The following is a 70,641-nucleotide window of genomic DNA, read 5'->3' on the forward strand; positions in this document are numbered from 1 at the left end:
CATGGAAAGTAATGTGTTTGTCACAGACATGTAACAGAATTAAAGTACAATTTTTGTTTACAAAATATAATAATGATAATAATACATGTTATTTATATAGTGCTTTTAAGTACACAAAGACACTTTAAAGGTTAAAACTGAAATATAAAAACAACACACGTAAATATAAAGTAAAGAAACAAGTTATACATTAAAAGAGATTTTAAAAAGGTGAGTTTTGGTGAGTGTTTTGAAAGTGTTGAGTTCTGTACAGTCTCTGATGTGTTTGGGGAGTTTGTGATCTCGGGGCTTTTGCAGACTGTGATCACGAGCTGTTTGGACACGTCTGATGTTTTTTTGTCTCCAGCTGCTTCAGTTGTTTAGCAGAATGCTGCAACTCTGTTTTACTGTGAAGCTCCAGAACTGTTCTGTGGACGACAACGCCTCACCTGACTTTACATTTTGTCCTCTATCATGAGGATAATAAAGATTCCTCCAGGCTTAAACCTTAATGATGACACTGTTCTGGTAGTTTCAGCATGGTGAAGTGTTGACTCTGTTGTTTGTTTCTTTTCAGTGAAATATTTGAACGCTCACACTGGAATAGTGTTCCTGCGCTTCCCCAAAAGTTGTTACAGACTCCTCTGGTCTGCTTTGCCGTTCATCACCAGTATTGAGACTCGTGGGCAGAAAATCCCCTGTTTTTTCAACTGTTTGCATGTAGGAGGTGGGAAATTCAAAAAAACACATTTCATAATGAATCATCTTAAATATCAGTTGAACACTAATGAAAGGTATTCGTTTTCTCCAGGAACAATTAGAACATGTCAGAAGTTTCTGATTCGTTACAACAAACAGCAGCTTCATCGAATGCTCCCCACGTGTAAAACAAAAGGTAAGAGATCTAATCTAATGTGATTCATACTGAACTCTACAATTACAGTCGAAAGTGATCCTTTTATTAAGTTAAGTATATGTTAAGTCTTCAATAATAAGATCCTGATAATAACTTTAAATGTTTCCCAGTGTTGAAAATGAATCTTACACCATGTATTGAAACATTTCACCTCTAATCCTATTGAATTTTTTTTTTAACATCGTAGTCCGTATTAAAAACCTGAATAGAAGATGGACAAACAAAAATAAACTTGACATTTTTTTCTGTTTTTCTGATTCGCAGAAGAAGAAAATCAGGTTTGCGAAGCCATTCTGAACTGTTCCCTAACAGGAGGAAGAAGGGAAGCATTTGAAGATGAATTCGAGAGTGAAGAGGATGAAGAAGAGTGACTCACGATGTAGATTTCATTTGTCGAGTGGCTCTGATTTATTTTTATTTTTTATTTTTTGAGGGACTTAGAGAAAAGAAGATATGAAGCATATAAAGAAACACATACCCTACTGTGTGGAATTGCTTCTGAATAACCAAATCTTATTTAAGTGTTGACATGGTCTAATTTAGAAGACAGAGTTTTTTATGTTTGAATACATTTATTTTGTATTTATACTTGTGCATTGTTTCTCATTTGTATTTTGTTTACAAATTAAAGCACTATTTTTGAAGATGATGTATTTTGTGTGATAAAAATAAATTGTATTTGTGCACACACTTACAGTTCGTATCAGTTATACGTTATTGATCCCCATTGGATAGTTTTTGTAAAACCATATAAATGTTAATGGTGTCACGCAGTAAAGACGCTCATATATGTACATTATATCAGCTCATATAGCAAAATATTTAAAGCTGCAGTCTGGAGCTGTGAGAACAAAATGGATTTAGCCAGAATATTTGAATGAGTACAGCTCCCAGGTCAGTCCTTCTTCTTCTCTGCTGCTGCAGCCTGCCCTCTAAGCCCCTCCCACAGAGGAGCCTGCTGTGCAGGTTTGTAACCATGGTAACAAAGGAGGACAGATAACCAAGATGGCGCATTCAAAAAAACAACATATGTCCTGATTGTTCTATTTCTAATCAATACAACTAAATTACAATGGAGTACCGTATCCTGAGTAACAGACAACATTCCTCCCATCGCGGCAGATGGAATTACCAGGTAATCATTACCCAGAGCAACATTTTTGCCCAGCTGCCATTCTGAAGCATGAGTGACTTTATTTCTCTAAACCAATTCAACCACTTCAGAGAGTACCGAACACAAACTAATGTTATAACTGCCCGGTCACTTGAAAGACACTTTTGCTAACCAGTAGCCATAAAGACAATGCTAAACACCAGAGTAAGCAACAAGCTAACAAGCTAGATATACCAACAAGCTACATAACTCAACTGCAACATCGTAATGCTTTCTGGCTCGGTCCAGTTCTTTGTTTTTACACTGCTTTTCGTCGTCAGTCTTCTTATTTCTTCTCTTTGACGTGGGCAATGGTGGGGAATTTCCGGCTTTGTTGTTGTTGTCTGTTCTCCGCCATTGTTTACAGTTTGGGCTCAAACCTATCTGCCCATGTAAGTGCAGGCACTGCGCCTGCGCGGGGGAGGGGGGCTGCCAGCAGCATGCAAGAAAATGATTGACACTTCTCAGACACGCCCCTTGACTCTGACTGGTTGTGTTGATCCAGGAGCGGTGGATTTATTGCAAATCAAATTAAAGCTACTGGGTGGAGCCACAGTCAGCTGACCTGTATCTTATTCTACTGTCAGATCATGATGACAATTTTAGCAAATATAACAAAAAAATAGTAACAGGCAACAGCTTAAAACACAAAACTTCAAAAAAAAAAAAAGAATTTGAAGATATTTTGTGTGGTAAAAAAAAAGACTTCTGCACACACTTACAATTTGTATCAGAATCAGTAATACTTTATTGATCCCATACTGGAGAATTTGCATAAAACCATCTAAACATTACTGGTGTCACACAGTAAAGACGCACATATATGTACATTATATCAGCATATTTGATTATTTAAACATGACATAATTCATACTAATACTGTGCAGTTAGAATTATATTATTATCTTCGATACTTTTTATAGGCTATAATGTACATAGGGACATTTAAACAGAGTGATAAACTGGTTCCTATACAATATAGTAATATAACTAATATAATACTTTATCACAGCAATATGATACAGTAATGTAAATATGTATAAATGATAATTAGACAGTAAAAGTGTGAGTTATGTCATGTTTCAATAATTTATATATATTATATATATGTGTTTTTACATGTGATATACATCCTGAGATAAGTAGTAGTAGATGTGATGTAGTAAGTGGTGTCTCATACCATGTGTTCAACAGTCAAAAACTCAACATGATAACATTTGAATAAATCCATTATATAAGTTACCTGTGTTGTAACTCCATAGCTGACTACATTTCCCACAATGCCCTGCCGCGCTTCTATAAGATATTCATCCTGAGATCAGTAGTAGTAGATGTAGGAAGTGATGTCTCATACTTTCTGTTTAATAGTCAAAACCTCAAGTTGATAATATTTTGATTAATCCATCATATAATTTACCTGTGTTGTACCTCTTTAGCTGACTACATGTCCCACAGTGCCCTGCGGCGCCTCCGTACCTAAATATATGTGCAGGCAGGACAAGGAACATCCGGGTCTCTCAGCTTCTTGCTTGGCGACCCGTCGCCATTAGTGCAAGCTCGTCGGAACGGAGGTGTTTTTTAGTGAAAATCTTTAAATTATCGTGTTTTCCAGCGTTTGGAAAACATTTCCCGCCTCTTGAAGGGCACTTTGTTTCCCTTTACGAGTAAAAAGGCTGAACTTCGGGGGGTCTTGGCCCCGCGTGGCGAGCTTTCGTCCTCTCTTCTATCAGCCTCCATAACTTGAGACATCGAAATCGTGTCTCTTCTTTTTTCTTCGGTTTGTTATCGTCAAGATGTCGCCGTGATGGGGTCCCCGCGTTTGACAGAAATGAATCAGGGCCTTGGCCGCCTGACCCGCACTCACTGCACCACCTTCTCCTGCGTTTCTCTGTTTGATGCTAGAGAGCTCGGCGGCTCTCTGCCCGGAGCTCGGCCTCAACACCAGCACTCACTGCACGGACTCAGTCATGGAGAAAAACCCCAACAGCAGCACCAGCACCAAGGTTCCGCCCCGTTCCAGCTCCACAGGACCAGCACCGGGCGAGACTAAGACCAAAACAGGTGACAGAAGGCTCGTGTGAACGCCATGAATGTGTCGGTTAGCCGCTGGGCCTGCTGGGCCTCCGTTGATCTGCGGACTGACGTCGCTGTCAAAACATTTGACCTGCTGAGCTGCAGAGCTGCAGTCTGTAACTCCTGCAGCTCTGTAACTCCTGCAGTCTGTATTTATACACCACATTCATCTTCTAACTGCCACATTCTGCACAAATACATCCGCACATAGTGTTACTTACATACCAGTGATTGTTATTGGATTGTTCAGCGAAGCAGCACAAGCTTTACAAGTTGTTTTGTTGTTGAACAGTTTTATTGGCCTCCTCAGGATCTATATCAGTATTGGCTTTAGGGAATTTAAGTATTCTTAGTTCGCTTAATCATTAATGATATATTGAATATATTGGAGATTTTCCTTTTAGATCAAGAATTTAAAGAACATATAAAGTAACCTGATGAACATGTCAGCAAGTCATTTCTAAATGTCATTTTGTAATTTCTTTTAATTAAAATTATTAATTTTAATTAAATGCATTTCCTCACACTAATATTTAGTATTTTACTTTGATATATTTGATCATGAAGGATAATTTTAACTCTTATGTTACCTTTTGATGTATTTGTGTCCATCAATGATTGTTGGTTATTATATTTTTAATCTGGTTAAATTCTTGACGGCGATTAATTGATAAATCATAAATCATAAACACCTCTAATCAGCATAAATGCTGTCCAGTATTTGCAGATTTGAAAGCTTTTCATTTTAAAGAACATAATCAGGGATCCAGATCATAATTTACCAGCACAGGATTCAGGGGAACCTAATGACACATTTTAATCTAAAATCTATACACATTTTATAAATGATAAAGTAAATCAATTGGAGCCTGACAAATACGCAATTTATAAGATATTAGGGAGTAAAATAATTATGATATGGATGTATCGGCTGATGCACTCAATGATCCGATAGATTGAAATGTTTATTTTGAATATGTAAAGAACAAGAAACGACAGACAAGAATAACAGTTCAACAACAAATAAGAAAAAAAACATAAAACGCAGAGCGGACAGACAGAAAAATAATATTTACGAGCATAAAGAAAAAGAAAAGTCAAACACTGATGACTTTGTTTACATATTCAAACACTGGAGACAAAAATATATAATGAGGATATTTTACAGTTTGACAATAACATGTATTCTAAAATTACATCAACTTACTGAAGCATAAAACTGTACTTGAAATTTAATATTTAAAATTACCCAAAGAGTTGTTTTCTGCACTGTGTTCTTTAAATCGTACAGATATTTCTGCTACGCGCTGACAAAGTAATGAACAGAAAATGTGTTGATAGGCTAATATTGTTTGAAGAATTCACAGTTGATGTTTTTATGCTGCAGTTTAATTTTTTAATCAGACATGCTATATTTTCGTGGCAGGGCGTGACCAGAGCAGTCGCACCCTGCAGCCCAGCTGGTGCAGATAAAGACGCTCAGGGGGAATTCAGACACATTAAATTTCCAGTGAAGTTGTTTCAGTGCACGGATTTTATTTTGCATCTGTAAAATATATCTTTGTCATTCTTTGTGGTGTAAAAAGTACCCAAAAGTCAAACTTTGGTGAAAATGACTCAAACACACATTTTAGATTTACATCAGCAGAATGGAAAAGTTACATTGAGTTGTAATACTTAAACAGTCATGCTGACACAGGTTTTGCTTTTGTTTTTGTTCCAGAAGGTAAAAATAATGGAGGCTCCAAGCGCTACAGCCGCAAGCGTGAGCCCTCCTTTCCCAAAAGCGACACTTTCCCAGGCCCGCGCCGCACCAATTCACAGAAAAGCAAGAATTTTGACAAGAGACCCTCTCAGAGAGGCGGACGACAGTATGGAGTTGCAGGCGGAGGACGACGTGAGGAGGTCGGTATTCTTAATGATCATCAAAGAAAAATGTATTATAGGAGATTTTAAACGAGGTAGAGATGCAGCATCAGTGTGAAGTTGAGGTATTTTTCTTCTTCTTCTGTCTCTGCAGGTAGCAGAGACGCGCCGGGCCGAGTTTAGCCCGGCTCAGTTTGCTGGACCGAAGAAAATAAGCCTGAACCACCTGCTGAACTTCACCTTTGAACCCCGTGGAGGCACCAGTGGCATCGGAGAGGGAGGCCACTCCTACTGGGGCCGCCGAAACAAGTGGGGCCACAAGCACAAGCCCTTCAACAAGGAGCTATTCCTGCAGGCCAAGTAAGCAGCGACTCCAAACAAGCCATGATGCAGAAACAGAGCCGGAACGGTGGACTCACTCAACTTTGTGTTTCAGCTGCCAGTTTGTGGTGAGTGACGACCAGGACTACAAGGCCCACTTCACTGATCCAGACACTCTGGTCAACTGGGACTGTGTGCAGCAAGTGGTGAGTGCTCGTCGTCTGTGAGCTGATGCGGTTAATCAATCAGTCGAAGGGCGTCTCCATTTTGATTGTAACCAAAAATCTATCAGAAGTTTGTCATTTATATGAAACGAGTCCAGCTGGAGCACGTCATCTCTGGTAAAGGTTTTATAAACCAAATAACTTATTAATAAATCGACATAGAAAATGTTAGCTGTTAGCTGTTGGTTTCAACACTGGTACCCGTGTGCACTGATGCATTTAATGACAATCCGTTGTTTGTTTGTTTTTTGTACGTCTGCAGCGCATCTACAGTCATGAGGTGCCGTCTTGCCCGATCTGTCTGTACCCTCCTGTGGCAGCCCGCATCACCCGGTGTGGACACATCTTCTGCTGGCCGTGCATGCTGCACTACCTCTCTCTTAGCGACAAGAGCTGGTCCAAGTGTCCCATCTGCTACGAGGCCGTTGCCACCGACGACCTGAAGAGGTAAACAAGGAGAACAGTTTAGCCTGACGTTAAAGACAGCAGTAAGAGAGGAGTTAATATTTCTGCAGAACGTAAGCTTTCACACACAGGCAGGTTTCTTCATTTTGGTGTAGTTGGGTTTCTCTGACAGCTGGTTTCTTATTGCAGTGTGGTTGCTATGGAGACCAGGCAGTATGTGGTTGGTGATGTCATCACCATGCGCCTGATGCGGAGGGAGAAGGGGGCTCTGGTGGCCATGCCGAGCTGTCAGTGGGTGAAGGTGGAGGAGCCTGTTCGCTTCGGAGGTGAGAAACAAACAAGATATTTATATATGGAAATGACTTTAAATGGCATAAAGTTATTCAACAGGACTGTTGTCTGGCGAAGACGTGAATACAACAGAACCATTTCCACTTTGCAGTTTTTTAAGTTTTCTGTACGTGAATGACTTCATTAATGTTTGTGTTGTCCAGATGCGTGTCTCAGCCCGTACTCCAAGCTGCTGCTGGCCTCCCCGGCTCAGGCTCTGAGCCTGGTGACGGAGGAGAAGGCCGTCCTGCAGGCTCAGCTCAGCCAGGACGTGGACACGCACGGCTGCTTCATCCAGAGCGCCCTCTGTCTGCTGCAGGTAACTAAAGCCCGGTCCAAACGCACGCAGGGGTTTTTCAAATGAGCACTTTCGAACACAAATGATCTCCGTTCAGAAGAGTGTTTTGGTGCCACTTCAGAAATCATCTTCATCAATACAAATAGAGCTGAACATCATATTACATTCATGTACACTGGGCGTGTCCGTGCCTGTGTAAACAGGAAGTGGATTGTATAGTGTACAAACTATAAAAGATTTTTACAAAATTACTATAACTTTAATTTGTGAAAACGGGATAAATTGACGAGGCAGTTGAACGTGATCGCTCTCCAACAATGTCAGGAACATTACTGTTGTGTCTCTTTTCCACGATTTTCTAAATATTAATAATTTAACCTCAAACTGGACGTGAAGCTACAGGCTCCTCTGAGACACCAAACGATGAGGTTGTTTTGTCTGAAATCACTGAATGAAATTGGTTCCCTCTCTATATAAATACTGGTCAACTAGTTGGGTTTCACTCTGTCATTGTATGTAAAATCAATGCTGTTATTTTTCCATTTTGAGCATGAAAAGTAATCACTGAGAATTAACAGCTGTAGTCTGATTACTGAACACTGACTGTGTGTCCTTCTGGTTCAGGAGCAGGAGGAAATGCTGCTGAAACAGCAGAAGATGAACGCGGGAGACGTCCTCGACTTCTCCTCTCTGACTCTGGAAGAACCATCGTCTCCTGAGGAGGAAGTGGTGACCAACACCAGCAGCAGCAGCAGCAGCAAGGTGAGTCCAACAACACGTCTTGAAAAAAATAAAAAAATAGCTGAGTACGTTTTTCCTGGAATAAAACGCTGTAATGTTGTCAAAGTACTATTTTACCTCCGTGTTCTTCCACAGCTTCTACTTCTTTCTGGTATTCTAAGTGTATTTGTCTTTGTCCTCTGTAGCCCGTGCTGCAGTACGCCTCTGCATTCGATGACGAGGTGGCGGAGGTCCCTGATGTTCCTGACGACACCGCTGCTGAGCTGCCAGACTACCCTGAAGGGATTTTGGAGTCGGTGCTGGAGGAACCTCCAGAGGCGATGGTGGATGTCGCCCCGGAGCCCCAGCCTGATGAGGAGAGCCCAGCCAGCCAGCCAGAGTCAGGCCGCCCCTCCACCAGTGTGGTGCATGGACCCTACTACTACTTCTACCAAGGTGGGTCAGTCCTTCTGCGTTACCGCTGCTCACCAATCAGCTTAAGTTGATTTTCAACTAACAGAAACATTGAAGGATGTGTTGTGAGTCTGACCTTCTAAAAAGTATAGAAGTCTGTTTGTCTTGGTCGTATCGGCTGTTTTTTCTTCGCTCATAGTTTCAGTGTTGACTCAAACCTTTTCCTCGTGTTGCTCCTCCAGCTGACGACTGCCAGCAGATGTTCCTGCATCCTGTGAATGTTCGCTGTCTGCTGCGTGAATACGGCAGCTTGGAGGCCAGTCCTGACACCATCACTGCAACAGTGGTGGAGATCGTGGGACACACGGTCACCGAGGTCAGTAACGGACACACAGTCAGTTTTTAAGATTGGTTTAGTGTTGAGCGAGAAAGCTGCAGCCTGCAGCTGTTTAACAGGCAGCAGTGTGACTCCAGAAGTTCTTGTTTTTGCCACTTTGAAGCTCGATGGTCAGACGACATGTTGCAAAGGATTGGTTCAGAAATATACGGCTTTGCTAAAGAGAACGACCCTTTTGTTCAGCAAGAAACCGACATTGTCATTCTTGCTAAATACATTTTATTTTGTTGTCCTGTTGACTTTGTATAAAGTCCACAGGGGAAGGGTTGGACGTGAGGCCACAGCGCCTCATAAAAACATGCTGGCTGCACCTGATTAGATAAAAGTCGCAGCGTCTCCAGGACTTTAAACGGGCCAACATGGCGTCTCGTTGTGAAACTTTTTCTTAGATTACAAAAACATCTCAGTGAAATGTGTTGGTGAAGACATGTTGGGTGAGAAAATAAGCCATCTGTTGACAGTTTAACCAGACAGTGTTCAGTTCTGGTGTGTTTCCAGAGGCGTCGCATCGCACCAGAACTATCTCATTTGCATAAAGTCGCTAGTATTTAACTTTATGCAAATGAGGAGCAGCCAACGCGATGCCCCATCTCTTGAAATCTAATGCACCGCTCCCAGAATGCATTGCACAGCATACTATATAGCCGGATCATGTAGACGTGTACCTGAAGTGCGTTTTATGACGATGTCATTATTGTTTCTGTAAATGGAGGCTGGCTTCAGTGAGCAGCTGCTCCCAGCTGAACAAAAAGCATCTTATTCTTAAACCGAGAGCTCTGTTGCTGGAGGGAGCATTTCTCTAAACTTGTGACACTTGGAATTACAATAAGAAGCCACATAAAGTGGATGTTCTTGGATGATGCACAGTTGCCTGCAGCCTATTTCTTGTTTGCTGGCTGCACAATCTCAGTCATTATACTTGGACACCATGACTCAGGTTGAAAATGATCAGACTTCCCCGTTAACTGATTTTTCCTGTGTGGCTTCTTGCAGGAGGTCCGTCGCCGCCATCGTTATCTGGCTCACCTGCCGCTCACCTGCGAGTTCAGCATCTGTGAGCTCGCCCTGCAGCCGCCGATCCTGTCCAAGGAAACTCTGGACACATTCGCAGGTCGGAGCAGTTTTTCTTCTTTTCAGGAGGTGAATTTACGATTGTAGATTTTATAGATCGTAACAGCTGATTATCTTCTAAACCTCCAGACGACCTGGAGAAGAGGAAGCGTCTGAGGCAGAAGAAGGTGAGGGACGAGAAGCGCCGAGAGAAGCGAATTGAAATCGAGGAGAACAAGAAGCAGGGTAAATGTAAGTACAGACGATCAGGTCACAGCTGGAAATATAAACCTGCACACACCTGCGTGACGTCACACTGAGGTCTCTCGCTGTCCACACAGATCCAGAGGTGCATATTGGATTAGAGAACCTTCAGCATTTCCCAGCGTTCGGGTCTCCGCCGTACAACAGCAGCTTCCCGATTCAGCCCGACTTCACCTTCGCTCCCCCTTCACCCCTCAGCAGCAGTCCAACCTCTGGTGAGCGCAGCGTCCTCCGTTACAGGAAGTTTAATCTCTGGTTCGATTGAACATCGCGAGTTAAACATTCCTGTTGTTGGTTTTAGACGGGATCACATTCCCGAGTCTGAACGGGCAGAGCGCTTCACCCACTGTGGGCAGCGTGGAAGACGACGCGCACTGCATGTCCTTTGCACAGGTGTGTATGGCACGCACTGGCAACATAATCCAATATTGAAGTGCTGATGTTGAGCACATGACTTCTATACTTGACATGCTGTGATCCTGACTGTGTCCCATAAAGATGCTCAGAGATGGGAAAGCCAGAGCTGATGCTGGGCCCAGGATCGCTCCAAAGAAAGGTAGAGCGAGACGGAAGGTGTTGTGACGTGAAGTGTTGATGTTACAATTCTGACAACAGGGATTTAATTCAGTGTTGATTCAGAAACATGCACCTGTTCGCTTTAACCTGAGTGAAAGCTCGAGACAGAATGTAGTTTTTGCAAGTTCATTTGAACATTTGACAGACTATTAAAAAAAAACTGATGGAGCTACAGACTCTATTTAATGACTTGTGCTGTTTTTTGATTGGAGAGGAAATGAAGAGAAGCATGTTGTGCTCACATTACATTTCCGAGTCCCGTTTTATTGTCTTCTTATCAAACCAGCTCAGTGAAAGGAACCCAACCCAGCAGTGATTCTTGTCCTGTGGCCGCTGTTTGTTTCAGTCGGGCCGTTTTCTTAGCTTAGCGTAGCTTCTGTGGCTAGTCGGCCAACGTTGATTTATGCATAAGAGGCTGAACAAATCTGAGTTATGGATTTTGTTTTCTGGTGCGAAGATGAGGAAGCTTTTAAACCTGGCACAGGGATGTATGTCGGTAACAGGAGATGGTTTCCTCTGCAGGCTGACACAGTTGGAGACTCATGACCAGCCAACAAAGCTAGCTAAAGGCAAGAGAGCCAAATCCTGCTAAAGTGAGCTGCAGCTAGCCTTGAGCGAAGACTCGTAGCTGTTACATAAATGTCAAAGATTCATCTGTGAATGTTTTCTCATTAGGTGAATATCGACTGATAGCAGTGTTACCAGGCTGGTAAATCAGTGTGTCCCTGTTAATTCTCTATCAAAGATAAAATCTTTTCTGATGGATCAGAAACGACACCCTGCAACAGTAAACAAACACTAACAGAAACAGCATTCTGCTTGTTAAACGGTCTGTTAAGCTGCTGTTTTTCTGTACGTGTTGCTGTTGGCGCTTCATGCGGGTGAAATAACAGGAGCTCCGTGTTTCCTGTAGAACCTGTTTTCTGTTGTTCTGTGTTCCTGTTGAACTCCCTGGAGGCTTCCTGAAGTCACTCGTTGTGTTTCGCTCCAGCAGATAAGCTGCTCGCTCCTCCAGCAGCAGACAGCGACGGGGAGAGCGACGGCTCGGACCGGGTCCCCGTCCCCAGCTTCCAGAACTCCTTCAGCCAGGCCATAGAGAAGGCACTGCTGCAGCTGGATAACGGAGCGGCTGGTCCTCCACAACCTGTTGTTGATCCAGGTCTGACATGTGTGAAATCAGTGTGCCACGTAAAAACACAAACTGATATCTTCTCCTCGACTGAAGCTCTGTTTTGTTGTGTTTCCTTTCAGAAGAGAAAGGAGGGAAGAAGAAAAAGAAGAAGCAGAAGCTTCTGTTCAGCACATCCATGGTTCACACAAAGTAGACACTGAAGTTCATTAATCAGATCGTTTCTTGAGTTGATAACCCCTCTGCTTGTGTTTCTTACTTCCATGCAGATCTTTCTTTGAACTATAAACTGTGGACGCAGGTTTTAGGATGTAGCCAGAGTTCCTGCTGCTTTAGTCATTGCTTTATTGGTTTGATCCACCGTTTTGTTTAAGCTTTGCAGCAACTTCCTGTCACACTGAAAAGCCTTCTGGGTGATTTGAAGTAAAACAAGGATTAAAACAAGCTCCTGGTTCAGGCTTTTGCATCACAGGTGGTTGCTGTAACCTCCCCGACCCCCGAGGATCTATGAGTAATGTGGATAAGATGATTTGAGGGCACTTTTATATCAGAGTAGCAGTCAGCCAGCTGCAGATACGCTGCACCTCTGTAATCTTTCCAGGATACTCGGACATCATTTATCTGGAACTTCACCTCAGATCAGACGGAAACAGATTTTTAGTTCAGTGCTCATCACATGTAGCACATCACATGTAGGATAGATTCTGCTGCTTTGAGATCAACTCTCTAGTATTTCTCAACAACAACAACATGAATGAATAACGTCCTGCAGCCGCTGTGAGGACATGCAAACACAGTATTGTATTAAAGAGATTAGGTCAACAGAACGTCAGTATGTTCAGCCTGGTCCGACCATAAATACGCACTTTGTTCTCATCCAGTTTCTCCTCCGTTTCTCTTCAGTTGTAGAGTGTTCACTAACCTTCAAACATTACTCTTCCAGTTTTAATTTCAGTGTTGGAAATGTGTGGAGATTTGCTGACGTTTTAAGGACTTGCTTTGAAACCTGGAGAAAGAAAAAGGGGATTGAAAGTGTGTTTTGTTGGAGAGTTCTACAATTCTTTCACCTTTTTAATTTTGAAGCAAGTTGATAGGCTAGTGAACATGACTAGTCTGACGAAATGAATAAACTATTATGCACAATCAAAGACCTGAGTGTTTGTTGCTTTACTTCATTAATTATTAAAGGGTCACGTTTGATGAGGTTAAACATTAGAAGTCACTATTTAATGAGTAGCTGCCCTGTTTTTGATGCAGTATCTACATTTCTCCACATGGGGGCGCTGTGGACCAGCCTGATGTATTTAGTGTAATCTCTGTTATATAGTTTGATTTATCTCAGCCATAAAGTTGATGTTGTATAAATTGGTGTGGGGTCAGATATTAATGAAATGCATGAATTATGTGGGTTTATTTCTTGTTCAAGGGACAATACTGCTCTGCAGAGTCAAAATATAGTAATTACACATTAAGCAAAGACAAAAATCTGACTTGCTGACACTTACACTGCCATATATCATTTATGTATATCATAGAAATGTATTATTCCAAAGAACGTGTTGAATGGGAAGTATTAAACAGCAAAAAATCTAATCTGTCAACAAAGCTAGCTAAAAGCAAGAAAGCCAAATCTCGCTAAAGTGAGCTGCAGCTAGCCTCCTAGCTGTTACAGACATTGATAAATATAAAATATCGGTGAATTAATGTCCCTGTAAATAAGTGTATCTGTATAAATTAGTTTGTCCCACCATATAAACTGAACCAGTAAACACAGCTAACGCTAGCTAAAGTAAGAAAGCCAATCCTACGCTAGCCGAACAACAGTTTACTGTCAAAAAAATCAAACACACATCTCAATAAATTAGTTGTTTTACCTGAATACATTATTTTATCCCACAGTAAAAAATATATAAACCCAAAGTCAACTCAACTAATGCCAGCTAAAGCAAGAAAGCCAAATCCTGCTAAAGCTAACCAGATGTAGCTGCAGCTAACCTTAACTGAATGGATAAATATGTCAATTTTGGTGAAGTAATATATTAGTTTATCTCACATAAATAAGGCAGAAGCTGAATCTAATGTTAAAAACAGCTAAACTAGTCCTGCTAATAAGCTAACTGCCCTGATGATAGCTGCAAGGTGCTAGCTAACTACCAAACGCGCTGCTGTGCTCACGCTACTTTTAAATCGCTTATTTTACCATTTTAGAATATCAAATTATTTATAATATTACTTTTATTATTATTATCTAAATTAATAGTAAAAAAAAAACAAAAAACAGGAAGTTGAAAGTAGAAGGTTTATTTGTTGATACTCAAACGTTTTCCAAAGGTTTGTAGGCTTTTTGTATAAAAACATAAGCTCTTACATACAAAGGCTTTACAAAGTCTTCTTCTAATGAACTTTTAGGAACTGGCAGCCGCACTGTTTATTTTCACCTAATCAATTAACTCCATATAACCGGAATGGGATCGATGGGATAATCCCACATCCAGCCCGGCAGGAAGCTGCAGCCGCGTCAGGTTCTCCACATTAAGATCAACGTTAGTCCGGAAGTCGGTGATTTACCTTCAAAATAAAAGTTGCGCCGAAGGTTTATTCTCACTGCTCACCAGAGTTGAGTCAGATCAGTTTGAAATGTATTCAGTCACTGGATACAAATGATTTAAAATTAATTTTAAAAAAGTTCATTGGATTACAAAAATATATGTATATCTAATATAAATACTTTTAATTTTTTAGAATTAGAAATGGAACATTTTCCAGTACATACGAAAAATGAACGCCGTCACAAACACTAAATACTCTGTTTACTCTTTAAAATTCTCAAAATCTTCTCAATAAACAAGTTCATTTAGCATATTTAGCATTTAAAGTTGCTCAAATCAAAATGTCCCCTATAACAACAGACTGAAGTTTCCTGTGTGCTTCTGCAACATTCTTGCAAGTTGTGTTTACACATGGATGGTTTACTCAAAATGGTCATCTTCAATTTTCAATGTAAATAAAACAAAGGAATATAAACTCCATGACTGTTATTAAAAAACTAATGAAAATATGAGTTAAGTCACAATTAACAAAATTTGAAACCTGACAGAAGTCATTTATCTGCTTGTATTCCAAAATATTTAGTAGTGGACGCACATCCAAAGTACATTTACTACATTAATTCAGTAAATATGGATACTACTTATATTGCAATTCTCCAAAGTAGAATTTTTTAAAATTCATTTATTTAATCTGCAATAAAATTAAAAACCAAAATACAGTATACAGGCCTTTTAAGGTTTTATTTACTTTTATTTGTACTTTTGATGCTTAATACATTTTATATCAGGTACTGATTTTTACTGAAGTTCTATTCGAATGGGTGACTTTCACTTTTAAAAAAGGATTATTTTAAATAATATCTTAGTTTTTACTCAAGTATGACTGTTTACAACATTGATATAATCAAATACAACGTTTTTTTAAAATGTAATCTGGGTTTGGTGTAGTGATTTCTTTTTTGTGATCTGATTTTTTAATAAATGCATTGATTACATCTGACTATTCCAAATTTAATCCGACATCAGTGCCTTTATGTTTCTGTTACATTTTATTTTGAAGGTGATATCCGGTTCTCGCTCGCGGTGCGCGCTCATTGACGCTCGTGCGGGTTCTGACCAGTCAGCGGCTCGTGTCGTCCCGCCTGTCAACAACAGTGCAACCTGAGCCGGACAGGCAGCCGCGGGCTAGCTGAGGAAAACCAGCTAAGTTAGCTGCTCTGCTAGCCGCTGCGTTAACTAGCTGTCACGGCTCGTTATCAGTCCGCTCGGTCGGATCGATTCATCGTGTTTGAAGTTGTTTCGACGAGAGAAGAAGAAGCTGGAGCGACTTTTCCGTTCGGTGAGTCGAGTTGTCTCCACTTGTTTTGGGATCAAACATCCAGGTTCAACTGAGTGTTTCCATTTTGAGAGTTTCTTGAGTTGTTAGCTTGCCGTTGCTAACCAGCGAGCCGTTGATGCGTCTGTCGTTTCCTTTTTCATTTAAAGTCTCCGGAGTTCTCGGACAGTCTTGAGCTCTGCGGGTTCTCTGAGTGCGTCACGCTCATTCAACAATTGATCCAAATTTTGGGGACTTTAAATGTCCCAGCAGGCCAACTCTGGACCCGTCCCCTGCTTACCAGGGACCCTGGTACCGTCCACGGTCTGAGGCGGTGGAGGTGAGCAGGACAGGTGGAGGAGGAACACTTGTTGCAGATGAACTGCGGCAGGCTGGTTTTAACGGTGACTACTGTCATAGAAAATGAATAAAAGTAGCTCAGTAAATAATTACAAGTCTGCTACTGTTAAATAAATACAAATGATCTTCATAAATATTTTTAAAATTTATAATAAAGTGTGTTTGTTCTTCAGGTACACATGTACTGTGCTCATGAACTATAGAACCACAAAGTGGGTTAATCCTTGTTAGAATGGTCTTTTCCTTAATATAAATTAATTTGAAACAGTCACATTAATGCTCAGTGCAGTGAAAAGGTGATTCTGGAATAACTGTCCAATACTTTTAATTTTAGACAAACATTGAGGTTAAAAAATACAAACAAACAAACATTTTTCAGCTGTAATAAGAGATGTTAGAAATAGTTTTATCCAGATGTTAACGTTATTCTTCTTCTGCATCTTATTCTGTGACTGAAGATGCATCTGTTGTGTATGCAGGGTAGATGTTAAAATTAGCGTTATTTTGTTAATCAAAACATAATTTCATGACTGGTACCCATTAATTAAATATAATTAATTTTAAGAGTGAAGTATCTATGCATGGGAATAAACGCAATATAACTTTCGATAGAAAACTACGATCCATTACGTGTGTTTGATTTGGAAATCAATCAATACATTATTGAAGTTAATGCCTGTTAATTGTATATTCTGCCAATTGAACCTATATTTAGATCAAATCTGAAGACTATAAATGTTACTACCAATATTGTTGTTTTATCAAAATGATTCAAGTGTAAATAACATTATTATTTTAAACTAAAAAAGGTGGAATCAATATTGTCAGAATTTACCTTTTAGCGCATCACGTCTACTGGAGTAGACAGAGTTGTGTATATATCTACCTGTCTGTTATTGTGAGAATTAGAGGATGTAACAGTCTGTACAGGTACTCGGTACTTCTCCTCTTTATTTTACATATAGTATTTGGCAGGTATAGCAGATGAAGGCACTGTAACATCTGATTTAAAAAATGCAACAGATGCAATGTACAGAGGACTTACAGTCGTGGCTGATCTGCAGTCCTTGTACCTTGTTGGGCTTTTGAGGAATTGAACACATGATACAAAAATCTGACATAAACCTAAAACCTTCTGACAAAACAGACATCGACAGACAGTGATCTCTATAATGACTAAAACTAATTACTAAGACAGACAACAAGGTAATAAATGCGTAAATACCGAATGCTTTGCGATCAGTTAATGTTTTTATTTCCTCTGTGATTTTAGATTTATGATTCCTTATCTTGAAATGATAACAAAGATGATGATCAACTTGAAGGCTTTGTGGATCCACCATCTGGTAGTTAGGACATTGTACTCTAACTTTAAAGGTTAAACATAGCCTCCAATGATCTCTCTACCAGAGTGCACGTCATGCGTGAGGGCGATAACTGTTAATAGTCCTGTTATAAACGTATTATTGATGGCAAGAAAACCTGAAAACCACAATCTCATTAATATTGATGTCTGGGATGACGGCTTCAGTTGTAGCTTCAGATGTTGCGCTGTTAGTTTGCAAGTTTAATGAATGTAATCCAAAGCTCTTAGTCGACTGTGAGAGTGCGCTCACTTCTCAGAGGCTGTACTTCTTCTTTTAGGCGTTAATAGGTGAGTTGACGTGAACTTGTCTTTTGTTTATGAAAGGAAATTTCCTCTGTGTAACAGGCTGAACCAGGTTACTGACTCTGTATCTTTGTGTGTAACATAAAGCACAACAAACAGTGTGCTGCCTGCCCTCTGCCCTGCTCTCCTCCTGTCTCTGCTTCCTGCTACAGATCACAGATACTCCTACTTCCTACAGATGCATAGTGTTCAACATATGGAACGTATACATTGTGCCAGAAACACCGCAGACTTTTGCCCTCTTGACTTGTGTCGTAATGAGTTTTCTGAGTATGTCTGAGGCTGTAAAGTACGGACACTTTCCTAAATCCCTGCTGCGCTCCTCAACCCACCATCAGTGAATGTTTAGCATTCCATCTTAGCGAAGGCGTTTCCTGTCAACATCTGAAGTTCAAGTTTTCACATTTTCAATCTGCGTAAGCTGAGCACAAGTCACTGCGTTTCCTCAGAATCACAGTTTCCTTTTCTGTCCATTTTCATTGTTTTGTACAGTGAATTCACGGATAGAAATGATTTGATCAGCTCCTCAGAAAGGCAACAAAACTCATCAGTTGATGCACAGAGAAAAAAAAGATCACACAGAGTCATTAAACTGAGCCGTGCACAGTGTTGATAGTTGGGCTGCAACTAACAATCATTGTCTTTGCTGTTTCTTTGTTAAACAGTTATTTTTCTGGTCTATAAAATGTCCTCAAGTCTTGAAGGTGACGTCCTCAAAAGTCTTGTTTTGTCCACAACCCAAAGATCTCCAGCTGACTGTGATTGTCAAGTTTGGATAATAAAACAGTTGATAACGAGTCTTATTTGACAAATCGTGGCAGCTGTAACACAGACACTGGATTTTATTGATCATCAATGAATCATATCATCGCTTCAAATGAGAAAGTTATCAGATCAAACAGAACGTATCTGGAGGAGGTTAAAACCCGACCGTTATCCTACCATACACATCTACGGTATTTAACAATACTGTTTTAGTGTTTTTACAGATATTTCAAGTTTATTTCAAGGTTCATGTGTTTGAGGACGTTATATTTTGTAAAATAAAAAGCAGGGCTCTAAACTCAAAATATTCTTATAATTAATAATCATTAATCTGTCACTTAATTTTCTTGATTGGTTGTTCGATCTATAAAGTGTCAGAAAATGTCCAAAAATGTTGGTTAGTGTCTCCCAAAGATTCCCCAGATGACGTCCTCAAATGTCTTGTTTCGTCTGTACGTTTGTGTGCATTTGTACCTTTTCTCCTGTTAACGAGATTTAAATAGTGTGTTAATTATGAATATTTCATTGTCGATGAATCTGTTAATTATTTTCTCTATGAATCGATCATTAGTCGGGCAGCACATGCACTCAAAACAGGTGCACAGGTGAATTTAATATAATCCAATCACTGAAGTTTGATTTCCGTCACAGAGTTGACAGATTGGATTTACATGGTGAGTGAGTGATGGCAGCTGAGAGTGATCGTGGAAACAATGCAAATATAAGAACAGGAAAAGATTTTCAGTTAACGATTTTCCTTGTGCTTCTTTTTGTTTCTTCAGTGTGGAGATGAGTGGGTGTGACTGTGTACTCAAGTCTGTCTGTAAATATCATCATCATCTGTCTGGTAGGAGGCGTGAGAACATCCCAGTGAAGACGTGTTTCCTCTGAAGCAGCTCTGCTGTGATTTGACGAGCTTGTGTGCCGTGTTGACTCAGTGTGTGTGCTCCTCTCAGACTCCTTCACCTCCTTCACCTCCTTCCCTCCATGTGATATGACATCGCTGCTCGGTTACAACAGAAGCCAGAGCTCCACGGCAGACGGTTGACCTCCGGTCAGGTAAGATACGCCGAGCTAGTTGGCGGCACTTTGATCCAGCATGTCACGGTTCTGTTCCTGGTCTGAGGAGCAACATATCTCAACACAGCAACATGTGGGAATGATTATCAGCTGTGAGGAAGGAGCCTCTTAAAGGGCTGACACGCAAGTGCTTCAGTTCAGATGTTTTCTTTCTGTTTATCTCCGCGACTACAGAAACAACCGATTATCGTCATCGTGTGTCAGATGCACTCCAGTTATCTCACATTTATCACGGAGCCTCCTTCACATTGTAGATAAACAAGTTCATTAATGGGAGGAGCCGACGGTCAGCAGTGGAATCCCTCGTTCAGTGTCAGAGCCTGATTTGCCTGTGTTACGACATGAAAAAGAAAACAGTGACATTGTTCAGCTGTCCGGCCCTTCCCCTGTCTCAGGATCGGGCTTAAAGCTACACCGTCCTGATCACTACAGCGCCCGAAACACATTTACATATGTCAGCATGATGGATTACAGCTGGTTAAGAGTACGCATGGAAGTTTTAAGCAGTTACTTTGATAGATAGTTGGCTATCTTTACAATCATTTATCGGTTAATCATTAATAAAAGATGTGAGATGTTGGATATTTAACCTGTAGAACTGTTTTAAAAACTGATCGGGTCTTTGTTCGGTGCAAAGTCAGAGAATGTTGCTTTGGGTGTTAAAACAGGAGATCAAGTTAAAACCAATTTACATACTTTATAAACTCATTAAAACAAAATAATGACTTGATTTTAATAACGTAATGATTTTAATTAACAAACCTTAATCGTAAGTCTAGCTGAGGCGGTAAATCTACTGATCCTAGATCCAATCATTCATTCTATAGTAAACATCACATCATCTGAACATTGTCTGAAACAACACAGTACAACATGTTGTTACACCTTTTCTGACTTGCGAATGTCATAAAAACATCCAGTGGAAGAGTAAACAAAGTATGAAGCCGAGCACATCTATAGAGTATGTAAAAATAAAGGGAAACACATTTAAATAGTCGTCAGACAAAGCACTGTAACCTGAGCTCACCACGACACAACTGAACTTAACAACACGAAGCCGCTCCTGAAACAATAGTCCTTTATCACTTCATTTTCATATGTCAATACAGGGGAAATGGGTGTAATTGATAATGTAAATTATGACTGCATCATGTTTTAGTCTCACCAGTTTAAGGCTCCTGCTGTTGTGCATGTTGCCTCACTGGACTTTTTCTGCTGTGATAAAACAAAGTCAGCTTTGAGGAAATTCCAGATATTTATTTATTAATAAAAGTAGTAGATAGAGACTTCCAGTGTGACTTCATGTATCAGTATTCCTGTCAAATTAATGTAAGGCAGTTCATCCTAAATGCTTTGCACAGTTGTACAGTTTTGAGTATTGACTTTAAAGGAGAAATCTGTAAAATTACTTTTCACAAAATGAACTAACTTTACCAGCAAAATGTAGGAAGGAGCAGTGTGATGTTTGTGTTCTGTGTTGCAAGAGATGTCGTCTGAATTTAGCATGCTAACCAGCTAGCCCCACCCTGTCTCCCAGTACCACTGTAGCTCCAGAGGTGATCGTCTGATAGTCCCGTAGTTTCAGCTGGGAGATGGAAAAGCAGCCAGTTCACTACTTAGGCTAATATGTCAACACAATAAACCCGCAAAGTGTCACGAAACAACGTCATAGTCCTGGTAACCACTGTCTTCAAACTGACCTCAGTATCTCAGTAGTTCCAAGGCTAACTGAGCTACTTGCTAACAGCATCTAGTATATAGAATATAGTGGGCAGCAGGTAGCGGTGGTGTTTTTCACAGCAAACATTTTGATTTTGACACACCACCAACACGATCCCTGTTCTTCTCAGACTGTTGTGGCTAATTAGGTCAACAGACAAGAGCACAATAATCATTAACTCAATTATTTACACCTGAGCTTTTCGTACTGTGACATGTCAAAACGTGTTTCATGAAACAGGTCTGTCAGTGTGGCAACAGATTGATTAACCGTTTAATCCCTTATTCAGCTCTCGGCACATTTGCTTTAACTTACGAGAGTGATCCATGAGCTTGTGTAAATATCTGTCTCTGTCAGGTGTGTGATTGTGCTGCAGGCACTCCCAACACAAAGTCCACTGTGTTCGATAGAGTGAGAGCCAGGAGACTATTAATGGCTTCGATTTTGCATACTGTTGTGCTGCAGTTGAGCACATCAATGACCGAAGATCAGACAGTTTGTGTTTCGTTAGTCTGAGCAGAACTTTGTCTTTACAGGTGCTGTGTAAGAGGATGGCTGCAGAGGTGGAAGTTCAGACTGGGGAGGTAGGGAGGACGGTGGTGGGAGGACGACTTCACCTGAGCCCCCTGACGGACGCCAGCAACAGCCTCGTCGAGATCCCTTCCATCACCCAGTCCCATATCATCACTCCAGAGCCCAACAAACCTGCCCCAGGCCCCAAACCACGGCTCACTCCTAAACCTTTCGTCGTGGAGAGAAACACTACCATTAAGCCCATAGTTGCCCCGAAGCCCCAACCGAAACCTCGACCGGAGTCCACTCACCCTGCCGGATACAAACCAGAGCCTCCGTGCATCCCAAAACCACAGCAACCAGCCGCTACTGGCAAACCCAAGACGGTTTCATCCAACCCCAACCGACCTGCCTCTACCTCCTTTAAAACATCCAATAAGTTGACCAGTGGACAAACGACCAAGCCGGTAGCCCAACCATTCAAACCAGCACCTTCTCTGGACATTGGAGACGCCGGTAGACCCAGCCCCGCTGCTCCAACCGAGAGGCAGAAACCTGCTGCATCAGGCTTGGCCTATTCCAGGAGCCTCAGACAGCTTCCAGCAGCAGAGTGGTCAGGAACCACTAAAAGGGAAGAAGAGAAAGGACAGTTGGCATCTGGCAAAAGTGGGCCCTCCATCACCAGAGCCAAGTCCATGGGTTTCCTCGCTCAGGTCGGGCAGGAGGAAGAAGAAAAGGAAAAGGCTAAACCGGAGGCAGCAGTGCCGCTGCGTACTCGTCCCAGAGCCTCCAGGCCCAGACCTGTATCCGCCATTTTCCTCGACAGTCCAACCAAGACGGAGACCCCAGTTCCTGCCCCTCGCTGGACTGCGCGGCGACCACTTTCAGCTGATCTCACTTCTAAATTTGAGTCTATCGGTCTCTCCCTGCACCGTAAAAATGAAAAGGCAGACACTAAGGAGAACACTCCAGAGGAAAAGGCCCTTCCACAGAAGAAAGAGCCGGAGAAAACCACATCACAAAGTACTGAGGGTTTAGCTAAGCCTGCTGTCTCAGACCAAAGCAACAGAAAGACAGAAGAAGTGACGATGAAAGAGACGGAAGAGGACAGGCGTGCAGGCAGCATTAAGTCGAGGATCAGTCTCCTCCTCGACTCCTCCTCTCCTGCTTCTGATATGCACTCTCCAGGGCAGCCAGAAAACGAACCAGCAGTGGGTGTTAAACAGCGCATCAAGCAGCTGACGGAGGACACGACACCGACCCAGAGCCCTGTTGTGAAACCACCTCTGAAGCCCCGCCCACTGCCCCTCGACCTGACTAAGAGGTAAGAGCTGCTCGTCATGTCTCTGCCGCATGCTTTTGTTCATGTCTTTGTTCGATTGTCATGCATGGCTTTTGTCTCGTGTGATGTATGTTCTTCAGGTTTTCATCCGAGAGGTCACCTGACCTTGGCAGTGTTTCCCTCAGTGAGGCAACAGACCGCCATGACATCAGCAAAGATCCTCAGAGGAGGGTAAGAGGGAGAGAGAGCTTCTGAGGCGCTGGTTTCTGCTGAACTCAGTCTGTGTTTACAGCTGAGTGATGGGAAAACCTTTGACCTTCTATCCTTTTTTCTTGTCATCTCTTACAAAACTCAGAGCGCATACCTCAGCAAGCCCCGACAGTCCCCTTTAATTCAATCAAGCCTTATCCAATAGCAAATAGAATATATCAGCTAGATCTGGATTCCTATTTAAATCCACATCTGATTATACTCACTCACAAATACCAGCTGCCTAATGATGCCTGATTTTTTTTTCATCAAGATAAAAGATATTAATGATAAAAGGAATGCCAAAAAACTCCTTTCTCACAATGTTAAAGAAAGAAAGAGAAAAAATGTCTTGATCCGCACCAATAGTTATGGGGGTCTGTTCTGGGCTGCGACCCAGCCTGCATCCACGTTTCATGAAAATCTGTTGAGCAGTTTTTGTGTTATCCTGCTGACAAACCAACCAACAAACAGACACGGATGAAAACACAACCTAAAAAATACAGAGAGAGGTTTGTGTAAGACTGCACGTGCACGTGTGTGATGAGAGCTTGAACACTTTTCAATTAAAAATATAATTTCGCATCACTTTTGACCCTTGTTACTTCCACCAAGGAGGTCATGTTTACCCTGTTGTATATTTGTTGGTTTGTTTGTCAGCAGGATTTTTACACACTGACCAAAAAAACCCACTTACACCTGCTAACATCTGGCTTTGTGTGCACTGTGAATGTCAATAATCAGGATTTACTCCCAGGTCAATTAATCCTGCAGTCGTCACAGGTATTGATTTACTCTGTTCCCAGTCGCGATGCTCGGACGTGTTGAAGTTAAGGTTGTTGACTTGTTCATGTCTTCCAGCCGTCTCTGTCAAGCAGCTTGAACATCAATCAGTCGGCGGTGGCGACCGTGATGTCGTCTGTTTATAGGCTTACATTAGCTTTTTACTGCTAGAGATTTAATTTACGCTTCAAAAATCACATAGTGGTGTTTCCCACAGAGGGAACCAGGGCCATGCTAACTGTCGGAGTTAGCTACAAAAATACATCATCGCTGCTTCGCTCCATTAAAGAAATAAGCACATTTTGTGGCTTCTGTGTTGTCTGAGCCTTCAGCTGCCTGATTGCTACTGCACATGTGCAACTCTCAACAGAGATGAGAAAGAATCGAGCCATCAAACAAAGTGTCAACCTTATTCAGGTTGTTATTGATGAAGCTGCTTTTTTAAAACAAACAGGACACAGAAGGGGAAATAAACAGAAAGGCCAACTTGCTCACAGGCACAGTGGAAGGTCAAAAACAAATGTGAACCTGGAGCATGAAATCATTGTGGATTTGACTTTGTACATGGATGTTACATTGTTTATATTGAGACAGGCACAAGTGGTTCACTGATAGAAAGCAGACAATCATTTTTTACCTGTAAAATGAAATTAAAGTAAAATTAAATCAAAGAAAAAGTATTTATTTGCAACTAAGCAACAGTATGATATCGCTCTTCCTGTTTACACCGTGACGCGCGGGCCCAGTTTACATGAAATGTCATGATACGTGTTTCCAGGTGTGTAAGCAGGTGGAGATTAAAGTCCCTATTTTGAATGAGGCATGAGAGTGTTTGCAGTCAGACTGTTTGTCTATGTTTAGACGCACATTTCATAAATGGAAATGGGGCAGTGCAACAAAAACAAGCGTCACTGCTATAGTTGTACAAAGCTGTGAAACCTAAGACAGCCGGCACATGAATCATCCCCGCTGGCTGCTGGTTATGAAACACACAAAGAGGAGATGACTGGGAAAAGGTCAACACAGAGAGGCTTTGATTACCACCTCTGCACCACACCCACTGTTATGAGGCCAACATGAACAAGGGAATACCATTTCTACGCTGACAGTCGTTCATTCAATCACTTCAACTCCTTTGTGTGCTCTACTTTCTCCTGTTAAGTCACATTCGCTCTGAGTTTTAAAAGCTTTTTATTCCTTCCCAGATAATCTGAATGAAAGTTTACAAGATGAATTGCATGTAGCATGTAACACTTAAATCTCTGACTTTTCTCAGATTGAAGAGTCAGCTTTCAGCCCGAGTCACCAGAGGATATTTGTGGATTTCAAAGATTCCCAAGAGCAACTCAAAAAGGCCTCCACGCCTGAAGGGCCCGAGGCGGGACAGACATTCGGCGCCTCTTCCAAGGAAGCAGGTGACATACAGACAGTGAGAGCATCCGTGTTTGAAAATGTCGTGGAGAAGCGCAGTGTGATGATGGTCGACGAGAGCAAAGCTGGAAACAAGGTCAAGCATTCCCTCAGCAGCCCGTCATTTAAGAGGGGAAGCAGTGAGGATGAGGGAACGCTGGTCACTGCCACCTACAGAGAGCCAATGTCTCCGTCAGGTCCTCTGCGGGTGGTGCATGCCTTCGACACTGTGCAGGCAGTGGAGGAAACCAGGGCAGTGAGTGAGAACATCCCATCAGCTCAGTGGGAGGATAAGGCCATGACGCTACGCACCAGGCGCTCAGAGGGGAGCCGGCCGGTACCAGAGAGGACGGTTGAGCCAGCTTCGCCTGTGACTCCAGAACAACAGCCACGATATCTGAGAGTCGGAGCCTTGCAGAAGTGGACCGCTGCAGGGCTCGAACAAGAGGCCAGCGTGGATAAAGGCATGCTAAAGGAAACGGGAAGGGAAGTGGCTTTGGACAAAGACAGACAGAGAGAGGCAGAACAGGAGGAAATGGCTGCAGCACCCAAACGCTTAAAGATGCTCCAGGGAGAAGAACAGGCAAAACCCAGGGCAACCTACTTCGCTTTGACTGGACAAATGCAAGAGCCGTCGTCTCCTGTCGATGGAGGAGCAAGCATAGGGGACTTTATACCAGGCAGCTCTCAAGGGAGGGTTCTTTCAGTAAGAAGGAATACATCGTTAGATGGAAAATCTTCTCAACATCTGGTTGATGAGTTGATGAAGAAGAGCCACATGTCACATGGGGAGATCAGATCAGAGGGACCGACGAAGGAGGAGATGATGGAAGGGGAAAAGAAAAGGGTACTGAAGAAAGAGGCAGAGAGGGAAAAGAAGGCAAAACTGAAAGAGCTCGAGAGGGAAAAACAGAGGCAGCTGGAAATGGAGAGAGAAGCACATTTAGAGTTTGAACGACTGAAGGAGATGGAGATGCAACGGGAATTTGAAAGGCAGAGACAGAAAGCCTTCGAGAAGGAGAAACAGGAGTTTGAGGAGAAACAACGAGCCCTGGAACGGCAGAAACAGATCGAGCTTGAAAAACAGAAACTGCAAGAAATAGAGAGAGAGAAGCTGGAAAGAGAAAGGCAGCAGCGGCAACTTGAGAAAGAGAAACGACGAGAACTGGAGAGACAGAGAAAGATTGAAAAAGAGAAGCAGCGAGAGCAGGAAAGGGAGAGACAGCGCGAACAGGAGAGGCAAAGACAAAGGGAGGAAGAGAGACAGAGAGAGCTGGACAACGAGAGACAGCTGCTGGAAATCCAGAAGGAGAAACAGAGAATGGCAGAACTAGAGAGAATAAAAGAGCTGGAGAGACAACAGCTCCTTGAGCTTCAAAAACAGAGGCAGCAGATCCTGGAGCTCGAGAAGCAGAGACTCAGAGAGAAGAAGGAGAGAGAGGAGGCAGAGAAGATGAGACAGGTGGCGCTAGAACAGGAGATGTTGAGAATAAAAGAGCTGGAGAAAGAAAGGGAAAGACAACGGGAGATGGAGAAGGAGCGCCAGAAAGAGATCGAGAGGGAAAGACAAAAAGAGCTGGAGAGACAGAGACGACTAGATCTCGAGAAACAGGAATTGGAAAACCAGCGGCTGAGACAACGAGAGCTGGAAAAGGAAAAGCAGAGGAAGGAGGAGATTGAGAGAGTGAAAGAGATGGAGAGACGACAGATCCTGGAGCTCGAGAAGCAGAGACTCAGAGAGAAGAAGGAGAGAGAGGAGGCAGAGAAGATGAGACAGGTGGCGCTAGAACAGGAGATGTTAAGAATAAAAGAGCTGGAGAAAGAAAGGGAAAAACAACGGGAGATGGAGAAGGAGCGCCAGAAAGAAATCGAGAGGGAAAGACAACGGGAGATGGAGAAGGAGCGCCAGAAAGAAATCGAGAGGGAAAAACAAAAAGAGCTGGAGAGACAGAGACAAAGAGATTTAGAGCGGCAGAGACAGCTAGATCTCCAGAATCAGGAATTAGAAAACCAGCGGCAGAGACAACGAGAGCTGGAGAAGGAAAAGCAGAGGAAGGAGGAGATTGAGAGATCGAAAGAGATGGAGAGACGACAGCTCCTGGAGCTCGAGAAACAAAAGCAGGCAGAGAGAGAAAGACAACAAGTCCTGGAGATGGAGAAACGACGACTGAAGGAGAAGATGGAGAGGGAGGAGGCCGAGAGAATGAGACAGGTCGCCAAACAGCAAGAAACAGAGAGGCAACGCCTGAAGGAGAAGCAGAAGAAAGAGGAGCAGGAGAGGACGAGGCTGGAGTCGACTCCTCTCAGGCCTAAAGGGGTCGATGTGGACTCGGTGCTCCGAAGTGACCCGTTTCCCAAAGCTGCTCCTCAGCGCAGCGACCTTTCAACGCGATGGAAAGAGCCGTCTCCGAGAGCAGAAGAGCCCTACAAACCCGTCATCCTCGACCTCGACTCCTTCACGTCGCAGGCTCCGCTCTCCCCCAGTAAAGACTTGTTTCCTGTTCCTGGTGCTCAGAGTGTAGACACTGGGTTATTACAGCCCGAGAGAGATATCAGCTGGAAGGTACCAACACAGACGTCAGTCGGTTTTACAAGCCCAGTATGGACGACGTCTCCTCAGGACCCGTGGGAGCTGCGGCCTGTTGAGATGTCCGTGGACCAGCCGGTGGCTGAACCCAGAAAACAGTCCGTCAAACTGAGCCCAGAGCAGTTCCTCCTCAGGCAGGAGGAGCGGGTTGTGGCTCCACAGAGGCCTCGGTCTGCTGGGTTCGATGAGACGCTGCACTTGGTCCCTTTTCCCGGGATAGATTCTGGAGGGTCTGCAGGTGGAGAGCAGATATGGCTCCCCAGAGAGCCTCATCCTCCAGACAGCAGGGCTGAGGTCCAGAGCCACAGGAGGTCACAGGGGTCCCAGGTGAGTCAGAGACCCTTTTTACCTTTTTCTCTTTTTGTTAAAGTCAAAATACTCTGATTCCAGCTCGTTATATCTGAGAAAATTCTGGTTTCTTTCCTCCACAATGACATAATAAATATTCCACCAGTTACAAATCAGTGGCCAAACTGCAGGTACAGAAAATAAACTCATTAAATAAAACAACAGATTGGCAGCTTAAAAAGTCAGATTTTTTAAATGTAATTCTGAATGGGGTCAGTCCAAATGATCATGTACCAGATGAGTTTCTCTCACAGATAATGAATACACTACAGCATTCAGCATGGTAGTCAACAGCTTTCAGAGACGATGTGTGTTATGTGATAAAGATGAGGCGCTGACTGGTCCCTGTTTATTGTCAGGAGCTGAACAGGATTCGGTCTCGCAGCGTGTCGCGGCGATCAGCCCCGTCAGCCAGCGCCGTGGAGGTAAGCCTGTCCAGGATGAGGAGTCGCAGCGCCCACAGAGAGCAGGACCGCCACAGCTGGGTGAGTCAGCCTGCAGGAACAGTAAACCGGACTGACTGTGAGCTCTTTATCACAAACACTGTTTTCAGTTCTCACTCGGCTCTGTGGAGGGAAATCCGTCTGTGCTCGAGTTTGTGCTGTGAGTGTCAGCAATGTCTGTGTGTCTCTAAGGTTCCCATGAGACAGCTACTGGAGTGTTGCTTCGGCATAGTTACGGCTTTCCTGTAAAAACATGACTGGCATTTACAGTAGCGCTGAATCTGCGTTACGCCCTTTGCCGCTGAGCTAGCATTCTGCCGACTCTCCCCATACCTATAGCATCCAGTGAGCATGACAAGACTGGGGCCGACAGTTAATTCAGTACTGAAGTGGCTTTCTGGCTTTGACTCCTGACACAGCTAGCTGAGCTAACTAGCTACATTTGCAGCAGTTAGCAGTTACATGAGCTACAAAGCTACCGCTAACTGTCCACCAGGAAACTCCATAAATCACCTCAGTGCTGTAACTCTGCTCCGACGTTCTCAGAGGCTGCGTACAACTCGGGTCCTTACAGATTCAGTTGGTATCCTGCTGCTTAGCATCAGTTAGCGGTTAAAGGGATATTCCGGTGTAAGTTTAATCCATGGTCTAACACACCGTGAAACCCTGTTAGACTCCCTCTCAAGAGATCAAGTTAGCAGTCCGCTAATTTACGGAGTTTTATCAACCTCAGAAACGACCGCACGACAACAATACACTGCAGTAAATGAATCCAAATATAAACCGCCACCAAAAAGCCACAAATAATGCTCAGAACAGCACCAAACTTCAGCAACAGTACAAATAGGGTCTCAGCACATAGTCCGGGGCATCTAACCTCCGCTAGCTTAGCTGGATTTCTACTGAAAAGCTGACTAAATTTACCGCTCTTCTGCAGCAGCTTCCTGTTGACGGGAAGTCCCGACGAGTCGATTACCGAGTGCAGTAGAGTTCCGCGGCTCATGGATGAAAATGTATGATTATGACTCCATGGAAAAGCAATCAAAGTTCATATGTGTCTTACCTGCCAGTTTATAGCAGTTATTATCGAGAGCAGACAGGGAAAAGAACGGAATTGAGCATTTACACAGACTATGTGCTGAGACTCTATTTGTACTGTTGCTGAAGTTTGGTGCTGTTCTGAGCATTATTTGTGGCTTTTTGGTGGCGGTTTATATTTGGATCCATTTACTGCAGTGTATTGTTGTCGTGCGGTCGTTTCTGAGGTTGATAAAACTCCGTAAATTAGCGGTCTGCTAACTTGATCTCTCGAGAGGGAGTCTAACACAGTTTCACGGTGATTTAGACCATGGATTAAACTTACACCAGATGTCTATCCAGATAATTCTGACAAAAATATGTTCCTATTTCACCCAAATCAGTACATAAAGTTACCAAATTGTGTTTGAGTGCAGTAATCTGTGAAGAAACATGCTGCTCTGGTCACGTCCATGGCAGCATCATAAACATTGGAAAGTGTTTATTGGGTAAAAAAATCAATATATGACCCGAAATACTCAAAATCATCATTAAGAATACCTGCAAACATCTCTTTTGCCGTTGTTGGACCTGATACGGGTGTATAGGTGAGATATTGAACATCGATTTTAACTGCATGTGACCTTGAAGGTGGAATGCGGTTAGTTGACTGAAGGCTGAACGCTGACAGCTCAATGCTCAGGTAGTAAAGTGTCAGTGACTAATGTCTTTGGCCTCCTCCTCTCGCCTCCACCCATCCAGCGTCACGCTCCAGGAAAGTGACGACCAAACAGCTTCTCAGGCCTGTAATTCAGGATTGGATTAGTCAAATGGTTAATGAGTACATGCTCTGACTGCTCGTTTATCAGAAGCCTGTCGGCGACGCTCAGAGAGAGTGTGAAGTGAAACGACAGCCAGACGCACACAGAGATATTTGTGTGACTGCTCCTCAATGCTGATCAGTTATTTCTGTTATTTCAAACTTTTAATCGTTTCTCGTGTGTCATCATTTATGCAGTGTTTGCCCTGACACATACACACATATCCTCCAGATCTAATCAGGTTCTCTGAGTGTTTATCAGATTCACTGGGCTCTTTGACATTGAGGCTGTTATTGTCGGCCCAGGTTGAAGGGCTACACTTTGAACCCAGAAGTACAGTGTTTTATGCGTCATAATTACACTCTGCTGTGATACAGAGACCTGATTAAGGCTCTGTGAATCTAAGATCACTGCCGCCATCTAGTGGCTGTGTTTCAGTCTGTCAGAGCGTTTCCTCAGTGATGTTGTCGGTACTCAGTGTTCTTTAGTTTGAAAGTATCTTAGTTACAGTCGTCTGAAGGCAGGTGGTGCTTAAAGACACAATAGAATAATGTTAAATTATATTAAGTGAAATAATATTGAAGAAGGGCTTGAATTTTACCTGATAACACAGTGGGTGATCACAGTGGGTGATCACTTCCTGGACTCCAGGACAAATGTGACTGGACTCATTTTTATTAAAGACATTTAGAATTGTAACACCTGTTCTTACAGTCCTGCTTCTTTATTCAGTAGTAGCAGGTAATCAACATGTACTTTGGATTGGTACTGAAACCACCTTAAGACTCATGAAGTAATCAGATTTGTCTGACTTTAAAAGGCATGTTTTCTAGAAGAAATTAACCAAATTAAACTATTTATCATCGCCAGAAGATGTAAAAACAGGAGTTATCATTGCATTTCAAATTTTTCCGACAGTCCTTGAACTAACCATTTACTTTGAACCCTTCCCTCAGTAAATGTTACCAAAATCACTTAATTCGAAAATGTACATCTTATATGTACATATAAGTAAATGTAAATCATCCAAGAAATGTCGTTTTGATATTATTTTCTTCTGATTCACGACACACAGCTGTGTTTTACTGCACAATAAGCCGTTTTTTTGGTCTCCTCATAACGTTGCTGTTTCCAAAGAGATGCAGGACAAGGATTACTTATTTATTAAAATTACGAGTTGATTGAAAAACAAAATGGTTTGCCAACTATTTTGATAAGCCACTAATTGTTTTAGTCATTGTTCAAGCAAAAAAGCCAAAGATTAGCTCGTTCCAGCTTCTTTAATGTGAGGACTTCTGCTTTTCTTTGTAATTTACAACAGTTGATAAAGAGTTTTGGGGTTTTCGACTGTTGGTTGGACAAAGGAAGCATTTTGAAGACATCACTCTGGACTCAGTGAAATTGTGACAAGCAATCTTGATATTTTTTAGGTTATTTTTTGGTGATTAATCTCGAAAATAAATGGCCGATTAATCAAAAGTGAAAGTAATCGTTGGTTGCAGCCCTAGTTTCAAAAAAGGTCTTAAATAGGGATGCAAATTTTAAGCACTTTTTTAAAATTGATTGTCAGCTGCTGGTTTTGGTTAATGATTATTGATAAATAGTGACAAGATCACTTGTAAAAAACTGTTTTAATTAATCTGTGTTTGTTGCAAAAGCAGGCTTCATCAGCTAAAATAATAGATAGTTGGATACTTCAATATTAAACTTAATAACACAAAATATTGACTTCATTTTGATGACTAACTATCCAACACAATAAAAGGCATATTGAAGCTATTTAATGGATAAAATGTTATGATATTAGCTTTTAGAGACTGACTTTATATGCTTTTCAAACTACAAATTACTTGTAATTTAATTAAATTGTATTTATTTGATAAATTGTAATAATAACTTAATAATTTATAACAGATGTGTTCTTGCCCGTCTCTGATGTCAGTTGATAGATTTTCACTCAGCTGAATATTATATTTTTATGGGACAATATTTGATCTCATAGGTTTAATTTTGCTAAATTTTAAATGTATCTTGAGAGTTTCAACTCGTCTGAGCAAAGATGTGATTTATAAACATGGTTGAGAATTTACAGTAATGAGAATCCAGCCGTGTTGGCAGATATCAGACATGATGCGTGGCTTGTGTTTCCTGGCAGCCTCGGATGAGATAATAGTTGTGTGGTGACATCATTGGTTTAAGTTGTGAGGCTGCTGCGTGCTGATTGGGGCAGAGCAGCGATGGCCACCGGGTTGACGGCTGTGTTGTACCTGTGGTCCTGCTGCCTGACTCCACACTGCCTCTGGGTGAGTGAAAAAAGACTCTCTGTATTATAGATATTTCTCTGTAAGACGACCTGTTATGATGAAATACAGCATGTAGATATTTGCACTGTACCGACTGTAGCTACATCCTGTTGTAGCGTCGCCTCTGTGTGGCTGCTGGATGAGCTTCAGGCTGAGGCTGCGCACAGATTGATGATGTCAGCAGAAGAGGGGAAGTGATGAGCAGCCCTGAGTCACTCCCAGGAGATATTAGGGGAATTAGGAGCAGCGATAATGTAATATAAATTGTCTCAGATCCTTTATTTTGTTCCAGTTTTACAATCAGTTTAGGGAATACTTCCTACAAGGAAACTTCACTCTCTCACATAGACTAACAGTGTGAGTGGAGCTGCAACCGCTGATCAAAATAAAATGATTCAGCAACTTTTTTGATAATCGATTTATCATTTCAGTCGTTCCAGAATTGTTAAACATCGTCTGTGTGCAGCTTCTGCAACGTGAGGATTTCTTTTCTTTGTCATTTCTGACATTAAATTAAGAGTTTTTGGGAGAAGATATTTTTAGGCGTCAATTTATGTGATGAGCATTCACAATTTTCTGTCACATTTTAGGCTAAAAGATCATTTATCAATCGTGAAAATAACCAGATCAATTGATAATGAACATAAACATTATTTGCAACCTCGAAATGTGTGTTTGATGATGAATGTGTACATGTTTGACCAATATAATAACACCCAGATGACTAAAGAGTGATTTATTTTGAGTCACAACGTATTGATTATTCATCGTTTTCTTTTGATTGACTCATGAAATAATTGGCAAATTCTTCCAGGGTAAATTTGAGGATTATCTCAATTTAATTATCATGTTAAGAAGAGAGAATATTACTAAGATAATAATATATTTTTGCTACAGGAACATAATAATCCTGCTGTGACCTTCATATGTTTAATGTGAGTAATTAAAGGGTGAAGGAGGCAGCCATTTTCTGCTGAGGAGGACGTGAGAGAGGTCAGTTAGTTTGTGTTCTGTTGGAAACTGAGACGCTCACAGCAGACCTGCCTGCAGCACTTCAAAGGCAAGGTAATCAGATTACCTGTAGGGGGCATATGTGGACAGGGACTCGGCTTTATGAGCGCCTCTGGCCCAGTTTGCTCAGAGGTTAACTCTCTGTTGTACGGAGCCGGTGAGCGACTTCAGAGACGTGAAGTATCAGGAAGTGGGACGTGTTTTGTTTGGTTTGTGGAATCTGACTCTGATTTAATCAAACATTCGCTGGACGGTCGTGATTGTTGCTGACGAGCTGGTTAACGAGCCACACCTGTCTTTTTCACTCTCCTCTCTCATGCATGTCTAATCCATCTATTTATAGCCTCCTCTTTAACATGATCATGCACTTGTGCTCATTCCTCTCTGATGATATCACTTTGTCATCCCCACTTTCTCTCCAAGCTTTCTGTTTTGATTTGAGACGAGCAGCACATTTACATTCGATTCCCCTGCTGCTCTGCTCTGCTCTGACACTTCTCGTCCTGCCCTGCGACTGAATGAGGCTGTAGCACCGCAGGACATATATCACCCTCCCCTCTCCCTCCCGCTCTGAATCAGGGACCTCCCATTCTCTCTCTCCCTCTCTGTACCACACTCCCTCTCTCTCTCCACCCAGTTTCTCCTTGACGGTGAGTCCTGTAGCGCTGCGTACAGAGAGCAGCACTGCTGACGCATTTTCTCCTACCTGCCCGTACCTGCAGAAAAAGGCGAGGAGGGGAACATTGTCTCTCTGGATTTGACTTCCCCACCACAGTGCTTGCTCTGTTTGGCGCTGTGTTGGTGGTGTTGGTTTCCTTATGGAATGACTACAGCACCCGCCGCCCTGCACCATTTGTCCTTTTGACTCGGGCACCGTGGGAATGTAGCCTCGTTGGATGGATGGATTTCTCAACTTTATACCTTGGCCTTGTTTTGGAGGAAACTCATCATCATCAGCTGTGGTAGAGCTGTCAGGTCGGGTGTTACTGAGGCTGGGATCAGGGGAGAGAAGCTTACACCTGGAGAATTCTTAAATGAACTATTAGCAACATCTGTGATGGAAAAAGATAACTACATGTTGTGCCAAATTTAAACAGTATGTTGAGGACGTCATCGTCACTTCTGCTCCTGACTAGTTGTTTGTTCTGAAACATGGCTGAGAAACCTGTTGGTGGACAGCGCAGCAGTTTACAGAGTAGTGTCCAGCATAACTAATAGTAAGTGTTGGCCTTACGTAACCTTTACGCACCCACTTGGTTTGAGCCAAGCATATCATAGCTAGCATATCTTGTGTGCATCGAAATAGACATTAGAAAGCTTCACGATTCGCTCGAGGCCGACAGCCTGGAGCCTCGAGAGTGATGAGTTGAAACAGAGTCCTGACGGCTCCACTGGGACTGCACTGCAGAAGAGAAGCTGAGCAGCGGCTCCGTCCTGTAACGGTCAGGTTATCTGCGCTGCAGTGCTGCGAGCAGCAGACACCAACATCATCACAGTGGTGTTGTTCTCTCTCTCTGTCACCTTCATCACTGCTGCAGTATCGACCCGGCAGCACACATCAGTGGATACCTCGGACACTCTCCCTGGAGTAACTGGACTCTGATAGTCACAGCTCCGCTCACAGACTCTGACGCAGCACATCTCGCCAGTCATGGAGTATTTGGGGGACAAGCTGTCAGTGGCTCAGTCTCACATGTCAGGATGGGTGGGAAATGTCCGTCGCTCCTTTCACGGGGCGTTCAACCTTCTGTCCAGTTCGGTGGAGAGAGGAGGCCGAGGAGAGGACGGGACCGGGGACTTCAAGAGAACCAACTCCTTGCGCTCGCTGGCGTCCCGCAGCAGGGAGTCCATCCGCAGGTTCTCGCTGCGCAGCCAGCAACGTTTGTCCTTACGGCGACGCACAGCGCCCAACACCCCCACTGCTGTAAGACCACACACACACCAGGGAACCACCTTTCACCACTGATACTATCACCAACTATAAACAGAAGTTTTGAGCATGCACCGGTGTGATTCATCAGTTTAACTGAGTCTGTGATGACGATGACCGGCAGGCGATGTGTTTATTTTTCCCCTCCTGTTGCTAGAGTGTTTCATCCTCCTTATTCCTCAGCAGTGATGCAGTGAAATACACGTGCAAATGACTCCGTCCTCATCCTCGTTTTCTGAGCGGTTGGTACAGTTCATCATTCAGTCCGCAGAATCTAGTTTCGCAACTTTATATAGACTCGTGGCTCGATCCAAGACAAAACTGACAGAACGGCAGGATTCAGAGAAAAGAATCCAGTTATAGGAAGTTTTCCAAGTTATGATTCAGGCTCGGCACTTTAGTGAAGTCGCTGTCAGTTTACTCAGATTGTTTTCTCACCTCTCATCTGTGTATTTGTCTGACGTTTGTGTGTTTCTCCCTTTCGAGCCTGATGCGATGTGAGCGTGTTTGGATGATGTCGTCACTATCAAGACATGACTGAAGAAACGCATTGTGATCTTTGAGTGAACACTGGAGCAAAGCCAAAGTTTTAAGTCAAGTTTCCATAGGCTCCAGAAGCTGAGAAACTTTAGTTTAAGGCTTTAGTGAACGTAGACAATTCTGTCAAGTTTTTCATAAAACCCTCAGGTTTTAGGAGATTTTTCCAAACAATGCTTTAGGTTTTGATGTGCGCCCCATCATAACAAGTTAACACGATATATAGATTTGATCAGCTGAGTAGAGTTTATAATGTCAGTTGGTCTTTGAGTTTCCTGTTCCTTTACTAGTGCCTTAAAGGTGAGACAAGCTGTGCTGGTTAAAATAAAAACATTCTGTCAAAATGTACAATTCTCAATAAGTTATCAGATTTCTGACCGGATCAGGATGGGTTTGGAGAGAGACAGCAGGTTAACATCAGGGCTGGCTCGGACCTGCCAACATTAGGCGAGAGTAAAATCACATTATTTGCATCTCACGGTCAATTAAATGTGACAAAACAAACTCAACTGAGATGTAGACATCCACATGTAATCAGTATCACTGTCGAATCTGGAGATTTAGAAGAGAAGTTACTGATCGGGGCACGGCGGTACGCAGCACAGCCAAGAATCAGAGCGGTGGCGTCCCCCCTCGTTCTAACTCAGATCGCCCACTGACTATAATCAGCAGCATTTCCTAAACATCTGTTGAAGTTATATAAAGCACAAGTGGAATTCAAGTCATTTTGCAGAAATGTCTGTGCACTTCTGTAACGTCTCTGTTAACAGCTGCTCCTTCGTCAACTATTTGGTGTCAAGCCAAACATGTCAGGAACTCCTCCATCTGCCACTCTGCTGCGTCTCGTCTATCTTTTATATGTTTTCATCCCCCCATCGTCTTAAATTGTCCTCGGTACGATGTAAACCTCAATTTGTCTTTCTCGCTTTGTTTAACGAAGCTGTTGTTGTACCAGTTCTTCAGGTCTGAACATCGTCGACCGTTTGTGCTTTTAGTTATAAAATGAGGAAAAGTTGTTGTTATTTCCTAACAACTAAACTCTTTCTTTGGCTTCTCATCACTTGTCTGACGTCCTGACGCCCAGCCTGCTCCGAGCCTGATTTAGAGCCCATGTAGGGATACGTATACATTACAGTGAAGTCGTTCCTATCTTTAGGTTACGCCTGTTTGCTGACCTGCCGTGCAGCACCTCATGAGTCACAACTGCTAAAGATAAGAGGTGTTTTCATGACGTCAGATGTGCTGACATGACTTAGTTTTAGGCTTCACAGGCTGTGGTTGAGCTCTCTGGGAGCTCCTCTCCACTGGGCCGGTGATCAGTGGATGAAGGATGATGAGAGGTCAGTCTGCAGTTGTTTTTCGAGACTAAATGTTTGTGGTGTTTGATCGATTAAAGGGGAATTCTGGTGTTTATAAACCTGAGATCAATATGTTCGTTTTGGTGTGTAAATAATTTAAAACCTAACAGAACTTTTGTAACGGGTCCAGTAGATCTCCTCAGCTGGCAGCAGCGACCAGGCTGTCCAAGTTCTGTCCGCTGAAAGTGCTTGTTTTCTTCTCTGACAGGCTGAGAAATGATTCTGACAGAGGAAGTTAAATAATAAGCTCCACCTTTTTAACTAGAAACTATAAAGTGTTGTTCGAGGAAAAGTCTCGCTCTGAAGTCTCCAGATGTGAGTTGTTGCAGGAAGACAGTGAATTGAGGGAGGAGTTGGAGTTCAGCAAGAATGTATTCCTAAAGCAACGACTGAATATTTAACTTTAACTTCTCCTTGAACAAGACTCGTGTTTCTGATGGATCTTATTGTAAAACAGTTTCTGTGTGTAGGAATCTTAAAACAAAACCTTTTAGATGCAGTTCAGTTGCTTCACAGGTTTGTGTTGCAGCTGACAAAAACATGTGATTATAGAGCCCAGGTTTGAAAACACAGGAACTCCCCTTTAAGGTACTGGGTCGACATACCTGCGGGTTCTGGTTTGTACTGAAGTGTCTCTGTGGCTCTGATGTGTGCGACCACAGTTGTGTGTTTGGCAGTCGTTCAGCAGGTAATGAGAGTCTCGAGGTGAGTTTGACAGTTGGAGGTGATGCAAGTATTTTCCTGCCTTATTACTTTCTGCTTGAGCCAAGTGATGACATCACTAATCAGACCAGCTAATGAGAGCACTTTGAAGTTCTATAGTCATCAATCAATCAATCAATCAGTCTTCATTTATACTCAACCCAATGAAGAACTAACCCAAAACAAATCAAAGTTAAGAAAATAAAAGCTGTCAGTAAAAAGCCATTAAAAGTGGTTTTAAGTTGAATAATTTGATTTGAATACATTTGATAAAAGATCTAAAACCTTGCAGATTATGGCAGATAGTTAAATGTATGAAGTTTATAAAATGGCCAGAAGATATAAGAGTATACATTTTAATCAGCCGCTGCATTTAACGGAGCATCTGGAGCATTTATTACTTATATTTACATATTTTGACGCTTTGACGTGAGTTTATTGTTACAGATTCTCCCTGTGAATTGCTGTGTTGGCACTCCCTGATATTTTCCCATGAGGCTACACATGTACTATACGATGAGATATAAACTTTATTGATCCCACGACGGTGAATTTAATCCTTACAGCAGGTCGAGAGTCAGCGGAAAGAGTGAAAGAAGTAGAAAAAGAATAAAGTCACTGATGATCTCAAAGGATTTTGTCGGGTGTCACTTCGACCAGACTTCATGAGTGAGACTGTGACGTGTGTGATTTCTAAATATGATCTCAGAAAATATCATGATATGATGTATTCTTTCTAATTTGATCAGTTTCGATGACTCTGATACTGCAGGAAGGAAACGTGATTGAGTTTGACAATATTAATCGTGATAATCACTGAAATGTATTTTGTTAATGTATTTTTTAATTGCGTAACTAATTAATTTACTCTCAGAAAATCTAAATATTCTTAAACTTCACCATAAAAAACTATAATTGCGCTTTAACCTTACATTTTGTTAGGAAACAGATTGTTCATCACAGAGAGGACAATAAAAGGTGGTTGTCTTCTTGTTATTCTTAGATTCTGATCTGTTGTATTTGCACTCGTCTGATTTAAATGTTGTGGAGGGAACAAAGTGTAAGACGAGCCTTCGACCACGGTGACGTCACGCTCAACCAATCAGAGCCAGTTGTTTTATTTTTCAGGGAAACACTGAGATGTGATGTCGGGACAAAATGAGATTTATTGCTGAGTAACGACACTAAAATATCAGGATAAATGTGTAAATGCTGTAATAATATGTATGTATAGACTTGTAACTGGAGTATGTGTGCACTGAACAACATAACTTCCAATTAATTGATTTAACACAAAAAATTAAAAACTCAAACTATCGTCATGTTGGCAAAAAGCAGGAAAACAAACAGCAGCCTGAGAGAAATAATCCCTTCAGTCAGGTCCACTGCTCTCCGAGTTAAAGTCTTAAGCCAAGTCAGGTTTCTACATTCTTTCACTCTGTTCTTACCGGACGCTTTGTACCGCGGCGCTGAGCCTGTCTGTATGAAGCACTTATATAATGAATGAAAAACACGGCCCGGCAGAGCTCGTCTTAATGTAAGCCCCCCTGACATGTGGCGAGAATGCACATTTGTTGACGTGAGGTTAGCGCCCCTGGGAGCAGTCGTTCTGAATATCTGAGGGATATTGATATCGATTACTGCTGTGTACACGACGGCATACCTTCCCACTCCACCCCGGCCACGTAGATTAGAGCAGATGAGCCGAGGATGGGGAGCGGTGGCGACGCGATGAGAGTGTAATGTTGTGACTGAAAGTGTTTTAATGGCTGTTAATAGTCTCGCAGTATTTCAGGTGGTCACATCAGCTCCCTGAAGAACCGACCGCACGAGGAGGGATGTGAAGGTTCAGTCGATTAAACATGGCTGCCCTCGATATACCAGCCAGTTAAAGTTACTGTTTTATTAAAGTCATAAGTCATTTCTTAAACGAGTTAAACGAGCATCCTTTAAATATTTATTTACATATTTGCTTTGAGATTCTGTCACTCAGTGAAAAGGCTGTTTTTAAAGGATGACTTCACCCAGTCGTCATCTCTTCCCCTCATGTTGATGGAAAGTCAGGAGAAGTTTCGCAGTCCATCAAATATTTCTGGAGCTTCACAGCAAAACAGTGTTTCAGACATCTTTTCAGATCAGTTTGGGATCTCAAGCCACACAGGATCAGTTCCTGAACATTTATTGAAGTTGAATGTTGTGTGTTGTGTTGAATGTTGTTATGCCAGCGACGGACTTGGACGGAGGCATTGTGTATTCAGGTTGTACGTCTGTCCATCGCATTCTCGTGAAAGCATTGAGGGAATTTCTTGAAATTTTCTAAGAATGTTCACTACGACTCAAGGATGAACTGACTAGAAATTGGTAGCCAGAGGTCGAAGGTCAAGGTCACTCTGACCTCATAAACATGTTCTCTAATATTACTGTTACTCTAATAACATGAATAAGTGGTCAGAGGTTAAATGACCTGTGAAAACAAAGCTTGTTCTCCCCGTTATTATTATTACACACCATGGCTCAGGAACAGCAACCTGACTGATGCGTGGAGACAAACGACCGTGACGAGGTCATTCTAGTTATCAATAAGAAGTTGTTTGGATTCAGTGAGTTGTATTTTGTTTTGGAGGAAAGAAACCAGAAAATATTCACATTTAAAAAGCTGTCATCTTGTTAAATTTTGACTTTTTTACTTACTTAAAAAATGATTCAAACCTGTTTATCGATTATTGAAATAATTCATCTTCTGTTCCCTGACTGGTTTCTTACTTTTACCATCAGTAGTTTAATTTCCGCTTCATCATCGGAAAGCAGTCGTCAGGAACGTCCCTGATAATGATGTTAGCTGCAGTACTGAGTTCTAATTGGAGGATGAAACACACTTATCCATTCCGACTGTTCAGACAGCAGCACACACTCTCGTTAACTGCGTTATGAGCTTATTCACGTAAACACACTCATTATAAAGACGGTAGCTGCCCACTCTGTGTTTTCCACTCTGATGTAACGCCATCTGCTCGGTGCTTTACTGCAGCAGAACTGCTCACTTTATAGAAATAAATCACTTTCCATTGAGCTGTTGACGTTGGAGCGATCTATCGAGCGTCCTGTGTGTGTGTGTCATTGTTCTGTGTGGCTCTCAGCGATCAGCCTGTTATCAAAATGAAGTTTCCAAGGCCTTCGCTCCGGCCCCTTCCTCCTCGGATCGTCAGTCAGGCGTATTTAGTGATCAGCCCTTTCTCTCCTTCATCCTTCTATTCATCCGCTCTTTGTTATGTCGTTTCCCTCGAACACACCCTTCCTGTCTCGGGGAAGCTGGCTATTGCTAATGTTATTAAGGAAAAGCCTTCGTCCTGACAGCTATGAATCGTTGCTGCTGGACCTGTTGGTTCAGTCGACCTCCTCCATCCACGTATTTTCCCTGTTTGTGGTCGACAGCACCTGTGAGCTTCCATTCGGCAGAACAGTTGAACAATCTCAGAGCTCAAAGGTTTTTTTTATTGTATTGTTCGGCCATTAAACCTGTTAAACCGGTTATTGTTGATTCATACAGCCTGCCATGAAAAAGAAAGTACAAAGAGTCTGAGTGAAGTTCAGCATGAGGCTGATAACAGACAATAACTCAGTTAATGATAAATGATGTGAGACTGTGAATCTGAAAAGCTTTTACAACTCCTGTTTTGTGTAGCTGCTGTTTGTGTAGCAGCGCCGCTTTCTCCAACATGTTCCAGCAGAGACGGCGTCCGTCCTCTGTGCTGAGCAGGTGAAGGTGTGTTCAGGGTGTGTTTTTGGTTGAGTAACACACACGCACACATAGGATAGGAATTTTTATCAGCAGAGTTTTTACGAGACCTGGATTTAAGATGTGTTGGCGTGTTGACAGCGGTGATAACAGTGTACAGCAACAGGTCGAGGAGAGAAGGATGACGCATTTATCTGATCGCCTTCAAATCATCCGTAAAAACATGTCAGCTCTCAGAACGCTTCCAACAAAATGTTTGTAGGTAGTGGTGTGAGGATCGATCCAGAAATATAGATGCTTTCTAAATGTTTCTGTTCTGATTCTCACATTAAAAGGTTATCAGAGTAAACATGTAGACAGTAACTACACTATCTCCAGGATCTTCTTCAAATTATACCTGTTGTTTAGTTCTACGGCAGCCTGTAGGAATGTTTTTGAGATGCATTAGCCTTCCTTCGCTAACATCGCTGCTTAAAGTCACTATCCATGTGCTAACTACGGCTGTATATGTAAAGACTCACTGACAGGAAGTAGATGTTGATGATCATTTGTGTGGAGCTTCTGTAGTTTCCTGAGAAGTAGCAAGGCTGTTTGTGATCTGTTTGCTAGGCAGCGAAAATGTGATGATGTCATGTAGCAGCAGTCTGAAGAAGAGGAGAACAAAGTGTTCAGTTTGTCCGTTGGTTGTTCAACACTCACATTCTTACAGCTACAGATGCTGTTTTGTCAAGTTTTGTATAAAGTATCTGTATCATAAAGGTTCAAGTCTGGGTTTTACTTTTTATTGGTGGAGACATGTTTCCAAAATATATCCGGGAAGACAAAAGACAGCAGAAACAGCTACTTCTTCTTCCTCTGGAGTCGTAACAACTGATCAGTTATTCCAGTTATATGTTTGAATTATTATTTGAAAAAAGGTGTGCATTAATTATTTAGTTATAAAAGGTTAAAACAATCTCAAGTGAGCAGAAGTTTCCATCAACCTTTTTTTCTAAAGCGAAACCTCCAAAAGGCAATTAAAAATATGTTGATGAAGACGCAACACCAACGAATAATACATTTAATTTTGTGCAACAGTGCACTGCAGTGAATAAATCTTTCTGCAGAGGAGGAACTAATCATCTAGCTGAACTAGAGTACGCTGTGAGTGTTTCTGCACGATCCACCTGCAGCCTGACGTGGACTACAGGCTTTGTTCACGGCTGTCAGTTGAAGCAGGACTCTGAAGTGTGTGTGTGTTTAACTGTAAGTGTTGTGACCCTGTGGTGTCAACGTGAAAAGTGTGAGCACTGTAAATCCTTGAGAAGAGGATCAGTGCTCTCCTTCCTCCTCACTGTCCTCTGTTTTCCTGTCAGGAAAGACTCAGCTGATGAACGACATCCTGCACCGCTGATCGTTTCTCTCACTGCAGATCCGTCTCAGCCACACTCAGATGTTCAGTCTGACTCAATATCTCTGCTCTCACATACTCTCAGAAAACAAGGGCATCAGTGATGAAGCTCTCTGAGTGAGATCTCTGATCTGCCGTCACCGCTCGCATAAACACGGCTGGTTTAGGATCAACCTGTGCAGCTACAGAGCCAGGTGTATCACGTTTCTGCGTCCTGCCCTCGGGCAGCAGGAGGGTTTCTATTGTTTTTTCTATGTAGGCCAGGGTTGTCAGTTCATGCGTAGTTGTTCCTCTGTGTGGCTCCGAGACAGTATGTCCTCTGTACCAGCCTCATTAAAAGAGCCACGGTTCAGTAGACAGCAAACACACTCGATCACACACCCACCAAACCCATCTCCGTCTTTGTCCCCGCTCCGGTCCTGTGTCCATTAACTCATCACTTCCCCGTCCATTATCTGTCCTAATGTAGCACTGCTGCTGGTGAAGCTCTGTTAGCAGCACCGCTGCTTCACTGACTGCTGGTTTGTAGAGCTGTAACAACTAATCGATCAATAGGTGAAGCTTCGTAGTCCACAAAACATTTCTGGAGCTTCACAGCAAAACAGAGTTGCAGCATTCTGGTAACAACTGCAGTAACCGGAGACTTGATTTAAAACATGAGACGGTCCAAACAGCTGCTGCTTTCTTTACCTTCCAGGGAAACATCAGATGAGACTAAACATCACATGATTAAAACTTAAATGTCCGTCTGTGAACATTTCTACATGAGACACGTCAGATAGATTTCATCAGCGATGGTGATTACATGATGAAAACTCCCATGATCCCTCACTGCTAATGTCTTATGTTTAGTTTAGATTTACAGACTCGGAACACAGTTTGTAATTTCTGCTGCTCAAACTGAATGTGGAGCAGTATACAGCTATGAATGGACTCAAACTGTGATCCAGTTTGATTCATTACTTTCTCTGTTTGTGCTTCCAGGTGCAGCAGAAGCAAAGTCCGAGTGGAGACGAGGAGGGGAAGGACTCGCCGGTCCGTGACAGTGACAGTCAGTACGGGACCTGGGAGACGGGCCTGCGCACTGATGACAGGTTAATACACAGGAAACATCTCTGCTGTTTAAACACCACCATCGTTATTTTATCTTTTTTTGTCGGCCCTCTTTCTCCTCCTACACACCTCGAGCCACAGCTGGGCTGAAGTTTTAATCTGTGACTCTTTTAATGATTAAAAGGACTAAAATCCAAACATGAATTAATCCTGACGACAAGCATCTGAAAAAGGAGATCGCTCTGTGCCACAGAACGCTGTGTTGGAGCACGATGAACTGATTTTTATCACAGTGTTGATTGTTATAAAAAGTTAAAGAACTACTACAGATGTCAGCAGTTTTATTACGATCCGTCAGCGACCTCCTGTGGTCAGAACATAAAATGACAACATGCATCAACACGAGAAGAATGAAGACGTTTAGATTTAGACCACAAAATAAGAACAGACACAAACACATGACAATAAAACATTTTAGACCTTTATACACCTGCGTATTATCACGTGATAATCTCTTCAATGGCCTGATTATTTTCATTATAGATTAATATACCGATTATTTTTACGCAATTAATAACAATTTCTTTAAATGCCCAAGGAGCCGTCTTTAAATGTCGTCTTTTGTTCAACCAACAGTCCAAAACTCAAAAACTCTTCATTTATTGTCAGAAATTACAACAAAAAGCAGCAAATCTTCACATTTAAGAAACTGGAACTAGAAAAATTAAATTTCATTGGATCGTTTATCTTGTTGTCTGATTTTAGCTGCATCATCTACATCGCAGCCTCGTCACAATCTTGACAGGAACAAGAGTGAAGTTGTGACTCGGACTGTTTGATTGAATCCACACAGAAATGTTTCTAAACTTCAGTCTCTTGTTGTTTCAGTCTCACTCCGGCCACTCCCAGTTCAGAGAGCAATCTGAGCCCGTCACCGAGGAAGCCCACCCCCCCACACACACCAGGTGATGCTGCCTCCCAGGTGGACGCTGTGGACAGCCTCCTGCCGTCGTCCTCGTCACAGAGCCAGCTGCCGTCTTTCCCCGATGTAAGTCTGACCTGAGCGACCACAGCTCAGCGCTTTAGCAACAGCAGCATTGACGCTTGTTCCCTCGATTATATTTATACGTGATTATTGTCATTATGGATTAGTGTTACGACTCCTCCTTCACCATGATGCAGCTGATCACTTCCTGCAGGAGCTGGCAGTCAGGGAGGCTCGTTAAGGCGAGGTGCTGACACCTGGCCAGGCCTCTACCAAGGATACAAATGCCAGCCTTGACTCATCTGCTGTGTGTCAGTTCAGGGTCTGCATCCTCTGAAGGACTCGGCCTTTGTGCTCTTTGAAGGCGAGTCCTTCAGAGAGACCTTGTTAACCTCGTCAGCCGTTGTTAAATGTGACGGTCTAACCTTTGGAGCATTTCCTGGTTGCGTCACCAGATGTTTTGAGCATTTGTATCCTTGGTCGAGGCCTGGCCAGGTGTCAGCACGTCGCCTTAACGAGCCTCCCTGACTTTCAGCTCCTGCAGGAAGTGATCAGCTGCATCATGGTGAGAGCAAACTGGGAGGGGTCGTAATGTTAGTCTGACTTTTGTTTTCTAGATTAATCAATTAATCAGTCTATGAATTGTCAGAGAATAGTGAAGAATCTCCATAAATGTCCTGTTCTTTCAGTCCAACAACAAAATATTCTGTTTAATTTGATATAAAACAGAGAGAAGCAGGAAACTTCCACATCTCAGTGGCTGAAAACAGCATGTTCTGCTATTTTTGTATAAAAATGTCTTTGATGATTAATTGTTCTTCTACTGATGTGGTAAATCTCGCGTGTGGACGTTCAGGCTCCGGTGGTTCTGCTGGACACCAGCGCTCTTCGCTCCAGAGCTCAGCTGGGGAAGAAGCGAGCGCCGCGGACGCGTCCGACCAGAGCCGCCCGTCAGAGCAACACGCTGACGGAGGAGGGAACCACCGAGGACTGGCTGTACAGAGACTCCACCGGTGGGTTTATTTTATTTTATCTATGATTAAAAGGTCCTGTAGTTCATCAGGCTAGAATCTTTTAAAACACACTGAAAAAGGCACTGAGGAGTTTAATCACTCAGACTTTGGAGGACTGAGACTCTGTTTCTGCAGCAGATCTCACGCCGTGTGTTTCCACATGACAGTGTTTGTTTTGTCTCTGTGACAGAAGCGAAGCCGGAGAGAAAAGACGACTCGGACTCTGAGGAGACGACCAGAGGAGCTGACGGAGGCTCTGCTGTCGCCTCCCAGCCACAGAGAGTCGCTCTGTTCCCCGGGATGGACCCCTCAGCTTTAAAGGTGATTATGTTTGTGTTTAATGTTGTGAATCAGCGACTGCTTACTGAAGCACAGAGCGGATTTCTGCTGGGGGAAAGACTAAAAGGCAGAAAAAGGTTTTGGATTCGATCCAGTTGACGACTGAAACACCAACTGTGACGTCCAACATTTGTTCTCCTGCTGACACACTCAGATGTTTATTTATCAAAAGATCTTTTTGTACGTCACTCTCACCAAATCCACCAGACTCCATTCACAAAAGTGATCATTTTATCATTATAAGAACTCGACAGAAACAAAATAAAACTTGTTTCAACCGATCAGCATCTCTGGTTTGGTTTAAACTCTTAATCCTCCAAGTAAGATTGAAAATATCTGTAGAGGAACAAACGGAGGTCAGACATCAGAGAAGCAGCCAGAATATTTAGATTTAGTATTTATTTTAACCAGACAAGAGTTGGTGATTGTTGGAACAGTGAGAAGAGGAAACGAGAAGGTTTGGTGAGCTTTATGTTTGTTTTGAAACAGAGTCTGGTGGGTTTGATGAGAGCGACGTAGTCTGACTGTTTCTGGTTAAACAAAAAGGATCTGGATTTGTAACATAATGTTGCTGAACATAGCATGTCGGCAGCAAAAACAAACACTTTCAGAGAACATTAGTTATTTCCAGACTAAAAAACACAGGTAAGCACACAGGTGTGAACACAGGGCCTCCGGTTTAAAGACGCCAGAATTCCCTTCAATATTTTGTCCTCTCTGGTGTTCGAGCGATGTTTTCACTCCTCTCTGTCCTCAGGCTCAGCTGAAGAAAAGAGGCGAATCTGACAATCAAACCGACGGAGCTTCTTCTTCTCCCTCTCAGCTGTCTCGCTCTCCCAAGTCGCCCTTCCTCCCCAGAGCGGCGCGCGTGCTGCCCCCACCTGGTGGGAAAGAAAACGGGTGAGCAGCCGCAGAAGTTTAGACAGAAGTCACGTCCACATCGATCAGCTGTTTGTTTGTTTGTGTGTTAACGTGATTGTCACTCTGATCTGTGCAGAGAGGAAGACTCACCCCAGTGGCTGAAAGAGCTGAAGTCCAAGAAGCGCTTGAGCCAGTATGACAACGACAGCTAAAGTCAATAATGAGGTGAGATGATTTTTACATCCTGTCGCACCAACAAAGATTCATTTAATCTGAGAATCCAGATTTAAAGAGAGAAACTCAAACAGTGCAGAAGAATCAGATTTTCTTTTTTGTTTTTTGTGGCAACAAACAGATTACTTTGAAAATGTAACTTAATAATCGAATACTTGAATTGCAAAACGACTGCGTTATGATGCCCGAAAATACAAATGATTGACTTTATTAATGAACTCTGGTGGGTTTGATGAGCACGATATTCTCTGGCTGTTTCTGAAGCACTTGTAGTGGATGAATTAGTTATTTAAACAGAATTTCCCTTTAATATTTGTTGTTGGGAGGCAGTTGCCACAGAAAAGTAATCTGAGTACTCTAATCCCAAACACTGGTCAGTTCCTGATTTTGTTGCTTCAGAGTAAAAACATCAGAATGATAAAATAACAGGAGACTTTTATTGTGAAGAATTTAAAGAAAAAAAAAAGGTATTTATCCCCAAATGAGCGTCGATGTTTCGATGTTACTGCATGAAGAAAGAGTTTTACTGGATCAGCTCGTCAGTTAACGACACTTTCGTGCAGGTAAAAAACAAAACAAACTTCCAGGAACTTGATTATTTCGCTCTGTTCGTCTCAACAGTGTGCAGCCATTCTAAGTGTTCGTGGAGTTTTAAGTTGAACTGAGGTTTTGATATTTCTTAGTTCAGGTTGACATCAGTTTTAAAGTGCTTGTTGCTGTGAATAATCCTCCTCCTCTCCTCGTCCTCCTCCAGGATGCCTTACCAGATGAATCTTTATGAAACAGAAGCCTTAACGTTCGACCCAGAGAGAAGGAGAAGGGGAATCGACAGCTGCTGATGTATTTTTTTCTACTTTTGTTTAGTCTTGTTCGTTCTTCGCTCTCGTCCCGTCTGGGTTGATAAATGTGCATGGTGCCTTTTTTTGTTTTTTTTACGGAGAGAAGAAAACATCCGGCTGCTCTGCTTTAGTCATTTCATCACGCTTGAACTCGAGGAAAAGGGAGAAAAAGGTGATTTTTACTTCCTGTCATGAACTTGTGGGACCACGCCGCCTCTTCGTCACACGCTGGAGGACGATCCGGCCAGTCGTCTGCCAGATGTTTGTGTTTTAGTTTCCTGCGTCGGACACGTTCCTGTTTTCAGTGGCGGTCGGCGGACGTCACACAAGCAGCGCCGCAGGATCACATTTCAGACTCTGATGAACGTAGAGAACAAATCACTGCTGACCTGATCGTCTGTAAATCATGTTAGAAATCAGAAGATGTTATATTTGTATAATCAATGATGTAACAAAGACGGAGAGCTAGTTTTGGCAGCATTAAAGGGACAGTTCACCCAGAAATGAACATTCAGTCATGATCTACTCGCCCTCTTGCAGATGGAGGTCAGGTGACGTTTCAGAACTGCCTGAAGTAGCTGGGAACTTTTTAAAAAATAAAAAGGAAAATGTCTCCATGCAGCTCGTCTGCTGGCATCCAAATCTCCACAAGCCCTGAGACAACAAACTGATTTGTAGAGATGTTATTTACGTGTCGAAATCCTGATAAAGACGTAGACGTCGTCTGTAGAAAGTCAGCGATGCGTCCCGTGATAAACGCTTCTCTCTGTTGAAACATCCAGGAAGACGCACACACTGAGCAAACCATCCTTTCATTTGTCAGCACGACTGAAAGATGCTACAACAGTTAAATAATAGATAAAAGAGAGAAACTGTCCTGTTAGAGCCGACAGAGCTTCAACATGTATACATCTCGTTTCTCTCTGCTCTCTGCTGAGTGTTTAGTTTTTTAAATATCTTTGACTTAATGTCTGTTTAACTGAGCGCTGACTAAATGATGTTTGAGCTGCTTGAACAGAGACACATTTAAAAGTATTAACAAGCCAGCAGCCTTTACTTCCAACCTGAGGAGTGGAGGAAGCGAGGGTGTTCACTGCTCGTTTTTAAGCCACGTTAGTGTTTTTTTGCTCGGTGTGAAAACGGTTTTCTGGGATCAAGTAACCTCTCAGATTTGGGTGTTCAAGCGCGGCGTGCACACATTTATCTGAGCAGCTACAGTGAAGATGATAAGCGGGTCGGTATATTGTCTCCTCTTGGATCACAGCAGACGAGCTGTTTGCAGACATTTGATGTTTCTTCTGTCGTTCCCAGCTTCTTCAGTTGTTTAGGAGAACGCAGCTCTGCTGTCAAGCTCCAGAAATGTTCCCCATCATGTCTGACTTTTCATGTTTTGTGGTGAAATGCTCCTTTTTAAGGCGCATCACTACATCACTACACTCCAGTGTCACATCGCTGCGTACTGTTGATGTTCTTGTCTTTGTCGGGGAGGGACGGGGGCTGTTGTGTCAATCATGAACTCTCAGCACAAACTCACACTTCAGTCTCCATGAAATCTCTTTAACAGGTTGAATGAGTGTTAACATCCATTTTAAGCCATACCTCCACCCCCCCCACCCCCCCCACCCCCACACACACACACACACACACACACACACTCCATCATGTTTTCTATAGGATGTGCAATCCCTCCTCCGTCTTGTCCGCGTTAACGTGCATGCACAATCTTTGCTGTCAGAGCGTCGGGGTGTCGGCTCAGAAGTGGACGGATGTTTGTCTGTTTTTTACTCTAAAACCTTTTGAACATTTGCACCTGACCTCCACCCATCCACTCCACCCACTCTGCGCTTCTATAAAGCACTTTGTCCCACGATGCACCACAGCACCGACCTCCGCTCTCGTCTCCTGGACCGTCGGAGTGCTCACGCAATGCAAGTGAATGTGTCGACCGAGTCTCGGGAGTGATCGTCCCCGTTTTCTGTGTACGTGACATTTTTGACTTTGTCATGAAAATTTGAGGGTTTATTTTTTATGTCCTTCTTTGTCCTTTTTTTAATTTGAAAGTACAGATGTATATTACACTGTGTTGTACGGCCAGTGTCCTAAAGTGAAAACATTCTTAATAAAACTTACTTGACTTGAGTTTCTCGTCCTCTCGTCTGGAGTTTCTGTGGCTGAGCTGAACATTTCCTCCAGATGTCAGTTAGTCAACACTTCATGTCACAGGTCCTCAGGTGTCGTGGTATGTAGGAGGTTCATACCAAGTAACATCTTTCAAATGTCTTTGTAATTACCCCGCAGTTATCACACATTTATCAGCTTTTCATCAGTTTCTATCACTTCAGCAGCTCAGTCCAACTGAAAATGTATTTTTTTCATATTTAGCCTTCATAAATTGCTTATTAAAGATCAATAAAACTTCATAATCAAGAATAAAGTGACTGATCTACAGATGTAAAGTGTAAAGGAGCAGTATGTAAGAATCAGCTGAGGAGAGTGTTTGTGCACCTGGTTGTTGGACCAGAGCAGGTTGTTGCTAGCTGGTTAGCATGCTAACATCATATATCACAACATCAGAATCTGTTATGTTTCATGTTTCAACTAAAGTTCTTAAATGATGCGTCTTTAATTACATAACTGCCTGTTTAGGCCTGATAATAATAATGTCTCTGCACTGAAGTTAAAGGAGCACTCTGTAGTTTTTGAGAAGATTTACAATATTTACATTATTAATGAGGTAATAATACAAACTTTATTAGTCAGCTGCTTTGTCAGCAACTCTGTTTTACTGTGAAGCTCCAGAAATGTTCTGTGGACGACGACACTTCACCTGACTTTATATCATCAGGAGGAGGAGAGGAGGACTTCATCAACCTGCTTACAAATCCTCAAAGAAAGGACGCTCCTCATATGTGCAGAACTTGCCTTAGAAAAATCATGTTTTTAAGTTGTCTTCAGTATCACAGTGATCCAGTGATAGTTGTCTGTACATCCACAGGTTCACTGCTAACAGGAAGTGCTAACAGATAATTCAGCAAAGTTTAAATGTAGTTTTAGAGAATTTATGATGTTTTTTAAGTTTTAGTCCCCAGATACACCCGGCTTTCCATCAGCATGGAGGGAGGAGATAATGACTGGATTTGTATTTCTAAGTGAACTGTTCCTTTAACTGATAAAACAGTATAAATCATAAGAGACTGTGACTGGATGGTGAGATCAGCTCAGCTGTAACCTCTGCTACAGAAGCTCTGCAGACATGAGGACACAGAGAGGTTGAAATCCAAACTGACAATCTCACTTCCTGTTTTTGATCAAGTTAAACATGTTTTTATAGAATCAAACTTCTTTTAAATCAAGTTTTGTTTAAAAATCATGTAGAAATTAAACTTTTTAAAGAGAAATCCAACGTTCTCTCTTGTGTGTTTTGTTGGTTAATTCATTTTTTGCAGCGTGTCTGATCCAGGTTCTTGTGTTCAGGGTTGTATTTGGCTCGAGTGAAGCAGAGAGCTGCTGCCCGATGGCATACTGATGGAATCACTGAGGGAAACATTAAAATAAAACATGTAGCACCACTAATCTTTATGTTTTAGCTTTACCAACATATAATGTTACCACAGCCAGCTGCTGCTGCTAACCAGCAATGAGTTACAACATCACAACACACTTTCAAAACAATGAGTGCTAACAAAGCTAGCCTGACAGCTATCAGTGCTAACAAAGGCTACGTTGGTTGTTTACATTTAATATAATAATATTATCTCATTTTTTCTTTATCACATGCTGCCTTGTAAGATTGCTTTATTTTGTATATTTTTGTTGTATATATTTCTTTTTACATTGTTGGCAGAATGTAGTGGAGTGGAAGTACAACAGAGCAGAAAATGGAAATACTGGAGTAAAATACAGGAACTGCAGCCAAACTTCAGCTAATGAACTCTCATATTAGTTTGACATGTTCTCCATCAGCTCTGTATGAAACCCTGAATGAAGACGAGGAGAAAATACTCTGTTCATGTTTGTTTATTCATGATTTAAAGCTTCAGTTTGTTCACACGTCCCGTCAGTAAAGTCTGTTAAAGCACTCTTGTTCAGTGATTTCATGATCAGATTGACTTCATCCACACAATCAGTGTGTTGGAGCAGAATCTCAGCTATGTACAAGCAAATAATGAAGCATCTCCTTATTGATTATGATCATGTGAAGTGAAGTCATCAGGAGCAGCGAGAGCCTCCGTGGCTGAACAGACACAGGAAGGAGCGCCGCCTGAAGAAAGTCCAACATTTACACAACAACAAGAAGGCGGCAAAGTACCGCCCACAATGTTTGATTGACAGGTTGATCTGTGTGCAGTGAAGAAATGCCACAACAATCAGCTCTCAGCAACAATGATGGAAACACAACAAGTCTGAAGGAATGAAACACACAATTTAACCCACTGACCCTGAAATGACTTCAGACTATTTGAGTTTACTGAACTCAGCAGTGGATTCAAGATAAACCCAAACTCCAGCATAGAGAGGCTGAGTGAATGTGGTCTGGACTCTGTGGAGGAGAGTCATGGTGTCAGAGACGCTGTAGAAGGACAGAATACCTGCACTGTGATCCAGGTACACTCCAACTCTGGAGGACTGAGGACCTGAGACGGGAGTTTGGACTTTGTTGTGATAAAAGTTATAACTGTCTGTGGAACAATATAACATCCAAGATTTGTCATTGAATCCAAAGTAACATTCATGTGACCTCCCTGCTCTGCTGATATTCTTGTATGCGACTGCTACATAAACTCCTCCTCTCCTCTCCACCTCCCAGTAACAACGTCCAGTCAGACTCTCTCTACTCAGGACCTGATAATACCAGTCAGTGAATCTGTCTGGGTGACTAGAATAAGACTGTTGTTGAAACGTGTTTGTTACTTTTCTGTTCCCCTCAGATAATAACAGCTGTGTGTTTGCTGTGTTTGGATCCAGTGTGATTTCACGTGAATATCTTAAGAAGTCAGCTCTGGTCTCGGGCTCTGGTTGTGGGTTTGACAGTAAAACATCCACTTGAGTCTCTGTCAGTGAGATGTTGGTCCATGTCTCTCTCAGGACGTCCTGTAGTTTGTCTCTGAGCTCTGACACAGCTGCTGTCACATCCTCAAAGTACTTGAGAGGACGGATCTTGATGCTGGATGAGTGTGTAGACTCACTGAGTGCTGACAGTGAGGGGTAGTTGTGTAGAAACTGGTTGTGATCCTCTGTGTGTGAGAGCTTCTTCAGCTCAGCGTCTTTCCTCTTCAGCTCAGTGATCTCCTGCTCCAGCTTCTCCTGAAGCTCTTTGACTCGACTCACTTCAGTTTCCTGCTGGGATCTGACCTGCTGCTTCACATCAGAGCGTCTTTTCTCCATGAGACGGAACAGCTGGGTGAAGATCTTCTCACTGTGCTCCACTGCTTTATCAGCAGAGCCATTGATGGCCTCCACCTCCTGTTGAAGCAGCTTCACATCTTCCTCTCTGTCCTGGATTCTCTGCTGGATGTTGTGTCGACTCCCCTCCAGCTCTCTCTGCCTCTCAGTCCTCTCTGCTGCAGCTGACACTGTGTCGTGGCCTTTATGTTCGTCCATGGAACAGAGATAACAGATACACTGCTGATCAGTACGACAGAACATCTTCATCACCTCATCGTGACGAGAGCAGATGTTCTCCTGGAGCTTCTCTGACGGCTCCACCAGCTTGTGTTTCTTTAAAGGAGCTGCTTCATAATGATGCTGGAGGTGTTTCTCACAGTAAGAGGCCGGACAGGATAAACAGGACTTGACAGCTCTCAGTTTCCTCCCAGTGCAGACATCACAGGCCACATCTTCAGGTCCAGCATAGCAGAGATCAGCAGGAGCAGCTTGGAGTCCAGTCTTCTTCAGCTCCTCCACTAAAACTGCTAACATGGTGTTTTTCAGCAGCTCAGGCCTCGGTGTGAAGCTCTTCCTGCACTGAGGGCAGCTGTGGATCCCCTTCTCATCCTCTGTGTCCCAGTGGTCTTTAATACAGTTCTTGCAGTAGCTGTGTCCACAGGGAATAGTCACCGGATCCTTCAGTAGATCCAAACAGATGGAACAAGAGAAAGTCTCTCGGTCCAGCTGAACTGCTTTCTGCTCCATTTCACCTCTCAGTGTCAACGACCGTCTGAGTTTCACTTCCTGATAACTGAAACTAGTCTGAGCTCTGATCTGAACACGTGTGTTTGTGCAGCGAATGAGGTCTGTCAGCTCAGTTACGCCCATCCACAGACTGTAGATATGAAGGGGAGGGAACAAGGAAATATAGTGACAGAGTGGAGCTGCTGTGTGAGAGGAGGAAGAAGAGGGAGGGCTGATGGAGCTGTGAGTCACTCCAGGACGAGGAGCAGCTCTGTCAATCTGAACTTTGTTCCCTCTTTTACAACAGAGCCTCAGTTAAAACCTGCTCCACACTTGAAAACATCAAAGTTTGTAGTTGTAAAATGTTTCTTGGCTCCTCAGGCTTTGCTGATATTTCAGATAAACAGCTGACTGACAGTTGGGAGTGATCTACGGAAGCCCTAAAGGGCCATGCATTCAGTCATTTTATGTCCTCTGTTTTCCCGTGATAACGGGTTCATTTCTTTTGTTACATACATGAACATGAGCTCTTCCAGTTCCTCAGTATCAGCCTCGCTGCAGTGATGAGGCCTGCAGTTATTAGTGCATGCTGTCCTTTGTTGACTCCTTGTGGCAAAAGTGTGCTTTCTCCCAGGAGACAGAACAGTGGAGACTCCTGTATCCAGTGTCCCAACCAATCTCCCAGTTTCCTTAATACTTCCTTCCAGAAAGGTAACACAACAGGACATTCCCAAAAGGCCCGTACACTTCCAACACCTTTTGTCTTCTACTAAGCCCGTTCTAAAAAGCTCCACAGGAGTGTAGTAATATCTATGTGTGATTCTGTAATGAGTAAATCTGCTTCTAATATCTCTAGTGGCCCAACCGACCCTGGAAACTATATGATGCCATTTCTCTTTACTTATTTCACATTCTAAATCTCTTTGCCATATTAATGTAAGATTCTCAGTATTCACACTTTGTAATTCCATTATATGTTTGTATAATATTGAAGCACTTTGTCACAGTGTTGCTGGGACAGCCGGACTGTGTGTTGCTCTTTCCTATGTTTCCCCTGTCTACCTCCTTGTTCCCTCCCTTTTCCCCTCACCTGCTCTCCCTCGGTGTGTGTGGCTGGAGGTGTGGCGACGGCAGAGTGGCACACCCGCTCTTCATCCTCTCATCACCTGCCGACTACATAACCCCGGTCTCCCCTCGACTCCGATGCCAGATTATCCAGTATCTTATGGTGATCGCTAGTGCCGTTCAGGAACACGTTCTTAAGCTTGCCGTTACTCGTTTTGTGATTTTGCCTTCCCTACTAACACTCGTCTTGTGACGGCTTCTCCCGCACAGAACCCCAGCGTTGCTCTGCTCCGCCGCCAGCCGGCCGCCTGCCTACCTGCTTGTCGACCCTCTACCAGCCCGCCGGCTCGGCCGAACTCCGGGCGGTCCGTCTGCGTGCCCCGATCACCCCTGGATCTTGCATCGACCCATCGTCTGCGCTTCAGTTCCAAATAAACTCTTTTCCCTTGCCAGCCCTGTCTCCGGTCTCTGCTTCTGGGTCCTCGCCTACTCACATCTAACAGAATAATCTGGCCAAGGATGGACCCAGCGGAGACGTCTCAGCTCAGGGGATCATGCTGGGCAACCACGATCAGACCCTCCGCGAGGTAATGGAGGCTTTCCGCGGGTTGACCACCGGCGTTACGCAGCTAGGGAATCGCATGGACCAACTCCACGCCCAGCTCTCCGCCAGCGCCTCCGGAGCCACTCCTCCCCAGCCTGCTCCACCACCTGCCCCGGCGGGCCCTCTTCCAACGTCCCGTGAACCTATCATCCCCATCCCTGCTTCGCTATTCTGGTCAGTTAGGGCAATGTGGGAAGTTCTTGCACCGGTGCAACATCGTTTTCGATCAGCAGCCCAGCACCTATGTCACTGACAGAGCTAAGATAGCGTTTGTTATGAGCCTACTGGAAGATAGGGCGTCTCATTGGGGGGTAGCCGCCTCCAAAGCTAGGTCCCCCTTTTGTTCCTCATTTGCCTTATTTTCTGGCGAGTTACTTAAGATTTTTGATCAGCCAGTGCAGGGGCGGGAGGTCTCCAAACGTCTGCTTTCCCTTAAACAGGGGGCTAACTCCGTGGCCGATTAAGCCGTAAATTTTAGAATTTTGGCCGCAGAGACTAGGTGGGATGTAGCAGCGCTCCAGGGGGTGTTTTTACAGGGCCTAGCGGAGAACATCCAAGACGAGCTGGCTGCCCGTGATGACACCTCCTCACTAGAGGAGCTTATTTCGCTGGCCATCAGGTTGGATAACAGACTGAGAGAGAGGCGCAGAGAAAGGGCCCTAAAGTCTCCCCCAGCTATTCTTCCAAACCGGCCACAGTCCGGGACCCCATCCAACCCAACCGGTGCGCCCGCTTCCCCGCCTCCCGAGGAGCACATGCAGCTTGGACGCATGCATCTTTCCCAGGCTCAGCGTCTGCACCATATGAGGGATGGACTGTGCCTATACTGTGGAGAGACCGGCCATGTGGTCTCCCTGTGCCCCACTTGCCCGGCTCGACCAAAAGACCGGGCTCATCACGCGACCGGGGGACGCTGATGAGCCGCACGACCACCACAACTACTTCTCCCACCCGCATACAGCTCCAGGGCATTTTCTCCTGGCCCCTCCGGTCTCTACCTCTTCAAGTTCTCGTCGACTCAGGCTCGGACGATAATTTCATTGACTCCGCCACGGTGAAACAGGCTCACATCCCCACACTCCCCCTTCCCACACCTAAGGAGGTTTTCACCTTAGATGGCAGACTCCTCGCCCGCATCACTCACCGCACTGCCCCGTTATCCCTCCTCCTGTCGGGGAATCATAGTGAGAAAATTCACCTGCTAATTATTCCCTCACCCCAATCCCCCGTAGTTTTAGGCCTCCCTTGGCTGAGATTACACAACCCCCAAATAGACTGGTCGCTCTCCAGGGTGGTGGGCTGGAGTGTCCACTGCCATGCCGCCTGTCTTCACTCGGCGGCCTCCTCCTGTAACCTACAGACACCTGTCCGTCCGACACCTGCCGACCTCTCCTTGGTCCCTCCTCCCTATCACGACCTAGGTGACGCATTCAGTAAGGACCGAGCACACTCTCTACCTTCCCACCGACCCTACGACTGCGCGATCGACCTGCTTCCTGGTGCCACGCTCCCCTCCAGCCACCTGTACAACCTCTCCCGTCCCGAACGAGAAGCCATGGAGCTGTACATTAAAGACATTAAAAATAAGCTGTTCGTCAAGGCCGAAAAGTGCATCTTCCACTCTGCCTCAGTGGAGTTCCTGGGATTTGTCATTGAGCGGGGGCAACTCAAGGCAGATCCCTCCAAGGTACGAGCGGTAGCGGACTGGCCGGCTCTGGAGAGTCGGAAACAACTCCAGCGCTTCCTCGGCTTTGCTAATTTCTACCGCCGCTTTATCCGAAACTATAGTTGTGTGGCGGCCCCCTTAACCCGGCTCACCTCCACCAAGCTCCCTTACCTGTGGACACCTGCCGCTGAGAAGGCGTTCGTCTACGACGTGGGGAACCGTAAACTACGACGTGGGGAACCGTTAGTTACTAGCTGTCGTCCTCGCTCTCCAGGAGTGGAGACACTGGCTTGAGGGAGCGGCCCTTCCCTTCCTCGTCTGGACCGACCACCGCAACCTCATCTATCTCCGCTCTGCCAAGCGTCTAAATTCCCGCCAGGCTCGCTGGGCACTATTCCTGGGACGCTTCCAGTTCACCCTCTCCTACCGCCCAGGCTCCCGGAACACCAAGCCAGACGCGCCCTCCCAGCAGTTTTCCCACTCGGATGAGGAGGGGACGGCTGAGCCCATCCTACCCCCCCAGTGTATTGTCGCCGCTGCCAGGTGGGACATTGAATGCTCCATCAGGGCGGCGCCATTCACTCAGCCCCCCCCGAGCAACTGCCCAACCAATCTTAAACCTGTGTCCTCCAGCCCACTGAGCCCCCTGACCGAGCCCCCTCCCCCGCCCCGGCTGGTGGATGGCCAGCCTGTCTACACCGTTCGTCGCCTGCTGGATGCTCGCCGCCGGGGACGCGGCTTCCAGTACTTGGTGGACTGGAAGGGTTATGGTCCTGAGGAGCGCTCCTGGGTCTCCCGCTCGCTTATTATGGATAATACCCTACTTACTGACTTTTACCGGGAGTTTCCGGATAAGCCCGGTAGGGTGCCCGGAGGCACCCGTTAGGGGGGTGGGGGGTGGGGGGGGGGGGGGGGTACTGTCACAGTGTTGCTGGGACAGCCGGACTGTGTGTTGCTCTTTCCTATGTTTCCCCTGTCTACCTCCTTGTTCCCTCCCTTTTCCCCCTCACCTGCTCTCCCTTGGTGTGTGTGGCTGGAGGTGTGGCGACGGCAGAGTGGCACACCCGCTCTTCATCGTCTCATCACCTGCCGACTACATAACCCCGGTCTCCCCTCGACTCCGATGCCAGATTATCCAGTATCTTATGGTGATCGCTAGTGCCGTTCAGGAACACGTTCTTAAGCTTGCCGTTACTCGTTTTGTGATTTTGCCTTCCCTACTAACACTCGTCTTGTCCGGCTTCTCCCGCACAGAACCCCAGCGTCGCTCTGCTCCGCCGCCAGCTGGCCGCCTGCCTACCTGCTTGTCGATCCTCTACCAGCCCGCCGGCTCGGCCGAACTCCGGGTGGTCCGTCTGCGGGCCCCGATCACCCCTGGACCTCGCATCAACCCATCGCCTGCGCTTCAGTTCCAAATAAACTCTTTTCCCTTGCCAGCCCTGTCTCCGGTCTCTGCTTCTGGGTCCTCGCCTACTCACAACTAACACACTATGCATTGTACTTGGCAGATCAACATATTAGATTCCTCCATACTTCTGTTAAGTGGGAACACACTTCACACGCTGCTCCTTAGTTGTAGATATTTACATAATTCACCCCTTCCCTCCAAAAGAAATTGATCTACCAGCTCCTGATATGACTTATATAGATCATCAATCACACATATACCATTCCTCTGCCAAGGATCCCAACAAAATGAGTGTTTACCCATCACGATACGTGGGTTATCCCATATGGAAGAATGTTCCTGCTTGTATTGTGATTTCCCATCAACCTTTTGCACCTCAGACCACTGAGAGTTCTTCAGAATGGGATTTTTTCCCCTCAACCACTTTAATCTGAGAAAGAGCCTGTTTGGTTCTGGAGGGAGCCACCATGTCCATTTCTATCTTTATCCAATCCAGCTGAGAATCGTAGTTAGCCCAGTGCCTCACCAGCTTAGACAACTAGAAAGATAAATTATATATTTCTACATTTTCCTGAGTAGTACCTACTGTACAAATTCAACATCTGTGTATTCACTCTATCAAACAAGATGACGAGCAGAAAAACTTCTGAGCTCACCAAGATTTAATATCTTAGATTTTTTGAGAGATGAGATGAAATATCTCGTTTTAAAGTTATTCAGTAATTTATATCTTTGAATCTATATTATTACAATTATCTCTTGTTTTTCTATCAGTCAGGAAATGTTTACATGTTGCAGTTTTTAGATAAAGCAAAACTCAACAACATCATCATTCCCTGAGTCGCAGAACATCTCAGGAGGATCTTTAATAAACATCATATCCCAGTTCAATTCAACCCTCTATGGTACGCATCATGATGCGAGTTAGGAAAAAAATGGTTGGAGTGTTTTTATGTCTTAAAATAGACTAAATGAACACAATCAAAATAATTTTTTGATTTTATCATTTTTTTGGAACTTCTTCCAGAAGTGCATTTGTGAGGTCACACTGATGTTGGACAGGAAGGCCTGGCTCTCAGTCTCCGCTCTAATTCATCCCAAAGGTGTTCTATGCAGCTTTCTATGCCACACCTTTGGAAACCCAAAGGTTTGCCCTGGAAACCCATTCCATGAAGCTCTCTACGCACTGTTCTTGAGCTCATCTGAAGGCCATATGAAGTTTGGAGGTCTGTAGCAATTAACTCTGCAGAAAGTTGGCGACCTCTGCTCACTATGCACCTCAGCATCCGCTGACCCGCTCCATCATTTTAAGTGGCCCACCACTTCGTGGCTGAGTTGCTGTCGTTCCCAATCGCTTCCACTTCGTTATAATACCACTGACAGCTGACTGTGGAATATTTAGGAACGAGGAAATTTCACGACTGGACTTGTTGCACAGGTGGCATCCTATCACAGTACCACGCTGGAATTCACTGAGCTCCAGAGAGCGACCCATTCTTTCACAAATGTTTGCAGAAACAGTCTGCATGCCAAGGTGCTTGTTTTTATACACCTGTGGCCATGGAAGTGATTGGAACACCTGATTTCAATTATTTGGATGGGTGAGTGAATACCTTTGGCAATATAGTGTACCTAAACACACTCTACCAACATGTCATGCTGCCATGTTGATTCCATAATGGTACACTGTTGCCTCAAGGCAACATATATAATTTTCCATTATAGTACGTTATTGCCTCAAGGCAACAGTTGCATTTTAACAATTTTCCTCTATTTAATGAGCAATTAAATTGCATTAAACTATAAAAAGTTAACATTTACTCACCTATGAGTGTGCACATATTTTTATGCCAGAGAAGGGCAAGGAAATTATGTTTTCAGCAACTTTTTCAGCTGTCCACTGACATCTGAAGGAGACAAATCGTTCTTTGAGGACGACAATGTGAACATGTTGTCCAGAGAAGACAGACGGTTTGAACGAGGAGTAAAAGAATCCATCTGTGTCAAACTGGAACGACCGTCTTTAAACAGAGGAGGTGACCTCAGACATTACTGATCATCCTCCTACAATGTAGTACTGAGTTCTCTCCCCAGACAGTTTAACAACCAGTCACACCTGGACTCACCTGGACTCACCTGGACTTAGCAACACACATGAAGGCTGATTGGACCAACGACCCACACGTGTCCTTAACGGCTCTTCAAGGACACTCAGACACACGGAGTGTAAAACCCTGCAGCTCTCCGCCAGTTAGTTAGAACTGAAGAAGCCTGTTGGTGAAACTTCTCCAAGAAACTGAAACAGTTGCCTACACTACAGCACTTGCAAGAAGAAGAAGACTCTTATTTTGAAATAATTGTAACACCCGTTAGTTACACACACACACAGTGTTATCCCCAAATGTTTACAGTTGAACAGTGTGTTGAGTTGTACAGCCTTGTAGATTTTAAATGTAGTTGCTTAGTTTCACCAGCAGGGGTGTGCATTCATCCCAGACAAACACTGGCAGCGCCTTTAGTTTTCTTGTTTTTCTCTGTTCTAGGTCTTTTTTCAACGCACCGATGCAGACGAGAGTAACACAAGAGAGACAAGCTAGTTTTAGAAGGTTGATAACAGCCTGTGAAGTTGTTAAGACTACAATTTTGTTCGAGTTATCTGTTCTGAGGACCTCCGTAGTCAGATTTTTTTTTGCTGAACCTGACCGTGTGGATATTGATTTTTTTCGTAGAGTGAAAACTCCGGTGAGTAAATGCTGTGAACGATTAGCGTAGCATGCTAGCGATGCCGACCACGACTAATTACCTGCTAATTGTATTGAATATGTCTCCACTGTGTATAGTAATGTTCTGTGATAGTGTTTAAAAAGCCAACCAGAGACAGATAAATATCTGTGTTGCGGTTGAAATTGTATTTTATTGTGTGTTTCTTTGGAGAAGGGATTACATATGTGTTAACTGTGCTAGCACATGCTATAGAGCCAAGGAAGCTGGTTTAAACTGGTTTGAGCCTAGTTGTTGAGCTAAAACACGTGCAGCTGTGTGCTTTTGAGTTACAGAAGTTACATAAATTGTGTACATTTAGCTGTGATGAGTTAAGAATTTAAGAAACCATTTAAAATTCATATACATTGTGTGTTTAGCTGTTAAAAAGTTATTGTGCAGCTGTATATGATACTTTGTCATTTAATAAAAATAATAATAATAATGTACATTGATTTAAGATAAAAAGAGAATTCATGCTGTACATTTAAGATACATTCATGAAGAAGAGAGATTAATGAGATAAATAAGATTGTATTTAAAAGAGATATTGCTACTACTGCCCTATGCAGGTTGTTTTTTTTGTATGAGTGAATTCTGATGACGAGCCAGAGCCTAGACGTGGATCGTGGAGCGGGACGCAGGCCTACACGCGTGGAGGGTGTGACGTCAGCGGGAGCTTCACTGTGCACTGGAAAGATCATTTCTTCATACAGATAAGACATAGAGCATAAAATCACACTAACCGGGTAGATGAACAAACTGTGAACATTGACTTAAACCCCGACTTGACTTTTCTTGGACTCTTTTTGGACTCGACTAAATTTTCTTTATTCTTCTGTTTATTATTTTGGGCCCATATTTCATAACTCATACTGTGAAGTGCTTTGTTGTTCTATTAAGCGCTTTTGCAGCGAAATTTTCTGAGTTGTTGATAACTTCTGATACAAGAAGGGATTTCAGTCACATCTGAAATATTTTATGTTTTGTATTTAAAGGTGGCACTGTTGCCAATAAAGTCATTTTGTAACTACTCTTTCCAAACCGTTGTCCTGTCCCATCAATCCTCCTTGAACGTACATATTGCTTCTGATTAACCTAAACTGAGAGTACATGACCGTAAATTTTATTATATGTACATTAGACTGTGTTACATAATAATAACGTGTTGTTGCTGCTGCTTGGAGTGTTTTGGACCTAAATGTTCTCGTGATGTTTTTATCTTCCTGTAATCTCAAACTGTGGAAATCTTGCACCGATTCTAGTTCAGATTTCTGCACAATGATGTCAATTTATAATCCATAATGATGGTGGTTTAAAGCTTCCTCTTTTATAAATTAGTATCAATCAGAAACTGACAGAAGACACGAGAAACACACATGAATGTTCTTATTTAGATGCTGAACTGATTGGACCCAGATTTGTATTTGTCTGTAGATTTGTAGTTACACACGATGCATAAACACACAACACGTGATTTTGATTATTTTTTAAAGGAACAGTTCACCCACAAATGAAAATCCAGTCATTTCTCACATGTGCAGAACTTGCCTTAAAAAATCATGTTTTTAAGTTGTCTTCAGTATCACAGTGATCCAGTGATAGTTGTCTGTACATCCACAGGTTCACTGCTAACATGAAGTGCTAACAGATAATTCAGCAAAGTTTAAATGTAGTTTTAGAGAATTTTATGATGTTTTGGATGGAATATTTTTTGCATGGAAGGAGGAGATAATGACTGGATTTGTATTTTTACGTGAACTGTTCCTTTAACTGATAAAACAGTATAAATCATAAGAGACTGTGACTGGATGGTGAGGTCAGCTCAGCTGTAACCTCTGCTACAGAAGCTCTGCAGACATGAGGACACAGAGAGGTTGAAATCTAAACTGAGAATCTCACTTCCTGTTTTTGATCAAGTTAAACATGTTTTTATAGAATCAAACTTCTTTTAAACTTTTAAACTTCTTTTTGTTTAAAAATAATGAAAAATTAAAATTTTTAAAGAGAATTGCAACGTTCTCTCTTGTGTGTTTTGTTGGGTAATTAATTTTTTTACAGCATGTCTGATCCAGGTCCTTGTGTCGAGGGTTGTGTCTGGATCCAGCGAAGCAGAGAGCCGCCTTCCGATCGCACTCACATACAGCAGCCTGAAACTCAACCATTTATATTTATATTTAACATTTAGATTCATATTTAATATTTAGCATTTAGATTTAACATTTAGATTCAGATTGAACATTTAACATTTAGATTTAAATTTAACATTTATATTTAATATTCAACATTTAGATTTAACATCTAGACTTAGGTATAAATTTAACATTTAGATTTATATTTAACATTTAGATTTAAATGGAACATTTATATTTATATTTAACATTCAACATTTATACTTAACATTTATATTTATATCAAACATTTAGATTTAGATTTAACTTTTAGATTTAGATTTAACATTTAGCATTTAGATTTAACAATTTGATTTATATTCAAATTTAACATTTAGATTTACCATTTAGATTCATATTTAACATTTATATTTAACATTCATAATTATATTCAGCATTTATATTTAACATTTAACATTTATATTTAACATTCATCATTATATTCAACATTCAACATTTAGATTTAACATTTAGATTTCGATTTAAATTGAACATTTAGATTTAAATTGAACACATAGATCTAACATTTAGATTTAGAGTTAACATTTAGTATTTAGATTTAACAATAATATTTATATTTAAATGTAACATTTATATTAAACATTTATATTTAACATTTATTATTATATTTAACATTCAACATTTAGATCTAACATTTCAATTTAGATTTCAATTGAACATTTAGATTTATATTTAACATTTAGGTTTAAAATTTAGCATTTAGATTGAACATTCAGATTTATATTTAACATTTATATTTAACATTTAGCATTTAGACAACAAGTGATCCAGTGATAGTTGTCTTTACATCCACAGGTTCATTGCTAACAGGAAGTGCCAACAGATAATTCAGCAAAGTTTAAATGTAGTTTTAGAGAATTTTATGATGTTTCTTAAGTTTTAGTCCCCAGATAAACCTGATTTTCCGTCAGCATGGAGGGAGGAGATAATGACTGGATGTCTGTTTTTAAGTGAACTGTTCCTTTAACTGATAAAACAGTATAAATCATAAGAGACTGTGACTGGATGGTGAGATCAGCTCAGCTGTAACCTCTGCTACAGAAGCTCTGCAGACATGAGGACACAGAGAGGTTGAAATCCAAACTGACAATCTCACTTCCTGTTTTTGATCAGGAATACGAGCTGAATGCCGCCATCTAGTGTCTCAAGATCGTGGTCGCAACAGCAAAAAGGTAATTCCAGCAGTCGGGTTGCCAGGTTTGGACAGGGCAGGAGGTTTGAGCCGCCTCCGTTTCCTCCGTTTACTGGGTGTGGAGGTCGATGGGTCACGATCAGTATTCTCATATCTAGGATCAACGTGATATAATGAAAATAAGTATAGCAGAGGAGTTTGACCGACAGGTAACGTTAGCTAAGTTAGCAAGCGAGTTAGCTTACCGATCCAGGAGAAAGTTCGCCACTTCCGCGTGTTTTGATGCCGTGGAAATCCTTTACCTGAGTCCATCGAGCGTATGCTTCACCGATATTTACTCTGGTTTTTGCTCTTCTCTGGTCACTCAGCTGCTGGGACAGATAACGCACCGTTCGCTGGGGCTCTGAAGAGCTTGCAGACTCCGCCATTTTACCCAGTGTCAGCCGAGCTGTGCCAAGCTTTGCTGAGGTTGCGAAATTGGCAACCTGCAATGCCGGCCGCTATTTGGCTGGTACGATGTAAACAGGAAGTCATTGTCAAACCCGTCAAAATTTCTCAAATTATTTATTTCAGACTAGATATAATTTTTCAAGGAAACGCATTACTTTTAATCTGCGCCCCTCTAAACGCCCCGTGGATGTATTATTTTTGAAAAAATATAGCTTTAATAAGCATATTACATATTCAACCTTTAAACATTTTCTTATAGAATCAAACGTCTGTTGAACTTTTCAACTTCTTTTTGTTTAAAAATCACAAAGAAATTGAACTTTTTAAAGAGAAATCCAACGTTCTCTCTTGTGTGCTTTGTTGATTGATTAATTTTTTACAGCGTGTCTGATCCAGGTTCTTGTGTTCACAGGGTTGTATTTGGCTCGAGTGAAGCAGAGATCTGCTGCCTGAAACTCAAACATTTATATTCATATTTGACATTTAGATTTAACATTTATAGCGTAATCTTTATGGTTTAGCTTTACCAATATCTAATGTTACCACAGCCAGCTGCTGCTGCTAACCAGCAATGAGTTACAACATCACAACACACTTTTAAAACAATGAGTGCTAACAAAGCTAGCCTGACAGCTATCAGTGCTAACAAAGCTAGCCTGACAGCTATCAGTGCTAACAAAGCTAGCCTGACAGCTATCAGTGCTAACAAAGGCTACGTTGGTCCTTTACGTTTAATATAATAATATTATCTCATTTTTTCTTTATCACAAGCTGCCTTGTAAGATTGCTTTATTTTGTATATTTTTGTTGTATATATTTCTTTTTACATTGTTGGCAGAATGTAGTGGAGTGGAAGTACAACAGAGCAGAAAATGGAAATACTGGAGTAAAATACAGGAACTGCAGCCAAACTTCAGCTAATGAACTCTCATGTTAGTTTGACATGTTCTCCGTCAGCTCTGTATGAAACCCTGAATGAAGACGAGGAGAAAAGACTTTGTTCATGTTTGTTTATTCATGATTTAAAGCTTCAGTTTGTTCACACGTCCCGTCAGTAAAGTCTGTTAAAGCACTCTTGTTCAGTGATTTCATGATCAGATTCACTTCATCCACACAATCAGTGTGTTGGAGCAGAATCTCAGCTATGTACAAGCAAATAATGAAGCATCTCCTTATCGATTATGATCATGTGAAGTGAAGTCATCAGGAGCAGCGAGAGCCTCCGTGGCTGAACAGACACAGGAAGGAGCGCCGCCTGAAGAAAGTCCAACATTTACACAACAACAAGAAGGCGGCAAAGTACCGCCCACAATGTTTGATTGACAGGTTGATCTGTGTGCAATGAAGAAATGCCACAACAATCAGCTCTCAGCAACAATGATGGAAACACAACAAGTCTGAAGGAATGAAACACACAATTTAACCCACTGACCCTGAAATGACTTCAGACTATTTGACTTTACTGAACTCAGCAGAGGATTCAGAACAAACACAAACTCCAGCATAGAGCGGCTGAGTGAATGTGGTCTGGACTCTGTGGAGGAGAGTCATGGTGTCAGAGACGCTGTAGAAGGACAGAATACCTGCACTGTGATCCAGGTACACTCCAACTCTGGAGGACTGAGGACCTGAGACGGGAGTTTGGACTTTGTTGTGATAAAAGTTATAACTGTTTGTGGAACAATTTAACATCCAAGATTTGTCATTGAATCCAAATACACATTCATGTGAGTTCCCTGCTCTGCTGATATTCTTGTATGCGACTGCTACACTAACTGCTCCTCTCCACTCCACCTCCCAGTAACAACGTCCAGTCAGACTCTCTCTACTCAGGACCTGAGGATACCACCCAGTGAATCTGTCTGGGTGACTAGAATAAGACTGTTGTTGACTCGTGAATGTTGCTTTTCTGTTCCCCTCAGATAATAACAGCCATGTGTTTGCTGTGTTTGGATCCAGTGTGATTTCACGTGAATATCTTAAGAAGTCAGCTCTGGTCTCGGGCTCTGGTTGTGGGTTTGACAGTAAAACATCCACTTGAGTCTCTGTCAGTGAGATGTTGGTCCATGTCTCTCTCAGGACGTCCTGTAGTTTGTCTCTGAGCTCTGACACAGCTGCTGTCACATCCTCAAAGTACTTGAGAGGACGGATCTTGATGCTGGATGAGTGTGTAGACTCACTGAGTGCTGACAGTGAGGGGTAGTTGTGTAGAAACTGGTTGTGATCCTCTGTGTGTGAGAGCTTCTTCAGCTCAGCGTCTTTCCTCTTCAGCTCAGTGATCTCCTGCTCCAGCTTCTCCTGAAGCTCTTTGACTCGACTCACTTCAGTTTCCTGCTGGGATCTGACCTGCTGCTTCACATCAGAGCGTCTTTCCTCCATGAGACGGATCAGCTGGGTGAAGATCTTCTCACTGTGCTCCACTGCTTTATCAGCAGAGCCATTGATGGCCTCCACCTCCTGTTGAAGCAGCTTCACATCTTCCTCTCTGTCCTGGATTCTCTGCTGGATGTTGTGTCGACTCCCCTCCAGCTCTCTCTGCCTCTCAGTCCTCTCTGCTGCAGCCGACACTGTGTCGTGGCCTTTATGTTCGTCCATGGAGCACAAAATACAGATACACTGCTGATCAGTACGACAGAACATCTTCATCACCTCATCATGACGAGAGCAGATGTTCTCCTGGAGCTTCTCTGACGGCTCCACCAGCTTGTGTTTCTTTAAAGGAGCTGCTTCATAATGATGCTGGAGGTGTTTCTCACAGAAAGACGCCAAACAGACCAAACAGGACTTGACAGCTCTCAGTTTCCTCCCAGTGCAGACATCACAGGCCACATCTTCAGGTCCAGCATAGCAGAGATCAGCAGGAGCAGCTTGGAGTCCAGTCTTCTTCAGCTCCTCCACTAAAACTGCTAACATGGTGTTTTTCAGCAGCTCAGGCCTCGGTGTGAAGCTCTTCCTGCACTGAGGGCAGCTGTGGATCCCCTTCTCATCCTCTGTGTCCCAGTGGTCTTTAATACAGTTCTTGCAGTAGCTGTGTCCACAGGGAATAGTCACCGGATCCTTCAGTAGATCCAAACAGATGGAACAAGAGAAAGTCTCTCGGTCCAGCTGAACTGCTTTCTGCTCCATTTCACCTCTCAGTGTCAACGACCGTCTGAGTTTCACTTCCTGATAACTGAAACTAGTCTGAGCTCTGATCTGAACACGTGTGTTTGTGCAGCGAATGAGGTCTGTCAGCTCAGTTACGCCCATCCACAGACTGTAGATATGAAGGGGAGGGAACAAGGAAATATAGTGACAGAGTGGAGCTGCTGTGTGAGAGGAGGAAGAAGAGGGAGGGCTGATGGAGCTGTGAGTCACTCCAGGACGAGGAGCAGCTCTGTCAATCTGAACTTTGTTGTTTTACTATGTTGAGGTCTCACCTGTAACTCCACCTGGCCTCTCCCTGATGCAGCACACTAATGAAATTACACATGATGCCAGCCTGACATTAACTTTGTACGATGCATTACCTGCTGTACATAAGCAGTCAAACATATGCAGTAAAACATTTAGTATAGCACCATGTCAAATTTACCTGCAGCCCTGAATCTTCCCTATATGAGCTACAACCTGTCCGGGGTTCCTCTGTCACCTGATCAATAAAATAGTGATGCTATGAGCAGTGACACAGCACGACTCAAACCTCCAAGGAGATCAGTAGTATTCACTAGGCCTACTTTTAATATTACAACTAGCTCACATGTTAAATTAAATGAACCACCGTGTCCTTATTGAAGTCCACCTGCTGCTGTGACCCTGCCACTCCACCCTGTCTGATAAATCTAATCAATCACCATTAAGAGTGAGAAAACAGTTGGAAACAATGTTTTGTGTCATGGCCTGGGTTGTGTTTGATTTAATCTTTGGTTATGTTTTGTTGTGCACTTTGTTTTTTTC

The 70,641-nt window shown here is 43.0% G+C and overlaps 5 protein-coding genes across 11 annotated transcripts in view; 3 read left to right on the forward strand and 2 right to left on the reverse strand.

The window, feature by feature from the left end:
* The window catches only part of LOC115582338 (ribonuclease P/MRP protein subunit POP5-like), a 1,727-nt gene extending 437 nt beyond the window's left edge, over nt 1-1,290 (forward strand). Inside the window, exons 3-5 of the mRNA XM_030418278.1 lie at nt 557-706; nt 791-874; nt 1,160-1,290. Coding sequence (XP_030274138.1) covers nt 557-706; nt 791-874; nt 1,160-1,266 — 341 coding nt within the window. The 3' untranslated portion in view covers nt 1,267-1,290. The remainder of the gene's footprint in view (nt 1-556; nt 707-790; nt 875-1,159) is intronic.
* A 2,253-nt stretch (nt 1,291-3,543) lies between these two features.
* On the forward strand, nt 3,544-13,263 carry LOC115581927 (RING finger protein 10-like). 3 transcript variants are annotated; one of them, XM_030417521.1, is made up of 17 exons: nt 3,544-4,109; nt 5,845-6,026; nt 6,142-6,347; nt 6,424-6,514; nt 6,795-6,979; nt 7,127-7,263; nt 7,432-7,586; nt 8,190-8,319; nt 8,490-8,741; nt 8,942-9,075; nt 10,090-10,207; nt 10,297-10,398; nt 10,488-10,625; nt 10,712-10,803; nt 10,909-10,966; nt 11,978-12,145; nt 12,238-13,263. In XM_030417521.1, the coding sequence occupies exons 1-17, from the start codon at nt 3,944-3,946 to the stop codon at nt 12,309-12,311; spliced, it is 2,388 nt and encodes a 795-aa protein (XP_030273381.1). In that variant the 5' UTR covers nt 3,544-3,943; the 3' UTR covers nt 12,312-13,263. The 3 variants fall into 3 exon arrangements, with proteins under 3 accessions (XP_030273381.1, XP_030273379.1, XP_030273380.1); XM_030417519.1 differs by having other exon boundaries at nt 3,545-4,109; nt 8,190-8,327; nt 8,492-8,741; XM_030417520.1 differs by having other exon boundaries at nt 3,545-4,109; nt 8,190-8,327; nt 8,492-8,741; nt 11,981-12,145.
* Nucleotides 13,264-15,798: 2,535 nt separating this feature from the next.
* LOC115581325 (trichohyalin-like) lies at nt 15,799-51,456 on the forward strand. 5 transcript variants are annotated; one of them, XM_030416314.1, is made up of 14 exons: nt 15,799-16,003; nt 19,556-19,832; nt 22,110-23,410; nt 23,509-23,599; nt 25,677-27,203; nt 27,519-28,724; nt 29,105-29,230; nt 44,978-45,087; nt 45,935-46,094; nt 46,888-47,044; nt 47,235-47,365; nt 48,141-48,283; nt 48,381-48,469; nt 49,233-51,456. In XM_030416314.1, exons 3-13 carry the CDS (start codon nt 22,125-22,127, stop codon nt 48,454-48,456), a joined length of 5,013 nt encoding a protein of 1,670 aa, XP_030272174.1. In that variant the 5' UTR covers nt 15,799-16,003; nt 19,556-19,832; nt 22,110-22,124; the 3' UTR covers nt 48,457-48,469; nt 49,233-51,456. The 5 variants fall into 5 exon arrangements, with proteins under 5 accessions (XP_030272174.1, XP_030272173.1, XP_030272170.1 ...); XM_030416313.1 differs by having other exon boundaries at nt 19,556-19,620; nt 19,730-19,832; nt 25,677-28,724; XM_030416310.1 differs by having other exon boundaries at nt 25,677-28,724.
* Nucleotides 51,457-53,646: 2,190 nt separating this feature from the next.
* Nucleotides 53,647-55,449, reverse strand: LOC115581348 (tripartite motif-containing protein 16-like). The gene has a single exon (XM_030416373.1). The coding sequence runs from the start codon at nt 55,447-55,449 to the stop codon at nt 53,773-53,775; it is 1,677 nt and encodes a 558-aa protein (XP_030272233.1). The 3' UTR covers nt 53,647-53,772.
* Nucleotides 55,450-68,032: 12,583 nt separating this feature from the next.
* LOC115581347 (tripartite motif-containing protein 16-like) lies at nt 68,033-69,831 on the reverse strand. The gene has a single exon (XM_030416371.1). The coding sequence runs from the start codon at nt 69,829-69,831 to the stop codon at nt 68,155-68,157; it is 1,677 nt and encodes a 558-aa protein (XP_030272231.1). The 3' UTR covers nt 68,033-68,154.
* Nucleotides 69,832-70,641: the final 810 nt, after the last annotated feature.

The sequence above is a fragment of the Sparus aurata genome, chromosome 5, assembly GCF_900880675.1.
Source record: "Sparus aurata chromosome 5, fSpaAur1.1, whole genome shotgun sequence".
Classification (NCBI taxonomy): domain Eukaryota; kingdom Metazoa; phylum Chordata; class Actinopteri; order Spariformes; family Sparidae; genus Sparus; species Sparus aurata.

Coding starts and splice junctions, on each gene's coding strand:
- LOC115581927 (XM_030417519.1), top strand. CDS start 3,944: ATGCTAGAGAGCTCGGCGGCTCTCTGCCCGGAGCTCGGCCTCAACACC. Junction 4,110..5,844: donor CGAGACTAAGACCAAAACAG/GTGACAGAAGGC, acceptor TTTTTGTTCCAG/AAGGTAAAAATAATGGAGGC. Junction 6,027..6,141: donor GCGGAGGACGACGTGAGGAG/GTCGGTATTCTT, acceptor CTGTCTCTGCAG/GTAGCAGAGACGCGCCGGGC.
- LOC115581325 (XM_030416310.1), top strand. CDS start 22,125: ATGGCTGCAGAGGTGGAAGTTCAGACTGGGGAGGTAGGGAGGACGGTG. Junction 23,600..25,676: donor GCAAAGATCCTCAGAGGAGG/GTAAGAGGGAGA, acceptor GACTTTTCTCAG/ATTGAAGAGTCAGCTTTCAG. Junction 45,088..45,934: donor GGCCTGCGCACTGATGACAG/GTTAATACACAG, acceptor TTGTTGTTTCAG/TCTCACTCCGGCCACTCCCA.
- LOC115581348 (XM_030416373.1), bottom strand. CDS start 55,449: ATGGAGCAGAAAGCAGTTCAGCTGGACCGAGAGACTTTCTCTTGTTCC.
- LOC115581347 (XM_030416371.1), bottom strand. CDS start 69,831: ATGGAGCAGAAAGCAGTTCAGCTGGACCGAGAGACTTTCTCTTGTTCC.